This window comes from Nicotiana tabacum, chromosome 5 (assembly GCF_000715075.1).
Source record: "Nicotiana tabacum cultivar K326 chromosome 5, ASM71507v2, whole genome shotgun sequence".
Taxonomy (NCBI): Eukaryota; Viridiplantae; Streptophyta; class Magnoliopsida; order Solanales; family Solanaceae; genus Nicotiana; species Nicotiana tabacum.
The window spans coordinates 157,839,738-157,911,826 of record NC_134084.1 but is presented as its reverse complement, the minus strand read 5'-3'; the positions used below and the strand labels follow the sequence as shown (position 1 = coordinate 157,911,826).

At 36.9% G+C, this 72,089-nt stretch overlaps 2 protein-coding genes and 1 non-coding gene across 3 annotated transcripts; 2 read left to right on the top strand and 1 right to left on the bottom strand.

Moving 5' to 3' along the window:
• Positions 1–19,586: 19,586 nt before the first annotated feature.
• Positions 19,587–19,973, bottom strand: LOC142181048 (uncharacterized). The gene has a single exon (XM_075253166.1). It carries the CDS (start codon positions 19,971–19,973, stop codon positions 19,587–19,589), a length of 387 nt encoding a protein of 128 aa, XP_075109267.1.
• Positions 19,974–21,123: 1,150 nt separating this feature from the next.
• On the top strand, positions 21,124–21,230 carry LOC142181323 (small nucleolar RNA R71). The gene has a single exon (XR_012709990.1). It is a non-coding gene; the product is annotated as a small nucleolar RNA R71 (small nucleolar RNA).
• Positions 21,231–29,544: 8,314 nt separating this feature from the next.
• LOC107793951 (bZIP transcription factor 44-like) lies at positions 29,545–30,899 on the top strand. The gene has a single exon (XM_016616403.2). It carries the CDS (start codon positions 30,317–30,319, stop codon positions 30,779–30,781), a length of 465 nt encoding a protein of 154 aa, XP_016471889.1. The 5' UTR covers positions 29,545–30,316; the 3' UTR covers positions 30,782–30,899.
• Positions 30,900–72,089: the final 41,190 nt, after the last annotated feature.

The following is a 72,089-nucleotide window of genomic DNA, read 5'->3' as shown; positions in this document are numbered from 1 at the left end:
CAAAATTATCACCAAACACGCCTCAAGTTGGCATTCGCAAGCACCATCGTTAATCATCACCATCGGCAACTACCATATTTTAAAACACTATAATTTATTGATAGAATATTATATTAATTATTATTTCATTTGAATTTTATGTTTATTAAATTTTAAATAAAGATAAATTTTTATATATTCAAATGTTAAAAATCAAACAGTCTTAATTATTTAGTATTCAGATCTTCATACACATCTTAATATTCAGATGTGTATTTAGATTCAGGAATCTTCATACACATCTTAATATTCAGATGTGTATTCAGATTCAGACGTCTTAATCTTAAAAAAAACAAATGAGGCCCAATAGCCTTTTGGTCAAGCTTCTAAAATCAACTTATTTTGAGAAATATTTTTTTCAAAAGCGTATTTTTTTCAAAAGTACTTTTTGTGAGAAACCGTTTGTGTTTGGCTAATTAATTTAAAAAATATTTTTGAGCATTAATTAGTGTTTGGTCAAACTTTTAAAAAGTGCTTCAACGTGTATTTTTTTAAAAAGTGCTTTTCAAAAAAGTATTTTTAAAAAATTACTTTTTCTGCTTCTCCAAAACTACTTTTGCTTCTGGTTCTACTCAAAAGTATTTCTTTTCTTTTAAAAGCTTGGCCAAACACTTCATTTTCAAGGATTTTTTTTATTTTTTAAAAGTGCTTTTAAAAAAAATACTTTTGACTTTGGAGAAACTTGACCAAACCGGATATAAGCCATTAAAACTTGTGACACCGTCAAAAGAGAGTAGCAATGTTAGATCTCCGATTCCTGCAATATGCCTTAGAAATCAGAAGGAATCTAAGTGGTCTGCACATGGAATGACCCATTTACCAGCAACAGTCCGTACATAATCTGAGATTTTGCAGATGTTAAGCAAATAAGCAAGAAAAAAAGAGTACAATAACAATAAAGCAAATACCATAGGTAGTTTTGTGAGAAAAACCACTGTTTTGAAAGAAAACAAAATTATTGGTAAAGAAATTTGACAGAAGTAATGCTATTCACTCAACTGTGGCAGGTCCATACATTATGGGTTCCAAGAAATCCAGTAGCTTTTGTATAAGATCATATATTTCTATTAAAAAGTTTATTAACTATATATAACTGTGAGCCCAATTATTATTCTTGAAATCGATGTAGGAATCCATAAAATTAAAATATTAGAATCCACCTATGCAGTTGAGAAGTGAACGCGAAAAGGCTTGAGGCCATAGCTTCTAACTTCACGTTCCTAATTTTTTCAAATGGTTTCAAACTTGAAGCTATCTGTCACTATAATTTTTTCAATACTTGTTTTTTTTTATATATCCATCTTTGCCATCATATGTCTCCTGTTAGGCATATGAACAATAATCATGCACCTAAAGTCAGTATAAATGAAGGTTAATTATCGATAAAGCACTAAATACACTTATTAGGTAATTACAGCTGAATATTTAGACATACGGTAAAATATGATAACATGTTATTAGCATACGAATATCCAAGATTTCAAGAGCATGAGTGTTATGGAGCTACATCCATGACACAAATGAAGGTTCTAGAAGAAGAAGAAGCTCTGTTATTAGTTGACTGAGAAGAAGAAAAATGAATAGTTGTACAATATCACTAACTAATTACTGTATTTATACTACCACTAACTAACTAACTAATTACACTTAACTGAGCCTCACTATACTCAACATCCCATCAAGCTGAGGGATGAAATACATCTTTCATTCCCAGCTTGTCTAAATAGATATTCGTGTGTGGCGTGCATAGACTCTTAGTTAACATATCTGCTAGCTGCTCAATTGTTCTGACATGTTGAGTTTTAATCAGGCCTTGAACTAGTTTTTCTCTCACAAAATGACAATCAATGTTAATGTATTTGGTTCGTTCATGAAAGATAGGGTGAGCTGCAATTTGTATAGCAACCATACTATCACAATGCAACTGTATAGGCTGAACTAGTTCAGTTCCCAGCTCCTTAAAGAGTCCTGTTATCCACACCACTTCTGCTATAGTAGAGGCCATACTTCGGAATCAGCTTCAGCAGAGCTCATGGACATAGTTCCCTGTTTCTTTGATTTCCATGATATTAGTGATTCACCAAATTTTACTGCATAGCCTGTAACGATCCGACCGGTCATTTCGAGCTCTAGCTCATTGTTCGGCGGTTTGAGGCCATGAGTAGCTTCACTTCAGGTATTATGACTTGTACGCGTGGTCAGAATTGAATTTCGGGAAGATCAGAGTTGATATGGAAAGAAAATTCTCATTTCGGAAGCTTTAAGTTGGAAGAATGGACTAAAGTTGGATTTTTGAGTAAACGACCTCGGAATTGGGATTTGAGGGTTCCAACAGGTTCGTCTGATTATTTTGGACTTGCGCGTATGTCCGGATCGGCTTTTGGATGACAGGGGAGTGTTTCGGCGCCTATTGTGGAAGTTAGCATTTTTGAAAGAATTTCATAAATTTGGGTTGAAGTGTATTTCAATGCTATCGATGTCCGTTTGGGATTCTGAGTCTGGGAATTGCTCCGTATGGTGATTCTGGTATTGAAAGCGCGTCCGGAAGTGGATTCGGAGGTCCGTAGGTCATTTTGGGGTCATTTGACGAAAGTTAGAAATTCGAAGGTTTTTGAGGAGTCTGATCGGAAATGGACTTTGTGATATCGGGGTCAGAATCCGATTTCGGAAGTTGGAGTAGGTCCGTAATGCCACATATGACTGTTGTGCAAAATTAGAGGTCAATCGGACGTGATTTGGCAGGTTTTAGCATCGAATGTAAAAGTTTGAAGTTCTAAAGTTCATTAAGCTTGAATTGGGGTTCGATTTTTGATTTTGGTATTGTTTGATGTGATTTAAGTCCTCGAACAAGTCTGCGTGATATTTTGGAACTTGTTGGTATAATTGGATGGGGTTTCGGGGGGCCCTAGGTGGATTCTGGATGGTTAACAGATCGAATTTAGAATTTGAAGAAGAGTTGAGGCAGCTGATGTCTGGTGTACCCGCACCGCAAATGATATCAAGAAAGAGATATGATTTAAATGGTAAATTTATATTTGAACGCGTTGCATGTATGATTCGCGAGCGGGATAATAGATGCATCTATGGTTTGCGCCGTTCGATCCTTGACAGTGCACAATTTATATTTATGTTGGATTGAGTTGAACGCCCTCGGTAGGATTTACAGTTTATATTAATGTTGGATTGGGCCGAAAGTCCTCGGTGGAATTCTTGTGTGATAATAGATTTGGAAACCCTTTTTCCTTTTATAAATTGTATAAATTCGTTGTTTGAATGATCAAATGCTATAAAAGAAGGAAGTGTTTGGGGGGTTTTCAATATGATGAAGCAATTGTGCTTGTTCTAAGTTTTATTGTTATCTCTATAAATCGTGCTTAATTAGAATTTCATATTATCATATTGTTGGACCACTAGTAAATGTCGGAGTCGATCTCTCGTCACTACTTCTTCGAGGTTAAACTGGATACTTACTGGGTACGCGTTATTTTCGTACTCATACTACACTTGCTGTACATTTTGTTATACAGGCACATGTGTGTTCAGTGGCCTTGTAGGCGCAGTAGCATGGTCGATACGGGGATTTAGGTGAGTTGCATCTTATGAGACAATCTGTAGCCAGCAGAATCTCCCTCAGAGTACTTGTGTTTTCTTTTCTGTCAAATATTGCATTCCAGAGAGTTATTGTATTGTATTTTAATTCCTAGTAGACACTCATGCACTTGTGACACCGGGTTCTGGGACGATTTTGGGATATTCTGTATTGAAATTGAGAAATATTATTATTAATCTGAAAGGATCATCTTTTACTAGTTAAGTTGAAGCAAATTTATGATTCTAAAATATTAAAAAGAGAATTTAATTAACCATTTAGTGTTGGCTTGGCTGACAGTGGTGTCCGGCGCCATCACGATCTTTAATGGATTTTGGATCGTGACATAGCATGTCACTGATCTTCTTGATTCTACACAGTCCCCCAATCAGAATCACAGTATGCATACAAAGATTTGCTTGCTTTTGCAGATATAAACAATCCAAATCCAGGGGCAGTTTTTATGTACCTCACCACTCTTTGAGCAACTTCCATGTGAGAAACCTTAGGTGCATACATACACTAATTTAGCACTTGAACCACAAAGGCAATGCTAGGCCTTGTCATGGTTAAGTATAACAACCTTCCAACTAGTCTCTGATAGCCTCCCCTGTCTTCAAGTTCTCTATCCACTGTAGACCCAGCTTTTGGTATTTGCTTGTCAAACTCAATGAATGTGAGCTTATGATTGAACTCCAGAGGTGTTGCTGCTGGCTTTGCACATGCTAGCTCTAGTTTAGAGACTAGTTCTAGAGCATACTTCCTTTGGCACATAACAATTCCTTTCTGAGATCTAGAGAACTCAATCCCTAAAAGGTATTTCAGTTCACCAAGATCTTTCATCTTGAACCTCTCCTTCAAATCCTTCGTGACTTGTTGGATCAATCTTAGACTGCTCCGAGTCACTAGAAGATCATCTACATAGACAAGGATGACTACTAATTTTGAATTCATCTTCTGAGTAAATGACGAGGCCAATGTGTATAGGATTTTCCTACTCGTGCTTTGTCAAATTCTAGTATAGTTTATAATATCGTCCCACAGAGATTGAAAAATCTATTCTACAGACTTATAATATTTTAGCTACTATTTGAGAGAATCAGATTGATGAAAAGTTTGTGGAATTAAAACTTTTTAAATGCTTAACAAAATTAAACAAATTTCGAAAGATTTGTAATTTAAAAAAGAGTTGGGATTCGTTGAATTCACTTAATAATATATTATAATAAAATCTCACTTTCTACATATATTTCTCTAAAGGATAATTGTTTATTGCTAATACAATATTATCTTATCTCACCAAGAATTAATTAACTGATAACACTCCGTGAGGTTATGTAATTAATTGAGTTAAAATTGATGACGGTTAAACCGAAATATCTTCTGGTCTGAATTGTGCTAAAAGATAGTAAAAATTTCGTGAGAATATTTTTACTAAATCAATAATCCTGCGACTACAATACCTCTGTGAGAATTAAAATTGAGGCAAGCAAGATTATTGACTTTTAATAATAGCTTACTAATAATTACTCTCACTTCACTATTTTATTCAATAGTTACTATATATTAATTTTGCTCTGTGAGAATTACAAAATTAATATGAGAGTAACTTAAAGATAAAATATATAGAAGTGATAACAATGATTAGTTAAAAACTATTATTATAGCACAATATAAAATATAAATAGAAAGTTTCAAACCAAGAATGTATTAAAACTGAGATAGTATTATAATATATATATATATATATATATATATATATATATATATATATATATATATATATATATATATATATATATATATATATCAAGCTTCATCAACTATCCCAACAAAAAAGATTACTCCATTTTGAAGTAAGAAAAAGAATCTAGTTTAGAAATACAAAGGATTGGTACAAAGATATTATTTTTCACAAAAGGATAACTACTAGGACTTAGGAATATTAAAGACAAAATAAGAGACCAAGAATAGTTCTTCTCTCGTCAGATCCTCTTTTCACAATACATTATGAGTGTCTATTTATGGAAAATATGTAGCAAATGTGAGATGATGTTGCAACTTTAAGTCATGAAGTTGTGACTTCAAAAGTTGATGTTGTAACTTCAAGACTTCATGTTGTGACTTCAAAATTTGATTCACTCTTGTTTACCACGTGCATTGCTCTTTTTCCTCCTTGTTTTGCTTGTGGTACTCTTTCCTCAATTCAACTTTCCTCTGCAGAACTTGTTAGAAAATATAGGAGAATCGAATATATTTATTCATGGTTTATTTAAAAATCTTTATTTATACGTATGAAAATACATGAATAATTTATTTTCATCAAATTTCCCGATACTTGAACTATTACTCGTCCTCGAGGAAAAAAATATTTTTTAATTAATTAATTTATTTATTTATTCATTTTGAATAACTCTCTTCAAAAATTATTGTTTGCTTTGTGGAGAGAAAATTTATTCAAGATAAGAATTTCCTCATTTTCTAAAACTGATTAACCTTTTCAAGCTTAAAACGACCGGTCGGATCGTTACAGATTCCATCTTTGTTTGGCAAGAACTTACATTTCTTCTCCCTATGACTCTTAAGAATTGATAAATTTATGGCCACCATCAATAAGAATTGTACTTCTTTATCCATAGGCTTGCTCATTATGTAAATCGCCACTAATGTAGTTTAAACACTATTTTGCTGAAATCTTTTAGGGCTTTTTCGGTTTGTAATATTAGGCTTCAGGCTGGTAGGATAAAAGAAATATTTATAGTGACTTTTTTTATTTGTAGCTATTGAAGCTATATATATTCTGAAATTTGAAGCAATTTCTTTTTCTTCATATATTTTTTTTAAACAATACTTTCTGTACAATAGAGTTTTCTCTATATGAAGAATCTATATGTATGCTGCTTTTTTGCCTTTTCTACCGCCAATTTTTTATTTTTTTTATAAGCTCCATCTTTGAACTTTTAGCTGAAGAGAAACAATTAGGAAGAAGTAATTACATATACAAAGGTACCTATAATTTACTGGTTCAGATTGTGGTGTGACAAGAAAGAATGGTTTACAGGCTTCAAAGTTGGGTACTAGGGATATATTTTTTTGTTTTGGTTGCATTTTCAGGCCAAAAAGAAGAAATCAAAGAAAGCCTAATTTATTTTTCAGAAATTAGTGTCAACTATTATTTCGCCTTGACAAACATTCTGAGCAAGTTCTAATAAAGAATTACTGAATCTACCTATTGATGTTCATAACTCTTCTCAATTCCAACGATTTCTTGAGTTGAAGATGCAAATCCTCGCTTTCACAAAATTGGAATAATAAACTTGGAAGTGATGTGATACAAGAAGAAAAGAGTTACTATTTAAAAATGGAAAGATCTTATTTTATGAATTTAATACCCACAGTAAAACAATAATCCATGAAAGAGAATTATATATAAGTAGTACTTTATTTACGAAAACTAAAAACTTTTTTTTGTTTTTTTTTATAAATACATAAAGTACTAAAGAACTTTTTTTTTTTTGGTTAAAAAATAAAAATCTTTTTAGCTTTCAAGTTTACAGTCACATAAGAAAGCTTGAAAGAAACTGTAACGACACATGTTCTATGTGTAATAGACTGGACTAATTTAACACATTAACAGTCATGGGGTCCTGGTTTTGATATAAACCAAAAAATTTACCTGAGCCAATATAATTTATACAATAAGATGGTTAACCAACCAGTGACTTAGACATACCGACCACCATGAAATTACTCCTGTATAGATCGCTCTATTTTTGTAGAGGCTTTTATGGATGTCCCGGTTGTACAATAATCTGGATATTAACCAGATCAATTGGTTAAACATTTATTCGTATAAATTATATTGGACTTATGAGGTTCCATTGCTTCACCCTCAATGGCTACGGGTAAAGAAATTATAGTTCCAAGTTTAATATCGTCAGCGTGACTTATTAACAGCGGAATGTTTAGGCTATCAAGGTTACCGATGGTTGTTGCTCAAAATGTCCTCCAAAATTCAACTTTAATCTGTGACCATTTACCTTAAATTTATCTCCTCCATTGATTTGTTGAATTTCAATTGCCCCATATGGAGTAGCATTTGTAACATTATAAGGACCTGTCCACCTGGATTTTAATTTTCCTGGAAACAGCCTCAGCCTGCTGTTGTAAAGAAGTACTTGATCTCCAATTTTGAAACTTTTTTGTCGGATCAAATTGTCATGCCATATTTTTGTTTTTTCTTTGAATATTCTGGCATTTTCATATGCTTCCAACCTCAGTTCTTCTAATTCATTAACCTGAAAAAATCTCTTTTTACCAACAGAGGTTAATTAAAAGTTTAATGCTTTCAGTTCCCAAAACGCTTTGTGTTCTAATTCAACTGGAAAATGGCAAGCCTTTCCAAAGACTAATTTATATGGGGATGTTCCAATTGGCGTTTTGAACGTCGTTCGGTATGCCTATAATGCATCATCTAATTTTAAAGACCAGTCTTTTCTTGAAATTTCAACCATTTTTTCAAGAATTCTTTTTAACTCGCGGTTGGAAACCTCAACTTGCCCCTGTGTTTGAGCATGATATGGTGTTCCAGTTTTGTGAGTCACACCATATTTTGATAGCAAATCAGAAAATTGCTTATTCATGAAATGAGTTCCTTGATCACTAATGATGACTCGAGGTGTGCCAAATCTAGTAAAAATATTTTTCTAAGAAAATTACACACTGTATTAGCATTATTCTTCCTTGTGGGGATGACTTCAACCCATCTTGATACATAATCCACATCCACAAGGATATATTCAAATGAATGAGAAGAAGGAAAAGGACCCATGAAATCTATTTCCCAAACATCAAATATTTCACATACCTGTATTGATTGTAGTGGCATCTCATATCTCTTAGTGATATTACCTATTTTCTGACACCTGTCACATTGCGCAACATATGCTCGGGCATCTTTGAAGAGTGTTGGCCAGAAAAATCTGGCCTCCAATACTTTAAATGTCGTACGGTTTGCAGCATAATGACCTCCAATTGCTCCATTATGGCATTGATACAAAATTTTGGTCATCTCTTGTTCAGGTACACACCTCCTGATGATATTATCTGCACAAATTTTGAACAACTAAGGTTCATTCCACAAATAATACTTAGCATAAGAAATAAGCTTTTTTCTCTACTAGTAAGAGAGATCTTGGGGAGTACATCTTCCAACCAAGTAGTTAGCAATATTTGCGAACCAGGGTGATTGAGTTACAATAGGATTGACTGAGAAAATGTGTTCATCAGGAAATTCTTCTTTTATCTCGCTGAACTCAAGGGGAGGGACTTCTAGTCTAGACAAATGGTCAGCTACCTAATTCTCTGTTTCTTTTTTATCTTTTATCTCAATGGAAAATTCTTGCAGAAGTAAAATCCATCTTAACAATCTAAGTCAAGTATCTTTTTTTGCTAAGAGGTATTTTAAAGCTGCATGGTCAGTAAAAACAGTGACCTTTGTTCCTATCAAATAAGAACGAAATTTATCAAATGCAAATACTACTGCCAGTAATTCTTTTTCTGTTGTGACATAATTCAGTTGAGACTCATTCAGTATTCTACTGGCATAGTAAATGGGACGAAAAATCTTATCCTTTCTTTGGCCTAAAACAGCTCTAATTGTTGTATCACTAGCATCACACATAACCTCAAAAGGTTGACTCCAATTAGTGGACACAACTATAGGGGCAGTTGATAATTTCTCGTTAAGGGTGTCAAAAGCTATCAAACAATCACCTGAAAAATCAAACTTAACATCTTTCATCAAGAGGTTAGTCAGAGGTTTTGAAATCTTTGAAAAATCCTTTATGAACCGTCTGTAAAAACTTGCATGACCTAGAAAGCTTCTAATGCCTTTAACAGTTATGGAAGGGGGTAATCCTGCTATAAGATTAATTTTAGCCTTATCAACTTCTATCCCATTATCAGTGATTTTATGTCCTAAAACAATTTCCTCTGTAACCATAAAATGATATTTTCCCAATTCAGAATCAAGTTTGTCTCTTCATATCTCTTAAGAACTAAAGTCAAGTGGTACAGACAATCTTCAAATGTTTTGCCAAAGAGTGTAAAATCATCCATAAAAATTTCAAGAAATTTGTCAGTCATGTCAGAAAAAATTGCTGACATGCAACGCTGAAATGTATCAGAGGCATTGCACAGACCAAATGGCATTCTCCTGTATGCATATGTTCCATGAGGACATGTGAAAGTTGTCTTATCCTGATCTTTAGGTGCAATTGGTATTTGGTTATAACCTGAACAGCCATCAAGAAAACAGTAAAAACCATATCCTGCAATTCTTTCTAACATTTGATCAATAAATGGTAAATGAAAATGATCTTTTCTGGTAGCATCATTGAGACGTCTATAATCAATACAGACTCTCCATCCTATAACAGTCCTCGTAGGTATGAGTTCATTATTTTCATTTTTTATAACTGTCATACCTGCTTTCTTTGGTACTACCTGAGCTGCACTTACCCAAGGGCAATCTGAAATTGGGTAAATAATACCTGCCGCTAGAAGCTTGACAATCTCCCTTTTCACCACTTTCTACATTACAGGATTCAATCTCCTTTGGGGTTAGATTATTGGCTTGTAGTTATCTTGTATTCTATGCGTACAAATTGCTGGACTAATCCCTTTGATATCCTCTACAGTCCACCCTAAATCTCCTTTGTGTGCTTTTAAGACTTGAATAAGTCTTTTTTCTTGTTCTGCAGTCAAAGAAGATGAAATAATTACTGGAAATAATGCTTGCTCAAAATAAACATATTTTAAATGAGAGGGAAGAACTTTGAGTTCAATTTTTGGTTGAACTTCTTCTGATTGCATCTCCTTATCCTCAGAATCTTTTTCCAATATTTCAGCTTCTCTCTTAATTGTGGGATTATCATCTTGTGCGGTGTCTGATTTGGTCAAACATCTTTCCATTGAATTTGAAATTAATTGATCATCTTTGAATTCATCTACAAGATCACTAATCATGTCAATAGAAAAGCATGAAGATGATGCCTCATCTCCTGAAAATCTTAGTATCTTTTGCATATAAAAAATGACTCTTTCTTCATTAACTCTTAAGATTAGTTGTCCTTGATAAACATCTATGATTGCTCTTCCTGTAGCAAGAAATGGTCTACCCAAAATTGTCATGCCCCGAACCTGGGCCTGGACGTAACACGACACTCAGTGCCTGACTACATGTGACCGAGCGAACCAACTGGCTGGCTGAATCAACATGTGATATCATAACATACTAAATGCGGAAGATAAACTAACACATGCTGATATACTGAAAGTCTGGATGATATAAATCAAAGTGCAAAAATGCTAATACAATTCTGAAACATATTTGCAGCCAACATGGCTTAACATAAAAAGTCTGAGACTCTGTCTAACTGTTACTCTAGTCTATGAAGCCTCTCTTGAAGTACTGAAAACACTGACTATCTGTAAATATGAAATGCTGTAAAGTAATGATAATGCCCCGAAAGAACTGGGGATCACCAAATAGATGATACGAGAATCCTAGCACTCTGCGTTGTCGACCTGTAAATCATTACCTGCATTGTGAGATGCAGGCCCCGGGCAAAAGGACGTCAGTACATTTGAATTGTACTGGTATGTAAAGCAACTGAAAGAAGGAATTATAAATGCTGAAACTGAAATTAAGCTGATAACTGAGATTTGATAATTGATAACTGAAATGATAACTATTGAAACTGAAACTGAAATGATAAATAATAACTGAACTGATAACTGATAGCTGAACTGATAACTGATACTGAACTGATAACTGATACTGAACTGATAACTGGCAACTGAAATGGTAACTGATAATTGAACTGAACAAAGGAAGTAAGGATATGAATATTCCCTCTTCTGAATGATGAACAACTTGTTTATCTGAATAATAAACTGCGGCCTCAGGCCCAATATATATATATATATATATATATATATATATATATATATATATATATATATATATATATATATATATATATGTATATGTGTGCACAAGCTGCGGCCTCGGGCCCAAGTACACGTATACATAACTGCGACCTCAGGTCCAAAATGCATAAAGCATAAACTGCGGCCTCAGGCTCAAAGATGCATAAAGCATTAACTGCGGCCTCAAGCCCAAATACAAGTGTTCAACATCCAGGGATTTAAAATCAGGAATTGAGAATCATACTGCAATACATGATAGTGAAATACTGAATCACGCTGAATTACATGATACTGGAATACTAGACCATACTGAGTACATAAGACTGGAATACTAAATCATACTGAGCTACATAATACTGGAATACTGAATAGGACTAGAATGGGACATGTATTCTTGAACTGATTATGAACACTGAAACTTCAACTGTCTATGACATACTAAGTAAGCCATATTGAGACTTAGGGACATCAAACCCAAGTCTATATTGAATACGAACTGAGCTCACGACGTTCAGAATGAAAGTCATGAACGAGTTATGAAGCTAGAGAATAGAAGTTCTACAACTATTCAAAGAACTAGGCTTAACTATATTTCTGAGGCAATTTATACGTCGTAAAGAGAACGTAGTGTAGGGAGGATCATTAGCATTCCCAAACATAGAGAGTTAGCCTCACATACCTCAATGTCGCTCCTTAGTGATACTACAATGATCCACAACACTAAGAACCTTCAATCTACAATAGCAATATCCAATGGAACCAATATTAGTAACAAATTCCATAACTTAAGCCATTTAGGCATATTATCAAACACCTTGTAGGCATAAACCTCTACATCTCATCACCATATAATTAGTTCATCTAATTACCACCATTCATCAACAATTTATCCTACCATCATGATTAACCAATTTATAACTTTCAACATCACGTATATGACCATCCATTCACACCCAACCAACAAATCCTATCAAATAATCACCCTTAAATCCCTACCATGATCATGTATTTAAATTGGGAATTTATGGCTTCCAATCACCATACCATAAGTTGTAACACTTGATTTATACTCATGATTCCATAATAACACCATATATGTAAGTCTAAGGGTGTAGGATTACCTCTTGTAGACCAAATATTGAAAGACAACTTTTGGGGTGTTCTTGAAATTTTGAAGAAATCCTATGAAACCCAATCAAAATCATGTTGTAACTAGTGATTGAGAAGTGAAATCACCATGAAAACACACTTAAAAACTCACCTTAGGTGTGCAATTGGATGCCTTGGTCGAGTTGGGGTGTAGAGGAAGCCCTAAGCTTGAGAAATGACTCAATTCCTCTTATTTCCGGTCTTTAAGATATTTAAAACCTTCCAGGCGCGCGAGAGGCAGAATACTCAGCAAAAACGCGCGACTTCGCGCGCGTATTCGCGCTCATGTTCGCGCTAGTGACACCTGCCCAGTAAAATGGTCATAACTTTCTGTATACACCTCCAAATGACAAACGGTTTGTTGTATTGGAAACTAGATTCAAAGGAATTTAATTTGATAGGTTATGAATCACACAACTAGTTATATAACTGGAGATATGGTCGTTCAAAGTGAGGTCTTGTGCGCACTCATTTACAGATTTCGTCTAATATGAAACTTTTCCAACTTGGCTTAGACTTAGGCCTCTCCTTAGACCCCAATTCACCTCTAGTATAACTTATACACTTATTAACATAACCACTCAATTACCATCATGCTATTACTCGTTTAATGCATCCACAACCGATTCAAATTACGGGGTGTTACACTGAGAACTACTGTTATCATTCGTCCTCAAATGATTTTTTTCCTGGTTGTATCTTAGGATTACTCTGGACTTTAAATTGGTTTGGTGGGACCATAAACCTTCATTAACACTTCCATACTAAAGTGAATGAATACAGAGTTACTGAATTAATGAGATACTGAACTGGATAGGTATTAGAGTTAATGGCTACTAAACTGGCTAAACACTGAAAGACATGGAGATTGTATTATAAGGTCTGAATGAGAAGGTTAGATAACTTCGACATTTCTCCAAAATACCTACCAGCTAACCGAGCATAACACTAGCTCCATAGGGCATAATAATATGCATAACATGAAATATCTACATGAATACTGAACTGGCACGAATAATCGAGTGCTGAACTGACGTGAATATCTACTCACTGAACTCACATCAATACCTGAGTATTAAGCTGTCATGAATATCTGAGTACTGGACTGGCATAAGTATCTGAGTACTGAACTAACTTGAATGTTCTAACATGAGATCTGAATACTGAAAACATAAATGTCGTGACATGAGATTTGAATACTGGAAACTTGAATTTTATAACATGACACATGAAATAATGGTGTACAACTGCTAATTATGGTGGAAATTCTATCTCATAATCTACTTACCCGATCCTTCATAGGATCCTACATGGGTTGATGTATCTGGGATTGAGCTTTCCTTTCTTTCCAAATCTTATAACACCTTTCATATGTGAAACTTTTAGAAACACCCAATCATCAACTTGAGACTCTAGGTCTCTATGTTGCATATTCAAATAGGATTTTTGGCAACTCTGAACTGTCTACAAATGCTATTGAATCAACTTGACTTTCTCCATAGACAGATACACCAAATCTGGTCCCCGAAACTCTGCTTCGCCAACTTCGAACCAACTAATTGGCAATCTACACCTTCGCCCATAAAAACCATACTTTCAAAATGAGCGAGATAATCCTATTATAAGGTCCATATTTACCATCTCCACTCAAAAGTATATGTATCCTGGGATGAAAACACTAGACTTTCTACTGCTCGACTTTCACTTGCTAGCAATTCAGACAATTGGCCACAAAGTCTACGACGTTCTTTTTCATGTGGTTCAACCAATAAATCTCCTTGGTTATGATACATATTTGGGGAACCTGGATGGAAAGAATACCTGGGATTATGGGCTTCTAACATGATTTTCCCTCTTTAAGTCCATCTATGTCTGGAACACACAATCTGTCTTGGTACCTCAAAGTACCATCATCTCCCCCTTATTCAAAAGCCATCATTTTATACTTGTGAATCTACTCTTTCAACTGCAACACGTAGGGATCATCAAACCATTTCTTCTTCACTTCAGCTACTAAGGAAGAACAAATTTTGTTCTGGACAATAATTCCACCATCTTCAGAATCCGAAAGCCAAACTCTTTGCTTGGCTAAGCGGCGAACTTATTTCACCATAGTTCTCTTGTTTGTCTCAATCATGAGCTACACTTCCCATACTTGATTATCATTCTAAGCACTTCCTGAAAACACTTATAGCATTGTTGCGATCTAAGTCTTTGACTTGTACTCCACAATTAGAGTCTCATGCAATGGCACTACCCTCATAACACATAAATAGGCATGATTTTATAGCTTTTCTTTGATCACTTTATCATCAATAACTAAGCTCGGTGATCATTCTACTCACTTTGTGTTTCTTACACATGTTATACATAATCCATGTGGTAATTATACAATTTTCTCTCATTACTGAACTAATTTTCCTTTTCATATCCCATGCTGACTATTTGGGTTTCAAATCACTAATTGGACTTACAAAAAAAATTCACATCACCCCTTAGAACAAAGGTCTTATAGATCCTTCTTCTTTTCTTTCGGGATTCTAACAACTTTCTTTATCTTCTGCAACTCTTTGCACTTTACGTTAATGACGACTCATCTCCCAACTTACCTTTGCGAAATCTTTCTTACTAGGAAAAACTAAATTATTTACATAAACGGAAAGCTTATGTCTTCATAACTATCCTACATAATCGTAATGATTTAACTCTGCCCACACTGTCAATCCTGGAGAAATCACATTTCGATAATTCCTAAAGGCTATTCTTCTATAGTTTGCTCTCTCACTGCTAGCTGATTTTTTTTCCCACTGCCACTGTACTTCGGGTTTAACTTAAACTCTTTGGGCTCTGACACATGCGTTCGGTATTTTCAAACTGCCATCCACTCACTAGAGATAACCTGGCTAAGTGGATCAAATCTCACCTCTACTAGCTCAGTTGAAATTGCTAATTCATTGTATCTACTCAAAACTTACTTAATATCCTTTTATTAACCACCCACTAGCATCATATTTTCTTCTCCTGCTTTGAATAACTAAAATGAAGCATAAGGTTACTCCTAACTTCCCTCATCATCTGACCATATTCTTTTGCCACACCCTATCATTTTTTTTGAACTATGTACATGGATCACACTTAGGGAAATTCATCTGTCTTAAACAAAATTAGAATATCTAACCCCAAACTTTCTATATAATACAAAATCATATCATACTATAAACATCTGCGGTAATCACTTAGTCACATAACCTAAGGAGGAACTGCCATATCTTTTATCTTATGTCAGTAGCTGCTTCTTATAGTAGCTTACTAGCGTGGTACTTCTAGTTCTGATTTGAATAATTCTAAACAACTTAAAATCATTCCCTGAAATTCAATATTGGCTGCTCTTGGTTCTCATTTCATACATCATATCTTCTTGTCATTTGCATGAGTTGTACGAAATTACATCTTTGGTAATAACAAACGTTTCTGACTCATAGGTATTTTCCCCTTAGTCTCCCTTTTTTTCTTCCAAAACTATAATGACCAATTCTAGGCCATTTGTGGTCAAATTCTTAACCTGCTACACTATAGGGTCTGACATACAGATATACTACCACACACATCTGATAAATCACTTCATGCACCATCCGGTGAGTCTTGGGTCTTAATCCCTAAAACATGCGAAGATTTCGCTATAATCATTATTACTTACATTTTCTTTGAGAACCCATATGCATCACTGTATACTCACAAGTCACCAGAAATTTTGATACACTGAAAATGGATATTTGGTAACCATATAACTGAATACTGACGTACTGAATAACCATAAACTTGCTAACTGAAAAACTGTATAACTAGAAACTGAGGTAAACTGATAACCATAAGGCATGATAACTGCTTTTGTACTTTCTGATAAGGTTATGCTCTAATCTATACTACTATCCATTGCATCCCACTTTAACACCCTCTCAAGTCTCATATTTACCAACCTGTACTCCATAATTATACCCCAATGGGCAATTATCATCTTTAGGACCTTAGGTTTCTCCTTCACGTCGCTTGGGCATCCAATACGTTTGGAATTCGATAGGAAGAGAAGGTTAACTATTGCTCTAAGCTTCATGACACGATCTAGAGTAGAAAGAGATGAGACAATCCTGAATGTCTTGGTAGTTAACCATTTATATGAGTGGCCAGCATACACATATAAAGGAAACTCCACTGGACATGGCTTCAGAGACTCCCTAAGACTCTTGAACCTAGTGCTCTGATACCAAGCTTTGTCACGCCCCGAACCTGGGCCTGGACGTAACACGACACTCGGTGCCTGGCTACATGTGACCGAGCGAACCAACTGGCTGGCTGAATCAACATGTGATATCATAACATACTAAATGCGGAAGATAAACTAACACATGCTGATATACTGAAAGTCTGGATGATATAAATCAAAGTGCAAAAATGCTAATACAATTCTGAAACATATTTGCAGCCAACATGGCTTAACATGAAAAGTCTGAGACTCTGTCTAACTGTTACTCTAGTCTATGAAGCCTTTATTAAAGTACTGAAACACTGACTATCTGTAAGTATGAAAGGCTGTAAAGTAATGATAATGCCCCGAAAGAACTGGGGATCACCAAATAGCTGATACGAGAATCCTAGCACTCTGCGTTGTCGACCTGTAAATTATTACCTGCATTGTGAGATGCAGGCCCCGAGCAAAAATGACGTCAGTACATTTGAATTCTACTGGTATGTAAAGAAACTGAAAGAAAGAATTATAAATGCTGAAACTGAAATTAAGCTAATAACTGAGATTTGATAATTGATAACTGAAATGATAACTATTGAAACTGAAACTGAAATGATAAATGATAACTAAACTGATAACTGATAGCTGAACTGATGACTGATACTGAACTGATAACTGGAAACTGAAATGGTAACTGATAATTGAACTGAACAAAGGAAGTAAGGATATGAATACTCTCTCTTCTGAATGATGAACAACTTGTTTATCTGAATAATAAACTGCGGCCTCAGGCCCAATATATATATATATAATATATATATATATATATATATATATATATATATATATATATATATATCTGTGCACAAACTGCGGCTTCAGGCCCAAGTATACGTATACATAACTGCAACCTCAGGTCCAAAATGCATAAATCATAAACTGCGGCCTCAGGCCCAAAGATGCATAAAGCATCGGCCTCAGGCCCAAATACAAGTGTTCAACATCCAGGGATTTAAAATCAGGAATTGAGAATCATACTGCAATACATGATAGTGAAATACTGAATCACGCTGAATTACATGATACTATAATACTAGACCATACTGATACATAAGACTGTAATACTAAATCATAATGAGCTACATAATACTGGAATACTGAATAGGACTAGAATGTGACATGTATTCTTGAACTGATTTTGAACACTGAAACTTCAACTGTCTATGACATACTGAGTAAGCTATACTGAGACTTAGGGACATCAAACCCAAGTCTATATTGAATACGAACTGAGCTCACGACATTCAAAATGAAAGTCATGAACGAGTTATGAAGCTAGAGAATAGAAGTTCTACAACTATTCAAGGAACTAGGCTTAACTATATTTATGAGGCAATTGATACGTCGTAAAAGAAACGTAGTGTAGGGAGGATCATTAACATTCCCAAACATAGAGAGTTAGCCTCACATACCTCAATGTCGCCCCTTAGTGATACTACAATGATCCACAACACTAAGAACCTTCAATCTACAATAGCAATATCCAATGGAACCAATATTAGTAACAAATTCCATAACTTAAGCCATTTAGGCATATTATCAAACACCTTGTAGGCATAAACCTCTACATCTCATCACCATATAATTAGTTCATCTAATTACCACCATTCATCAACAATTTATCCTACCATCATGATTAACCAATTTATAACTTTCAACATCACGTATATGACCATCCACACACCCAACCAACAAATCCTATCAAATAATCACCTTTAAATCCCTACCATGATCATGTATTTAAATTGGAAATTTATGGCTTCCAATCACCATACCATAAGTTGTAATACTTGATTTATACTCATGATTCCATAATAACACCATATATGTAAGTCTAAGGGCGTAGGATTACCTCTTGTAGACCAAATCTTGAAAGACAACTTTTGGGGTGTTCTTGAGATTTTGAAGAAATCCTATGAAACCTAATCAAAATCATGTTGTAACTAGTGATTGAGAAGTGAAATCACCATGAAAACACACTTAAAAACTCACCTTAGGTGTGCAATTGGATGCCTTGGTCGAGTTGGGGTGTAGAGGAAGCCCTAAGCTTGAGAAATGACTCAATTCCTCTTATTTCCGGTCTTTAAGATATTTAAAACCTTCCAGGCGCGCGAGCTCGCACGCCTGTTCTCGCGCGGGAGGCAGAATACTCAGCAAAAACGCACGACTTTTCGCGCGTCTTCGCGCTCATGTTCGCGCTAGTGACACCTGCCCAGTAAAATGGTCATAACTTTCTGTATACACCTCCAAATGATGAACGGTTTATTGCGTTGGAAACTAGATTCAAAGGAATTTAATTTGATAGGTTATGCATCACACAACTCATTATATAACTGGAGATATGATCGTTCAAAGTGAGGTCTTGTGCGCACTCATTTACAGATTTCGTCTAATATGAAACTTTTCCAACTTGGCTTAGACTTAGGCCTCTCCTTAGACCCCAATTCACCTCTAGTATAACTTATACACTTATTAACATAATCACTCAATTACCATCATGCTATTACTCGTTTAATGCATCCACAACCGATTCAAATTACGGGGTGTTACAAAAATTATCGGTTCATCAGGATATTCTTTCATTTCAAGTACTATAAAATCTACAGGGAAAACAAACTTATCTACTCTTACAAGCACATTTTCAATTATTCCCTTAGGTTTCTTAGTACTTTGATCTGGAAACTGAAGAGAAACACTTATGTCCTTCATTTTACCAAAATCTAATTTTCTAAAGATAGAAAATGGCATCAAATTTATTGAAGCTCCAGTATCGTAAAGTGCCTTTTCAAAATATACACCTCCCAAAGGGCATGGAATTGTAAAACTACCAGGATCACCAAGTTTTTGTGGTAGCTTATTTTGAAGTATAGCACTACATTTTTTAGTAAGCATTACCATAGAGACTTCTTCCAATTTCCATTTACTTGACAAAATTTCTTATAAAAATTTAGCATATGAAGGCATTTGCAACAAAGCATTAATGAAAGGAATATTAATATGAATTTGTTTCAAGATTTCCAAAAACATTGCAAATTGACCATCAAGCTTTTCTCGTTTCATTTTTTGTGGAAAAGGAATTGTCACAGGTGGGGCAACCATTTTTTCAGAAATTTTTTCTTCCTTATTCTTTATTTCTCTCTCTTTTGATGGTTCAGATGATTTGTTAATATTCTTATTCTTGTCTACCTGTTGTTCTGCCTTGTTCTTTTCTTGTCTATCTGCATAAGGTTCATCAAGTTCCTTACCTGACCATAAAGTGATGGCCTTAAGGTGCTCCTTTGGATTTTTCTCTGTATTGCTTGGTAAATGACCCTGAATCTTTTCTGACACAAGAGCTGCCAATTGGCTTAACTGAATTTCTAGATTTTTGAGAGATGAATTTTGGGTTTCCATCTTTTCATCAGTGACCTTAATATACTTGTACAAAAGGTCATCAAGACTTGGATGAGATTGTTGGGGCCTCTGCTGGTATGACCTCGTTTGTTGATATGGTCCTGCTTGCTGATATGGTCTGTAACTCGGCTGCCCACGATTTTGACTTTGGTATCCCGGCGAACCCTGTACCTGTTGTTTCTGGAAGCTTTGAGAGTTTTCTGCATCATTTGGGTTACTCCACTGAAATCCTGGATGCTTCTGTGCCATTGGACTCCTAAAAAGATGTGACTTGTAACCGATGACATTAACCTGTTCATCCGTTTGATTGGTTGCTTGACATTCATGGTTCTAATGGTTTCCTCTGCACATGTCACAAGCCTCAGAGTGGTTTGATTGTTGTATATTCACCAGAAAAGATTCAAACTTTTGTGCCAAAGAAATAATCTGTTGTGTTAGTGTATTTAAAGCATCAACTTGATTTACCGTAGCAGCCTTTTTAATGATTACACGCTCAGATGGCCATTGGATAGTGTTCTCAGAAATTTCATTCAACAGTTGCAATGCTTCCTCTGTGGTTTTTCCCATTACAGAACCTCCTGCAGCTGCATCTATCACATTTCTAGCAGAGCGTTTTAACCCGTGATAGAAAATGTACAATTGCATATGTTCAGGAATATCATGGTGTGGGCATTTTCTTAACATTGCTTTTAATCTTTCCCAAGCTTGATAAACTGACTCAGTATCAGTCTGCAAGAAATTAGATATGTCTTGTCTTAACTTTGTTGTTTTAGCAGGGGAAAAATATTTGTTTAAAAACTTCTAAGTCATCTGGTCCAATGTGGTAATGGACCCTTGAGGCAAACTTCGCAACCAAGTCTTGGCATCTCCTTTTAAAGAAAAAAGAAATAGCCTTAACTTGATAGCTTCAGGAGGTACTCCATTGTACTTAGCAGTTTCTACAAGTTCTAGAAAATTAATTAAATGACTATGTGGGTTTTCACTTGTATCACCAGTGAAGATATAAGATTGTTGAATTATCTGAATCAAGTCGGTTCTGATTTCAAAGTTGTTGGCTGCCACTGGGGGCTTTCTAACACTAGATGCACAGTTGAAATGATCAGGTCTAGCATAGTCCCTAAGGATTCTGTTTGCTGGCCTTGACGCCACTTCATCAAATTGCTCCTCTACATGGACTGGTGGTGGGATCCCAAGTTGGTTAATGTCCTCTGCTTCCTGGTTTTTCATTTCTTTACAAGCTGCTCCTTGAGACGACGATGTTTGTTCTTTCCTGCGCAATCGAAGAGATCTTTCAATTTCAGGATCGTAATTAGCTAACTCTTTTATAGAAGAGCAGTTCATAAACTACTTAAACTTCTTAAGTATAGAAATTACAAGAGAAAAAAATAAGTATATAAAAGAAAAATACAAAGATGATAAAAACAATACGTGCTAAACAAACATTATTGTACTATAATTTTATTATCTATAGAGAACAATAATATTATACTCAAACCTATAACAAAATCGTAATAAATAAAATAATGCAACAATAAACTATGATAAGAAATAATAATATAATATTACTATATATGGACAAAAGTAATTAATGATAGCATATATAGTTGGAATAGTCATAAGAATATTTTTCAGTAGTATAATACATCGTGAAAGAACTTCAACGTGAAAGAACTAACAATATTGGAATATTTATAGATGTACACGTTACAAAAGCAATAAGTAGTAGTTATAACACAGAGAAAGAAACAAAATAGAATAAAATAGTATAACACTATTATTGTAATAGAGGAGAAACTACTGATAGTAGTACGTAAAATTTGCTAAAGAACAATGATGGAATTTGGTAGGGAGAAGTACTAACAATCAGAAGAAATTATAATATTATTGTAAAAAACGTTACATTAGTATATTAAATAAACAGTAGTAGTTATAGCACTTAATTAGTGAAAATACTAACTGAAAAAGAATTTAAAAGTAATAAGTTCTCAAATTAATAACAAAGTATTTAATCTGAAGTAGATGTATGTCAATCTCCGGTAACAACGCCAAAAATTTGACGAGGCCAATGTGTATAGGATTTTCCTGCTCGTGCTTTGTCAAATTCTAGTATAGTTTATGATATCGTCCCACAGAGATTGGAAAATCTATTCTACAGACTTATAATATTTTAGCTACTATTTGAAAGAATTAGATTGATGAAAAGTTTGTGGAATTAAAACTTGTTAAATACTTAACAAAATTAAACAACTTTCAAAAGATTTGTAATTTAAAAAAGAGTTGGGATTCGTTGAATTCACTTAATAATATATTATAATAAAATCTCACTTTCTACATGTATTTCTCTAAAGGATAATTGCTTATTTCTAATACAATTATATCTTATCTCACCAAGAATTAATCAACTAATAACACTCCGTGAGGTTATGTAATTAATTGAGTTAAAATTGATGACGGTTAAACCGAAATATCTTCTGGTCTGAATTGTGCTAAAAGATAGTAAAAATTTCGTGAGAATATTTTTACTAAATCAATAATCCTGCGACTACAATTCCTCTGTGAGAATTAAAATTGAGGCAAGCAAGATTATTGACTTTTAATAATAGCTTACTAATAATTACTCTCACTTCACTATTTTATTCAATAGTTACTATATATTAATTTTGCTCCGTGAGAATTACAAAATTAATATGAGAGTAACTTAAAGATAACAATGATTAGTTAAAAATAACTATTATTATAGCACAATATAAAATATAAATAGAAAGTTTCAAACCAAGAATGTATTAAAACTGCGATAGTATTATAATATATATATATATATATATATATATATATATATATCAAGCTTCATCAACTATCCCAACAAAAAAAAGATTACTCCATTATGAAGTAAGAAAAAGAACCTAGTTTAGAAATACGAAGAATTGGTACAAAGATATTATTTTTCACAAAAGGATAACTACTAGGACTTAGGAATATTAAAGACAAAATAAAGACCAACAATAGTTCTTCTCTCATCAGATCCTCTTTTCACAATATATTATGAGTGTCTATTTATGGAAAATGTGTAGCAAATGTGAGATGATGTTGCAACTTTAAGTCATGAAGTTGTGACTTCAAAAGTTGATGTTGTAACTTCAAGACTTTATGTTGTGACTTCAAAATTTGATTCACTCTTGTTTACCACGTGCATTGCTCTTTTTCCTCCCTGTTTTGCTTGTAGTACTCTTTCCTCAATTCAACTTTCCTCTGCAGAACTTGTTAGAAAATATAGGAGAATCGAATATATTTATTCATGGTTTATTTAAAAATCCTTATTTATACGTATGAAAATACATGAATAATTTATATTCATCAATAGGAGATTACTCAAATAACTTTGAGCAAATCCCATATCTATAAGAGCTTCAGTTAGTTTCAGATTCCATTGTTTAGGTGCCTGTTTTAATCTATAGAGTGACTTATGCAATCTGCACACATGCTGACACTCCACTTGGCTTGAAAAGCCACCAGGAACATGCATATATACCACTTTAAGAAGATCTCTTTGAAGGAAAACATTGTGATCATCCATTTGGAACACATACCCTCCTAAAGCAGCAATCAATGCAACCACAACTCTCACAGTAACCATTTTAGCTACAGGAGAGAAATTTTTTGTGTAGTCTATTCCTTCTTGATGTGTGATTTTGAAGGCTAAGTACTTGCACCAGATGACTTGTATTTGACTTTAAACACCCACTTACAAATTATAGGAACCTTGCCAGGAAGGAGATGAATAATAGACCAAGTGTTGTTTTCTTTAAGAGCTATGGTTTCAGCTTTCATAGCCTCAACCCACTAGGGATCCCTACAGGCTTCTAAGAAGGATTTGGGTTCCACAATAGCCGAGAATCCAACAAGAGAAGCTCTATAGGCAGAGGACAACTTATCATAGGCCACATAGTTTGATATAGGATATGTAGACTTAGTTGGTGGAACCACATAATCAGCTAGCCACACAGGTGGTTTGGTAGTCCTTGATGATTTTCTGAGTGCTATGGAAGGAACATATGGTTCACCAACTGAGATATGAGAAGAGCTTGGTAAGGATAAAATAGGCTGGACAAGATCTAGAGGATCTGAGATGGAAGAAGAAAAAGATTCAACTTTATCAGTAGAGTGCTGGATAGGTGAAGGTGCAGGATACTCAGCATCAACAGAGGAGGAGGCATCAAGGTCAAAAACTGGTTGTGTAGGTTGTTCTACAAACTCTAAGATAGAAAATAAGGGAGAGGCACCAGAAGTCATATGCTTAAAAGGGAATACTTCTTCTTTGAACACAGTGTCCCTGCTAACAAAGAACCCTTTTGAACACAAATCATAGAGAATATATCCCTTCTGAGATGAGGAATACCCCATGTGAACAGTTGGGATTGCTTTGGGACAGAATTTATCCCTTTTTTTTTTTATGGTAATGGCATAACAAAGGTTGTAAAACACTTTCTGATACTGTAATGAAAGACTCTTTTGAAATAACTTCTCAAAAGAAGATTTGCCTTGGAACAGTGCAGTAGGCGAATAATTGAGAAGATAGACTGCTGTAGAGATACATTCTCCCCAAACCTTGAGTGGTAGAAAGGCTTGGAACCTGAGTGTTCTAGCCATGTCTAGGATAGACCTGTGCTTTCTCTCAATGACCCCATTCTGTTGAGGGATATTTGTAAGAACTTTGATGTTCTATACCTTGAGTCTTCAACAAGATCTGCATTTGGTCAGTAAAGAACTCTGTGCCATTGTCTGTTCTTAGAAATTTGAGTTTGTGATCAAACTGTATTGAAACCATTGCTATAAAGCTTTTGATTACCCCAATTGTATCTGACTTAAAATGTAGTTAAAATACTCAGGTATATCTGGAGTGATCATCTACTAAGGTCAGAAAATATCTCTTGCCATCATGTGTAGGCACCCTATATGGCTCCCAGACATTACCATGCACAATATCAAAGATATACTTAGAGAAAGAAGAACTAGTAGGGAAATATAGTCTTGATTGTTTAACTATAGGACACACAATACAATGATGTTCCTTCAGCTGCATATTATGCAAATCATCTACATATCTCAAAACCTTTAAAGAAGCATGTCCTAATCTTCGATGCCACAAAGAAGATACAACACAAGTCTTATTATTTGCTAGATTACTACATTTATTGGTGTCGCCTGGAATGGTATATACAATTGAATTGGAATGAGTGCCTTGGTGATAGAGTATTGCTCTGTATTCTTCCTTGAGAATGTACAGACCCAACTCTTCCTTACCAATCTCCAACACCTTCTCACGTGAGAGTTCCTGAAAGATACAGAAATTAGGGTAAATGCTGCTAGACACTGCAACGCCTTTATGAGTTTGGACACTGAGAGGAGGTTATATTTAACCTCTAGAATGCGAAGAATGTTCTGAACCCTTTTATTTTTGAAGAAAGAACAAATACTAGTATGAGTAATAGACACCCGTTCTCCTGTTGGTAAATGAACTTTACTCCTAGCATTTTCTGGTATTTCATCATACTTCTCTAGTAAGTGCAAACTATGAACCATATGATTTGTTGCTTTTGTGTCTATAATCCAGTTACTATGTATCAGAATTGTCATACATGCATGTATACTACCTGTTGTTCCTGCAGTGACATCATTGTCAGCAGGTTCAACTTCCTTATCCTTGGTCAGCAAATGCAGAATCTGCCGGTACTGTTCCTGAGTAAAGAAGTGAGTTGGAGAGGTTGTTGGTGTCTGATATCCTTGACCCTTATCTCTGAGGTTGGAACACCAGAACTGGTCACACTGTTAGCCTGTCCATTTGATGCCCCTCATTTTCTCTTGTTTTTGAAGTCAGAAGGATAGCCATGAAGCTTAAAACAGTTCTCTCTAGTATGACCCTTATATTTACAGTAGTCACACCAAACAACACCTTTACCAAATGAGTTTCTAGGTCTATAGCCTCCACTGAAATTAGTGTTCGTTTGTCCTCCACAATTATATCCACCTGTATAACCTCCATTAGGATTGTTGTTAGTATGTCCTCCACTATTATAGCCTCCAGTATACCCCTTATTACTCATCATAGCAGCTTCATTACACTTAGCAAATACACATTTTCCATTAACTCTCTGACTCTCCACATTAACTATCATAGCATAAGCTTGGTTTAGATTAGGCAAGGGTCGAGTCATGAGGACCTGATTTTTTGCATTCTCATAGGACTCATTTAACCCTGTGAGGAACTGATACAACTTCTGTATTTAATCGTGCTCTACATTTTTCCAAGATTCAGCACAACCACAAATATGTGGAGGAGTCAAAGTTTCACACTCATCCCACAATTCTCTCAGTTTAGTGTAATACACAGACACAGAGGATATGCCTTGAGTTAATGTGGCAATTTTCTTATGCAAATAGCAAGCCCTGGATGCATTATCCTTATCAAATACTTCCTTAAGATCCTCCCACATTGTATAGGCATCGGAAGCATAGATCACTAAACTAATTAAATTTGGTGAAACTGTATTCATTATCCAAGCAAGTACAATAGCATTGCATCTATCCCACAGTTCATGTAAACTAGTATCATATCTGTTTTTTCTACAAGTACCTAGAACAAACCCTAACTTGTTTTTACCATGCAATACAATTTTAATAGATCTACCCCAAATAGAATAGTTTTCTGAATCTTGAAGCTAAATAGAAATTAGAGCAGAACCTTGAGTATCAAATGGATGATGTAGAGATGATGGTTGTGATCGACGAGTTCTGTAGACAGTGACGCAGCAACAGGTGAGCCAACTATATCTTCATTGATCGACATTGTCACATCAGCAAACACTTCACCAGAAATTCTTACAATTTTATCATAATCACCCAGAATTAGATATAATTTGACCGCGATTCAACCAGAAAATCAAAAAAATTCCAACCCTAGGTCGAGCAAAGAGATTTCTGTGTTGAAAAATGGCTCGATCAAATTGATGAGCGGATGCTTCGATACAGCTGAATGATTCAAATTTTATCACGGCTGAGCTTAATGAAATCGAGCACCAAGCTCTGATACCATGTTAAAGAGCTACAATCATGGCACAAAAGAAAGTTCTAGAAGAAGAAGAGATGAAGAAAAAGCTTTGTTATTAGTCAACTGAGAAGAAGAAAAATGAATAGTTGTACATCATCACTAACTAACTACTGTATTTATACTACTACAAACTAACTAACTAACTAATTACACTTAATTAATAAATAGTTGAGCCCCACTATACTCAACAATGAGTGCACCATAGTGCTGGAGACCCGAGTTTTGGAGAGGTTGTCTGAGAGATGTGTTTTTTATTTAGAAATTTTAAAAGTCAAAACAAGGACTAAAAAAGAGAAGGAAAAAACATAAAAAGAAAACATGTAACTAATAAGGGGGGAGGATGTGAGAGAGAGAAACAAAAAGTGTATTTAATTAGAAAACATGGCAAATCACGGGGATTTAACCCTATTTATTAATTAAATATGATTTAAAAGAAGAAAGAATATGGGGATCAAACCACCGATTAGAAGTAGAATGTGCACCTCCTTACTAATTATGTACTAAAGTGTTCACTTGACCTTGGGTTCACTCATATTAATTTAAGTATTTGAGCTGAAATTTACTAGTGCTATATATGATTTAGGGGGAGGAGGATCGGTTTACGTGAACCCGCCTCCTCTCATGTGCATCTGCCCCTGATTATTAAATATTAAAATTCATTAATTGTACAAATAATCGTTTACACTATTAAGGGTCATTTGGTGTGCGGGATGAGATGGGATAAAGTGTGAGAATAAATTTATATCGTGTTTGATTGGCGATATAAATTTATTTGAATAAATTTATACCATTAATCAAACATAGTATAAGTTTAGTACGAGACTTAATTTTAGATATCTCACCTTATCCCATCAAATTTAAAATTATTCTATCACACCTCCCAGGTGAAAATTTAGTTCAGAAATTATAATCACATGACTATAAACTCGGAATAATTTAATCTGCGTACCACCAAACAACCATTAGTGTAAGAAAGAAATGATGAACATGTAAAAGAGGACAAGTCTCAGTTAGTTTGGTTTAGTGGGATTGTGACTAAGGTTGGGGAAACCTTTCACCAAGAGGTGTGCATACGACTAGGATACTCCTTTTACCTGGAATGATCAGAGATTCTTTACTTCTTTTTCTTTAGCTTTTCATTTTAACCGTAAGAAAATAATTGTAAGATTCCTAGTACGATCTGATCTGGAGCGGAGGTAGAATGTAGAAAGCGAGTTCAATTGAATTCAGTAGCTTTAGTTTAAATTCTATATTTATTTTTTAAAAATACTAAATTAATATATATAAATTATCAATTTAAAACCCAGTAACTCAAAGGGACCAGAACCCCAAATGCCAAATGGTCGACTCCATAAGCACTAAATCTTGGCTTTGCCTCTAAATCTGATGGCTAAAATATTTTAAAGCATGAGGACTTGACAGGAACAGAAAAGAGTGAGTACTATGTTTTGTGCATTAACCGTCAAGAAAATATATACACAATCAGATTAGTTAAAATGCAAAATAATTATGTATTCACATTTGATATATATACAATAACAACAAACCCAACTTAATCTCATACGTAGGAACTGAGGAGGGTAGTATATACACAGTTTTACCCCTGTTCTATAAAAGGCGGAGAGACTGTTTTCAAGATATTATATATATACATATATATATATATATCACATGTATATATAAGGAAAATTTAGGAATAATACTTTTTGAGACCTTTAACTCACTCTAGCAATGTTGCACCCCAGCTAGATCTAGACGGTTGTGGAGTATTCTGCTCCAACCCCACATGTCCCATCATATTTTTCCCCACACCCCACCCTTTTTCTCCAAAGATTCCAAACTTCTTTCTATTTTATTTCCACTTGATTTTCCCTTCTTAATTAATCTTTTTAAAAAAAAAAAAACATTTCCCTGAAAAAATTTCAGATGCTGTCCCACTTTTTCAGCTATAAAATCCCAGCCAAAATACCTCTACAACCCTCTCTCTCTTTTTCCTTCTTTTTCTCTTCATAGTTTCAACCTATAAATCTGCTTCTTTTCTGTTTCAAAGCCCCTTTACTAGTTTCTTGTTCTTGTTTTAATCTCCTTAAAAAAAAATTTATTTTCAAGATTTTCTTGGAACATAAATAGAAGTTTGAAATTTGTGCCTCAGAATTATCTGGGGCTTTTTAGCAAATCTTGATGCTAAAGTTACTATTTCTAATCTTTGAAATTCATGTCTACAATTCTCACTGAACTCTTCCTTTCTGGTTTTATGATAAATTCCACATATAGGCGCAGGACTCATTTAGTGCAATCTTTCTCAGTTGTTTTCCTCTATTGGTTTTACTGCATTTCATAGTTAATTTCCCATAAATAAGTATTCCCTATTACACCCAACTCAACAAATAAAGTAGTATATATTCATTCTAGTACTCTTTGTTTGCACCAAAATCACTATTCTAGGTCCTGCTAATTTTCAATTATTTTTACTACACTATTGTTCCCCGTCAATTTCTTTGAGTTTCATTCTTGCGAACGTACACCCCAGACGGAATATTTAATGTGTTAGATGCAGTACTGCACAGGTCTATATGCACAACGCCTAGTATCCACCATTTACGGCTAGAACTACTGGGTATCTGATACCATTTGCTCCCCTAGCTTCCTGCTAATTTTCAATTATTATTATTATTATTATTATTATTATTACTACTACTACTACTCTATTGTTCCTAAGTTTTGGTCATAAAAAAATTTGGTCATGGCTTCATCAAGTGGGACATCATCAGGTTCAGGGTCATATACACTTCAGAACTCAGGCTCAGAAGAAGATCTTCAACAATTAATGGATCAGAGGAAGAGGAAGAGAATGATATCGAACCGCGAATCGGCTCGAAGATCAAGAATGAGGAAACAAAAGCATTTGGATGATCTTATGTCCCAATTAGCTCATCAAAGGAAAGAAAATAACCAAATTTTAACCACTATGAATGTCACAACCCAATATTATCTCAATGTTGAAGCTGAGAACTTAATCTTGAGAGCTCAAGTGGCTGAACTTAGCAACAGATTTGAGTCCTTAACACAAATCATCAGTTTCTTGAATGCCAACAACAGTGGCAATAGTCAAATTGAGTATATGGCTGATGGTTATATTATGAATGATTCTTGGAATTATGTGTATTCCAATCAGCCAATTATGAATGCAGACATCTTGCAATATTAATTTACATGTGGTGGAAATGGACTGTAACCTCTGGTTTAAAATCTTGGATTATTTGTGATTTTGAATATTTGTATTAAACAAGGGATTTAAGGGTTAATATTGTAACTGATTTTGTAAATCATTTGAAGGCAAGAGGTGGTGATCTACAAGGACTCTGAAAAAGAAAGGATCCTTTATCAGCAGCAGGATCAAAGATTAAAAGATTTAGTATCAGTAATATTAAATAGTATTAGTTTTAAAGCATTGTGTTCAAGTAGTTGTAAGACTAATAATCCATATGATAGTAGTCATCAGTTATTTTTAACTCTATGTTGAGCAGACTCTCTAAAATGATATCGGAAGAAATTAAAAAATAGCCAGATTCATAAATAGCCACAATTTCAAAAGTAATTGAAATTTAGCTACTTTTCATGTAAAGATAAATCTGAATGAAATAATATTCAAAATCCGGAAAACACTCCAGCATAATATACATATTATAATGGAGTTCCAGCATAAGTATACTAGTTCCAGCATAATATACTGGAGTTCCAATATAATATATCGGTTCAGTATAACATGCTGGAAGTTCATTCACAAGTGCTCCCATTTCCAGTATATTATGCTAGAACTTTTCGCGTGTTGGAGATCCAGCATAATATGCTGGAAGTTCATACATAGATGCATCGATCTCCATTATATTATGCTGGACTGGTTCCTGTTGCAGCAAAATAGTGGTTATTTTTCAATAACTTTGCAAACGCTGACTATTTTTGAATGACCAGTCTAAAAATTGGGTAGCCCGTGCTATTTTAATAATGTTGTCGCATCCATGTCAAATTTTCAAAAATATACTACTTTTGAAGAATTCGACATGCCCAGCTATTTTGGGGAAGTCAGAGTAACATAAGAAAAAATACATAAGTTGTATCTTGAACTTGTCCAGAAAACTTAACTACACAACTTAATTTTCCGGATATCCTATCACCCCCTTATTCTAGTTTGAAGTCCTATCACCACCATGAGTTTAGGGTGCAACTTATGAGGATAAAACTCAACTGCAAATCATGACATAATTTAATCAATGACAGTAAATTCAGTTGAAAACAATAACATATAATAGTAACACCAAAATATTGGCATTACATAAACAAATTTAGCTATTTAAAATGTAGATTTTTTTTTCATATTCGTTCTTTATTCTTCTGTTATCCAATTTTCTTGATTTCGTTCTTCTTCTTCAAAATCCAATAGCTCAATTTGCTGATAAACCAAGTAATAAGTTCATAACCCTAAATAAAAGAAACACTAAAAGGAAGTTAATAAAAAGTAATACTAAACACAATTGCAATCAAAAGTTCAAAACAGAACTTAGTCATTGTTTGGCTCAAAAGATATCGAAATCTTTTGGAACAAATCAATCAAATTTGAAGGGGTAAATCTTAGCTAAGTATAATAATCTCTAGATTGGAAGATAGGTAAGGAGAAGATGGGTAATAAGATTTCTTTATCGATCTGAATCAGTAAAATCCTTTTAAGAACACTTCTTATTCGTAAGCAGAATTATATCCAATATTGTCCCTCCCTCCTACAAGGTTATTGTCCTCTATATATACAAGGAGCGAAACCCTTCTAAGTTGTAAAAGACAAGTTACAAGGAATATTTCTAATGTTCCCTAATGGACCTGTACTATTACAAGGGTCGTACAGTCTCTTGTTTGCCTTAAGGTCGTCTCCCACAGGACATCGAGTCAAGGAGACCCCGTCATTTGTCGTACTCGTCGTTGGTCGTGACTGGTCAAATTTGGACTCATACAGTTAGTCCCTCCGCTTGTCGGGGTTGCAACTGGGTGCGTCCTCGATGAGCGGATATCATGCGTTCCTATGGAGAAATTTGATCCTTCGAGGTGTTACGACATGGCCAATGGGGAACGGTCAGCGTGCTTAGCAAGACATCGGGTAATACATTTTACCGGGAAATGATATCATCTTCACGTGCGTCATCATTACGCATGTTTTCCGGGCAGGAGTTGATGGCTTGATGCTTCGATTCTAGCGCTACTCTGTGACCTTCCGCTTCGATTCTAGCGCCGCCCAACCCTATAAATAGGTGGAGGGTTTGTTTTTTTGAAAGTTCTTGGCCATTTCACTCCTGATAACCTGCCCTTATTTCTCCGAGCTTGCCCTTATACCCTTTTGCTTCTTCTTCTCATATTCTTCATTCACAGCTTTTTCCTCCTTCTTTTTTTTATTAATACCTCTTTGGACGAAAGCATGCCGAGGTCACATCGTTCTCGTGAAGGGGATCCTGAGGCCACCCCATTGTCCACGGCGCCCCCTTCAGGCGGTGAAGATACGATGGTAGAAGAGGGTGACAGTCTCCCTATAGTGGAGAAGTTATTGCCGAGACACCCCATGTCTCAAAGTGACTTCCTCAAAGATCCTCCTCCTACTCCTGCCCCTGTACTTTCTGAGACGGAGCAGGTTCACATTGACACTCTTTGTATAAAGTATAGCATTCCCGCTCACGTTGACATGATTCTGGCGGTGGGAGATTTTGTAGAGGTCCACAGACCTGGATACTGCGCTTTCTATAAGTACCCTTTCATGATTGGCTACACTTTTCCTCTCTTCCCCTTAGCAGAAAAGTTCTGTAGGTTCTACCAAGTTTGCTCGGCATAACTTTCGACGTATACTCTTAAGGTGCTTCTGCTGTTGACCAAGTATGCGGAGTTGGTGGAATGTAATGTTTCTATACACCACCTTTTGCACCTGTTCCCGCCTAGCTTCCACAGAGGTACCATGGTGCATTTGAGGCACCGTGGCATGAAAGGGCTGGTGGTCGGGATAGACGACCGAGCAAGACGCATATTTTGGCACAAGTACTTTTTTGTCAAAATTGAACATATCATTTCTGGCTCCGCCAGGTTCCCGAAGCGATGGAACGAGACTCGTAAGTATCGTCACTCATTTTATTCTTCCTTCGTTAGTATTCGTTATAAAGTTTGTTTGCTTCTAGTTTGTAGCTATGGGACGTTTGGCCCGACCTATTGTGGGCATAAGGGATTGGGTAGCCTGTCTGTTACCCAATGTAGCGGAAATCCGAGATTGGCCCTCCTTCATAAAGCGTTACGACCTTAAAGTTCCAACTGGCGAGTGTTTTCCCCTTACCACTTCGTTGGTCATATATCGTCGTCCATTAATTTGACTTCTTCGTGATGGCAGGTCGATGAGCTTCCAAGCAGAGGGCGCCAGTCCATGCAATTCGACAGGCCGTTGCTGCCGCGGATATGCAATTTGTTTTGAGTGAATCTATTTGAGAGGGTCGTCCTCAACCTGTTCAATTAGAAGGTCCCTCTCGGGTCGTGGTCGTGAGGTAGGAGGCTTCTTCAATGACGGCCCCACACCTCTTAGACGAATCCTCCAATGGGGACGAGTCGTTATCAAGAAAAAGGAGGAGAATGGAGCTTGAGAAGGGCGTGGCCATGGACGCTGATAGAAGCAAGGCATCACAGGTAGCACCCATACCCACATTTATGGCTGGCGCCATTTTATTGGAGGGATCTCCCCAAGTGGAAGGAGTTTAACCAGGAGCCGGCTTCGTGTGCTCTGCTGAGGGCGGCGCATCGTCCAACGTTGGAGGTCGTCGTATCGAGGGTGACGACTTAGATTCAGATGTCGACCCGGAGGATGTCAACGAGTTCGTAGGTCGCTGTACTCGCGTGGAGGTCAGAGCGGAAGGGACTGATCGTCACATAGTAGTCCCGGGGGACTACAACTTGCTGTTAAACTGTGAGAAAATGGTTTCTGTTTTAGATCCTCTATGTGTTGCCCCTGAAAATGAGGTGGTTAGGGCGATGAGCGATATGGAGTTGTCTCAAAACGTCACTGGTATGGCTTTGCGGGTAGGTGCCTTTCCTTCCCTTTTTGTCATTGGGTTTGTGTGGCGATCGTCAGATTGTACTTTGTTTCTAACTTCTTTTCCTTTGTGCCAGACCCTCATCATGGAGACCGAGCGAGAACGTCGAGAGAGGAAAAGGACGACCATCTATGAGAAGATGTCGTCCAAGTACCAGCGGTATCACGCTAAGCACCGTGTGATGACTGATATTTACAATCAGGATCCTGAGTTTCAGTTGTTTCACGAAGGGCTCAAACAAAGGGAGGACCTATTGGAGCGCAAGATCGAAGAGCTGAGGGAGCGGGATGAGGAGCTTGTGAAGGCTGTCGCCCGTAACAGTGAACTTGAGGCCTCCCTGAAGGAGGTTGAGCTCGAGTTGAGTAGGGGGTGATGACCGAGAATGCTGATTTGCAAACGAAGGTAGCCAGTTTGACCGCTGAACTAAGTGCGAAGGTGGTGGAGATTGAGGGACTTAAGGGCGAGCTGAACGTCGGTGCTGATAAGTTGGCGACAACTATTTCTGGAACAACGTATTTGGAGAATGCCCTCCGTGTTTGTAAGTCAGAGCTGACTGAGGAGAAGGAGGCCTCTACTCTTAAGGTCATGGGGCTTGAAGGGCGTGTTAGAGAGTTGGAGGCAGAGCTATCCACGTTGAATGGGCAAGTGACCTCGCTGAGAGCGGAGGATGCAAATCGACACTCTCAATCTTCAACGTCCCGTGCCTCGGCCGACCCGATCGTTCCTCGTCGTTTATATAAGTTGTGGGTCCTGGTTGAGGCCTGGCTTGACGTGTACAAGGATTTCCACGCTGAAGGGAGGGCAACTGAAGTGAAACTTCAAAACATGCATACTGAAGCTCGTGCAACGCGTAAGGCATATGGGTACGACCCTCTTACACCTGACGGAGATGACATCAATTCTGATGATGCGAACCATCTTGCTTCGGACTCTTGGTATGAGGATGCTTACCCCCTAGGGTAATGTGTAATCTTTTGTTCGTACTTACTTTTGTTTTGGGGCTTCCATAGGGGCATGTTTGAGCACGTTTGTAAGGACAAATGTAAATAATATTTTGATGCAATGTAGATTTTTATTTTGTCGATTTGTGGGTGTCTTTGCAATGTTTATGGTGTCCGGGATACCTATTGATCTTGTTGAGTTGATTAAGCTTTAGGGTGAGGATGATTCCCCCCTTTTTTGGCGATGGCCTTGGCCATTAGGATGCTGCTTCGAGCTATCGTCGAAGTACGATCCCATAGTAGTTCGAAAGAGGTTGAACTCATATTTTTGCCGTTGGTCTTGACCATTGGGATGTTTCTTCGAACTGTCATCGAAGTAGGATCCCGTCTTGATTTGAACGAGGTCGAACTCGTATTTTCATCGATGGCCTTGGCCATTGGGATATTGCTTCGAACTGTCATCGAAGTAGGATCCCGTCGTAGTTTGAACGAGGTCGAACTTATATTTTCATCGATGGCTTTGGCCATCGGGATGTGGCTTCGAACTGTCGTCGAAGTAGGATCTCGTCGTAGCTCGAACGAGGTCGAATTCATATTTTCATCGATGGCCTTGGCCATTCGGATGTTGCTTCGAACTGTCATCGAAGTAGGATCCCGTTGTAGTTCGAATGAGGTCGAACTCATATTTTCGTCGATAGCCTTGGCCATTGGGATGTTGCTTCGAACTGTCGTCGAAGTAGGATCCCATCGTAGTTCGAACGAGGTCGCTCATATTTTCGTCGATGGCTTTATCCATTGGGATGTTGCTTAGAACTATCGTTGAAGTAGGATCGCCTCGTAGTTCGAATGAGGTCGAACTCATATTTTCGTCGATGGCTTTGGCCATTATGATGTTACTTCGAACTGTCGTCAAAGTAGGATCCTGTCGTAGTTCGAACAAGGTCGAACTCATATTTTCATCGATGGATTTGGCCACTGGGATGTTGCTTCAAACTGTCATCGAAGTAGGATCCCGTCGTAGCTCGAACGAGGTCGAACTCATATTTTTGTCGAAGGCCTTAGCCATTGGGATGTTGCTTCGAACTGTCATCGAGTTAGGATCTCATCGTAGTTCGAACGAGGCCGAACTCATATTTTCGTCAATGGCTTTGGCCATTGGGATGTTGCTTCGAACTGTCGTCAAAGTAGGATCCCGTCGTAGCTCGAACAAGGTCGAATTCATATTTTCGTCGATGGCCTTGTTCATTGGGATGTTGCTTCGAACTGTCGTCGAAGTAGGATCCCGTCATAGTTCGAACGAGGTCGAACTCATATTTTCGTCGATGGCCTTGGCCATTTCTTGTTGGAGGTTTGATCGTATTCCCGTAGGAAGACACATGTCGACTTTATTCATGCAATAGAGGTTTGATTATATACTTGTAAGAATCACATGTCGACTCTGTACATACAATAGAGATTTGATTATATTCTTATAAGAATCACATGTCGATTCTGTACATACAATGGAGATTTGATTATCTATATCCAGTCCCTTCATTATTTTGCTCCGGAGATCATGTCGACGAGCGGGGTAATGAACAATACTTTGAACCTCAAGACGTCTCCTTTGTCGCCTCGTTAAAAACCTCACCGGGAAAACCCGATTGGGACGAAACTCAGATGAGGGAAAAAGAGTATGACTTAGGTTGTGCCTTCTTTCAGAAGTGGAAGTATTTAAGATGGCCGACATTCCAGTTGTTTTGGAGTAGTTTTCCCTCGATTGTCTCTAACTGGAATGCTTCTTTGTTTGCTGCGACTGTGATTTTGTATGGTCCGTCCTAATTTGTTCCCAGTTTTCCCTCATTATGGTCTTTCACTGCTTATGTTTTAGCCTTGAGGACATAATCTCTAACTTTGAGTGGTTGCAGTTTGGCCTTCTTGTTGTAGTACCTTTCCACTTGTTGCTTCTGGGCTACCATTATTATGTGGGCCATGTCTCTCCGTTCTTTGACTTCATCCAGATCTTGTAGCCTACTTTCGTCGTTGCTTGGTCCGCTCTCGCTGGAGTATCTCAAACTAAGCTCTCCGACCTTGACGGCTATAACTGCGTCAGTCCCGTAGACTAGTGAATATAGCGTCAGTCCCGTAGACTAGTGAATCGGCCCATATCGCATTTTGGTAACAACTTCAGAGCGCCTGGTATTTTATCAACCCTTTCCTGATGTTCCTTCATCTAGTCGCGGAATGTTTTGTTCTCATTTTTCATCTCTTCCATTTTTTTTAAGATAACCGTAAGTGCATCGTTGCCTGTATCAGCAACAGTACAGGTGTTACATATTCGTGTAGTGTCTGGCTCATCGGTAACATCTGCAGTTTCTACGGGTAATATGCCTTCGATATCTCTCTGAACGGGTTTCTCGAGCATGTTGCTCGAGGTATTTGTCAACCATTCTTCTAGTAGCCTTTTCACGACCGGTGGTGCTTCTCCTGTTGTGGATTTTGAGGTTTCCCTCTCACGCAAGACCGTTAAACCCTAGTGCGGGGAGAGGGGAGGGATAGGATCTCTCCCTCAGGTGTAGCACTTGGTATCGTGTTTTTGTTGTCTTCTCCACTGGCTTCGTTGAGAGAATTCAGGAGGTTGTTCATGACACCTACTATTGCCTTTAGCCTTGCTTATCCCTTTCCTACCATTGATGGCCTTTGCGAAGCTAAAGAGAGGCGATTATTCCTTTCAAGAACCTAGATGAAAACTACGATTTCAGCTATAGAAATCCTCACAGACAGCGCCAAATTGTTTGACTCAAAAGATATCGAAACCTTTTGGAATAAATCAATCAAATTTGAAGGGGTAAATCTCAGCTAAGTATAATAATCTCTAGATTAGAATATAGGTAAGGAGAAGATGGGTAATAAAATTTCTTTATCGATCTGAATCAGTAAAATCCTTTTAAGAACACTTCTCATTCGTAAGTAGAATTATATCCAATATTCTTCCCCCCCCCCCACAAGGTTATTGTCCTTTATATATACAAGGAGCGAAACCCTTCTAAGCTGTAAAAGACAAGTTACAAGGAATATTCGAAGGAATATTCCTAATGTTCCCTAATGGGCCTGTACTATTACAAGGGTCGTACAGTCTCTTGTTTGCCTTAAGGTCGTATCCCACAGAACATCGAGTCAAGAAGACCTCGTCATTCGTCGTACTCGTTGTTGGTCATGATTGGTCAAATTTGTACCCATACACTCATTAACAATACAATCAATAACGCAAATCACGATAAAATTTAATCAATAACAGTAACTCCAAAAGAAAATTCATATAATCTATCTCAACTTATATATCACATTAATTTATAGTGTATCTCCCTTCTCGCCTCAATAACAATAACAATAATTATCACGCCTCAATACCAAACAATATGAATCATTATTGATCACGTCTCTTCATTTAAGTTCAACTAATGTCATTATTATATTAATTAATTATATATATATATATATATATATATATATAATATAACACAAATACAGAATACAAAATTTAAATTCCTTAAGCTTGTTAGTAATCTGTATTTGTAAACTAATTCTGGAAAAAATAGAATAACATATAAACAGAAAATGTAAAGAAACAAGGGTTAATCCGAGCCCACTGAATTCACAGTGTTTTCTTAAGGAATTTAATTCCTCCTAGTACTCAAGGTTATGAATTATTTCCTCCTATGATAGAACGAATTATACACTGGTGTAGTGGTACTTCAAACCCCAGTGTTTCAATGAAGACAAAGTTCGATAGCAAATCACACTTACTGTTTTTTTTTATGTTAAAAGTATGCAGAAGAAGGAGGAGAAACTCAGAAAATCGTATAGAAATTTTGAGAGAATAGACTTGTATTTATAGCTAAAGTTGGGCTGAAATCTGAAGAGGTACAACTCTTCAGAATGGTTGTTTATACAAAACGGCTATAGCATAAATACCATAACATAAATGGCTATTTACTCAACAATAAAGAGGGAAAATAAAGAGGATAAATTGAAGAGGGTAGTTTAATTTTCAGTTAACTGAAAAACGGATGGAATTTAATATTAATATTTATTTTAATATTAATATTCTGTTATTAAAACAAATATTTAATAACATTTCTGTTAATATTTTACTATTAACAAATAAATTTGGTCCAAAAAATTAATCAATAATCGAAGCCGAAGCCGAGCCGAGCAACGATGGCGCGAGGCTTGCCTTCTTCTCAACTCTTTAAGAGCTAGAAGGAGAGCAATTGCTTATATACCCATAAAAAACCTCTTCCTCTTCCAATATAGGACAATATCTCTTTGCAGGGGGAGGGAAACTTAAAATTTCACTTAAAAATTTCATTTCCCTCCATTTCTCATTCACCCTATTTTAAGCCTCATTATTCTTAAAATCCCCAACAAAGTTCTCTATATTTTTACTAGCATATAAATTTATGATAAGGTCAAAATACTCCTAGAAAAGCAATAGGTTCAAATCCTAACTCTAACTAGTTGATATCACATACACATATTTCATTTAATTTTGTTTTTTCATGTTTTTTTTTTATTTCATTGTGTCCTATCTTTAACTAAGTATGCATTACTTAAAAAAAAAGTTTTTTCGAAACAATTTTCTGTATGTAACTTTAGGTTTATATCTTCCCCTTTTAACATCTTAACTCATCGTAGTTTCTCCCGTCTCGTTTTATAGAGGAAAATTCACCGTTGAATCCAATGTAGGCTAGTGCTCTTTCTTTCCCTCGAAACAAGAGTTCCATGTCAAACATAAAGATTGCATCACTAGAATCGTAATAAGTTCATGTAACATCACTTATCTTTCTAAACTGTTTGATAAATATTAAATTCTTTGGTTTCACTATATATCAATAATCAGATGACTTTGTGTTTGAGCTGAATTTCAAATTATTAGGTACAAGAAATCTTTGTGGGCGGTGACAATGTCACCTTTTGCGGTGGTTGTCGAAGACATGTTGGTTAGAAATTTTTTTGTATTCAAATTAGGCTCGATTAAATTCGAATTTGCACGGAAAATTTTATATTGAGGGTAAAAATATTTATTAATAAAGGCGACTCCTTACACATATCGAGATATTTGGTAAAAAACGAGGAGTCATTACCACTTCACCACAATATTTGTGATGACATATTGGTTAGAATATTGATTACCTGCTTCAAGATTTTGGCTTGCTTTAAATGAGATAAAAAATCACAATCTTACATATATATTTTTTTCCTTTTGTTTTTACTCATGATAGAGAGACTGATAATCTCCAGGCACTGACCAAACCATTTGGCAGTAAGTATCCAAGTTGTATTATTAAATCAAGCAGTAAATTCATGTGTTTTGAATTCCTTTATCATTATCAATCCATTCAAATGTGAAATGTGCAGAATTTAGACTATTATTATTTTCCAACTTATTGTTTGTCTGAAAATTATTGTTTTGGTAGAAAATGAATGGGATGTAATAGTTGCTATTTTTGTTAATTATTTGTTGATTTCTGATGTTTATTATAGTATACAACCTCCCTCCTATTTCATATTATAGTGTTTCAATGAAGATTGAGTTTAAAAAACAAAAGATAAAGTGACATACATAACAGTCAAATGAGATAGTAAAAGTTTCGCATATGTCATTTATTCTTCGTCTCTCCAAATAATAAATAAATTTTTTTTTGGGTTGAAATTTAGTCCTAGAGTCTTGTTATCGAGGGATAAAATAGAAATGTAAAAATATAATAGCTTCTATATAAATTGGGCAGAATTACAAGAATAAATGTTACTATATAAAATGGGACGAAGAGATTATTATTATTATTATTATTATTATTATTTTGTCAAACTTCCTTACATTTAGCTAAATAGTGCAATTATCATAGTCCAATAATTTGCTTGGATGTTTTTGAGATATACTGTATATAAGCACTGACGACACATTAAAAGAAACCTAAGAGACAACCCTATACATAAAGGAGGAGAACTCGAACTCGAACTATTGATAATCATTTATTTTTCAATTACGAAGTTAACAATTTTTTTAATATACTGACGATGTATATAATTTAAACTTATACTATAAAGGTGATTCAAATTGTTATTTGCAAGCTTACCCTTGAGCTCATGTTTACTTACGAGTAGGGATGTACATAGGTCGGGTTAGTTCGGATTTTATAATTACCAAATCAAACCAATTATGTTGGATTATTAAATTTAAAAACCAAACCAAACCAATAAAACTCGGTTTTTCGCTCTCGGCTTTTCTCGGGTTTTTGGGTTATTCGGGTTTTTCGGGTTTTTTCTGGTAAAATCTTCGTAGAACAAAACATATAAATTGTGCTCAAAATATTTCTTTAATCCTAGTAAGATACAACTATATAAAATATTTTACAAGAAAATAATACAAAATATGAGATGTGTCATGGCTAGGTGTGTTCATAAAAATCCGAAAACCCGAACCAAACCGAAAACCAAACCAAATCGACCAAAAAAACGATACTTTTTGGTTTGGTTTGGTTTTGGTTTTGAAATTTAAAAACCGATCAAATTTGGTTTGGTTTTGGTTTTAATTAAAAAAAAAACCGAACCAAACCGAATATAGGAGTAGTTATTTTAAATTTATTATTACATCTATATATATATATACACACACACACTTTTATACAAAATTTAAAATTTTTATAGTAAATATTAATCGTTTGCACTTTTAGTACAGTTCTTTACTTTTACATTCTAGTTTAATTGGTAGTTTTTTTTGTTAAGTGTAAAAATCTATTTTATGTTAAAAATAATATATTTTTAATCGAGTCCTTAAATTATTCATCACTATTTGATTCAATTATCATCAATATATTTAGGTAAATAATAGATTTCTCAAAGGTCAATTGATGCCACGACCCGTATTTTCCACCCTCGGGAGTCATGATGTTGCCTACTAATGTGAGCTAGGCAAGCCAATCCTTAACTGCTTATTTCATTAATGTATTGGGAAAAAACTGAATTTACATTGAAAGTGACGTGGCATGACACGTGGACTGGTCAAATGGTCAAAACATGATGATCAGTTAAGAGGCACGAGTGACAACAGATACGGGGAAAGGAAAGTTAAATAGGCACGAGAGGCAATTTGAATAATACACGCTTCGTACCTATTTAGGTCATTTAAAACCAAGAGATCAGAAGGCATTGAAGACATGGATATGATGACGAAAAGGAGTTCACATTCAATATTAATACCCAATACGTTAGAGAATTGGTATTAAATAGGAATGATTGTGTAACGTCTTATTTAATATCATTTATTGCTCATAATTGCATCATTAAGACAAAAGGCATAACACTTTCTCCTAGAATCAACTATAAAAGGAGAAGGACTCAACATCTGTAAGGACACGAAATACGATTGAGATCTTACTGAAATACAAAACTATTTATTGCTTTATCATCATTCTCAAAAATATTTTATTTTCGTCTCCTGATTATCAGTAACCCGAATTTCTTTCTAGCTTTGACCAAAAACTCAGATTTTTGGTTAAACAAATTGGTTCCGTTACCGGGAATCTGATAATCTTTTCTTCTAAGCTACATCTTGTCCATTATTGTCACCATGTCAAACAACAACACCAACAATAATAATGAAAACACTTTGGGAAACCCTGAAAATCAATCATCAAAATCAAGGATATTTACATAACATTGAAGTGGTTCCCTCCCCTCAAAATTCATCACGTCAATCTCGTGAAGGCACTCGTGAATCTCGTGCTGATCAACAAGAACAATCTGAACACTTTGAAGGTGGTACAAATGAAGCTTTACAAAAGCTAATTGATGCACAGATCGGCAAAGCTCTACAGGATCTAGTTAGTCGATTGCCTACTGCACCACCCACACCAACTCCTAATAATAATACATTGGAGAATCGCCGTTCTGGTCTTGTTAACTCTGGAAATGGAGGAACCACCAATGAGCCACAGGAAGGGGAACCAGGTAATTCAAATAATTCCTATTTGCAAAATATAGTACTAACCTTGCAGAAACAGATTAAGGAACAAAATGAACGTATTGAGCAAATCCCTGGAGTTCCGCCTGTAATAAAAGGAGTTGACATGGACAAATACTCACAACAACCTTAGAAGCCAAGTGCTGCTCCCCTTCCAATTCCGAAAAACTTCAAAATGCCTGACATCCCGAAATATGATGGTACTACAGACCCACGGGACCACGTGACTGCATTTACAACAGGCGTAAAAGGCAACGACTTGACCAAACAAGAAATTGAATCAGTACTGGTCAAGAAATTTGGAGAAACACTCACCAAGGGTGCATTAACCTGGTATTCTCTTTTATCTGAAAATTCTATAAATTCTTTTGCTGAGCTTGCAGATTCTTTTATTAAAGCACATTCGAGAGCACAAAAGATTGAGAAAAGAATGGAAGATATTTTCAAAATCAAACAAGGAGATTCAGAGTTGCTCAGAGACTTTGTTGATAGATTCCAGCGTGAAAGAATGACTCTACCCCGTGTGCCTGACAACTGGGCTGCAATAGCTTTTTCAAGTAATTTAAATGACAAAAGTTCTGAAGCCACGAGAAGACTCAAAGAAAGCCTTCGATAATTCCCTGCAACCACGTGGAATGATGTTTACAACAGGTATAGTACGAAGCTGCAAATTGAAGAAGATACCGTACCTAAGTTTCATCATGAAGAAAGGGGTGGTTCCAGAAGATCAGAAACCGAAAAAGATCAGGTAAAAACAGGTACGATCCATATATGGAACCCGTAGGAAAAAACCCATGGTCAAAACAAGATAGCCAGCAATATGATCAAAAATCGAGGAATAGGGACTCTGGTTCTTCATCGAAATTCAAAAATGATCGGAACAGACAAGAGTCACGAGATGATGACAGAAGTTTATAGGCACGGTTCGGCGAATATAACTTTAATGTCACTACCTCCGAGCTCGTGGCTATTTTGAGAAGTATGTGAGATAAGGTGTGGTGGCCAAAAGAGATGCGGTCAAATCCAAATAGACGCAATCCAGATCATTGGTGCGAATTCCACAATGATCACGGGCACAAAACTTCAGAATGTAGATTCTTGTAGAGTGAAGTGGACCATCTATTGAAGCAAGGGTACCTCACTGAGTTATTTAGTGAAAAAGGTAAACATGCCTATATGAAAAATAGGCAGGAGCCACCAAAGCCTCCTTCACCCAAGAGAACAGTGAATGTGATAAGTGGGGGAGAAGATATTCACGGCATAACCTACACAGCCTCCAACAAGGTTTCTAAAGTAACAATTACACACGGGAAACGTGTACGACAAGTTTTAGAAAATGAAAGTATTTCATTCGATGATGCAGATACCGAAGGAGTGATAACCCCACATAATGACGCACTGGTAATATTTTTACTTGTACATGATACTAATGTAAAAAACGAGTTTTGATTGATCCAGGGAGTTCCGTAAATATTATACTACTAAGGGTATTACGTGAAATGCAAGCTGAAGACAAAATGATACCCAAGGCGCATACCTTGTCAGGCTTCAACAATTCAAGTGTGTTAACAAAATGAGAGGTAATTCTAACAATATTTGCTGCAGGTGTTGTTAAAGAAACTAAATTTCAGGTAGTTGATATGGAAATGGCCTACAATATGATCATGGGGAGGCCTTGGATCCATGATATGGATGTTGTTCCGTCAACTCTACATCAAGTTATCAAATTTCCATCACCGTGGGGGATTTGTCAAATTCTAGGGGATCAACAAACAACCAGGAGTATCAACGCTGTAACAGATACAAGCATCGTAAACAAAGAAAAATAGCAATTACAGGAAACAGTTGAAGGCGTCAGCAATCAAACCTCAACTGAGCAAGAGAAAACAGATTTATACTCGAGACCTGATACAATTCAAGAACCTGAGGAGAATGAAAATATCATTTGAGCGGTGATATTATTTGAGCGGTGGCCTGAACGGAAAGTCTATGTTGGAGCTAATTTAAACTCAAACAGGCGAGGTATGTTAATTGAATTTCTAAAATCTAACATAGACTGTTTTGCTCGGTCCCATGCTGACATGACAGAGATACCACCGGATGTGATGACTCACAAATTAAACAAGATCCATCTTTTACACCAATAAAGCAAAAGAAAAGAAAGCAAGGAGCTTTCAAAAACCAGGTGATTCAAGATGAGGTCCAAAAGCTATTAAAAATTGGGTCAATACGCGAGGTAAAGTATCCTAATTGGTTAGCAAACACAGTTGTTGTACCTAAAAAAATGGTAAGTGGCGGGTTTGCGTGGATTATACAGATCTTAACAAAGCCTGCCCAAAAGATTCTTTCCCTTTACCACATATAGATCAATTAATTGATGCAACTGCAGGGCATGAACTTTTAAGTTTTTAGATGCATATTCAGGGTAAAACCAAATTAAAATGGACCCTAGTGATGAAGAAAAAACTTCTTTCATCACGGACAGGGGGACTTACTGTTATAAAGTAATGCCCCTTGGTCTCAAAAATGCTGGGGCAACCTATCAAAGGTTGGTCACAAAAATGTTCCAAGAGCATTTAGGAAAGTCAATGGAGGTATATATAGACGATATGCTCGTCAAAACTCAGCAGTCTCATGATCATATTTCTCATCTATCTGTTACATTTGAAAGTTTGCGAAAATTTAATATGAAACTCAACCCAGAAAAATGTGTATTTGGAGTTGCATCAGGTAAATTTTTGGGTTTTCTTGTCTCTAATCGTGGTATTGAGGTAAATCCTTCTCAGATCAATACTAATAAAAAGGAAGTTCAACGATTAACGGGAAGAATTGCAGCTTTGGGGAGATTTATTTCTAAATCTTCAGAAAAGTGTTTTAAGTTTTTCTCTGCGCTCAGAAAGCAAGATCATTTTGAATGGAATGAAGATTGTCAACAAGCCCTTAGAAATTTGAAAGCTTATTGTCACACCTCCTTTTTCCGCACCCGAGGGGGCGCAGGGGGAGTTTTTTCCAATTAAAGGACAATCGAAACGGGATTGGTTTATTTATTTCAGAGTCGCCACTTGGGAGATTTAGGGTGTCCCAAGTCACCAATTTTAATCCCGAATCGAGGAAAAGAATGACTCTATATTACAGTCTGCGTACCAGAAATCCAGATAAGGAATTCTGTTAACCCGGGAGAAGGTGTTAGGCATTCCCGAGTTCCGTGGTTCTAGCACGGTCGCTCAACTGTTATATTTGGCTTGATTATCTGATTTATACATGTTAAACCTATGTGCAAGTTTTAAACTCTTGACCGCTATTATTATTATTTTTTACGAAAATTGCAACGTCGTGAAAATATACCTCGAACCACGTTACATCAATGCACCCGTGGTTATTGACATATCTCGACTCGGTTGAGATTTGGATTTGGGTCACATAAATGTGCACCCGAATTAAGAAAAATAAATTATTAAGACGCGCCTAAAGCAACTAACGTATTGTTATTTTGGGGGAGGCCGTAAAATTTGCTAAACGGCATGTCCCGAATTCTGAGTATTTTTAATATATATACATTTAGAGGTCCCCGCAGCTTCTACATTTTTTGTTTGTCGAGGCTCGTCTCACTTATTATTAAAAGGAATTTACAACGTCATGGAAATGCATCTCGGGCCACGCCATAATCAATATACCCGTGATTAGAGACACATTTCGATTCCGTTGAGATTTTTAGATTTGGGTCACATAAATGTGCACCCGAGTTTAGGAAAATTAAATTATTAAAGGCGCGCCTGAAGCAACTAGCGCATTATTATTTTGGGTAGGGTCGTGAATTTTGCTAAACGGCCCGTTCCGGAATCTAAGTGTTTAATACATAATTTTGTGAGGGCTCCGCAATCTGTACATTTTTATTTTTGGCGAAGCTAGTCTCGTTTTTTTTTGTTTATTTATTTATTTGTTTCTATTTACTTTTTTTTATTTTTTTTAAAAGGATGCCATTTTTACGCCTTTAACAATACTAAACTTTATAGCCTATTTACAACTGAAATCTCATAACTCGTTACAAATTTAATAAAAGGAATCTAGCAAAATGAGTGTTTTGGAAGTAATAACAACAAGTACTGATAATAAATTTTTTTTTCGAATGAACTAAGCGAAGGAAAGTACGAACAAATTAACGTCAAACTTGTGTCGTAAAACAACTAGTCCAACTTAATTGAATGACATCGAATAAACAAGAGTCACATAACGCAAAATGAGCAAAAATGCGTACGATGAAAACATAAGCAGAAAATTATCATATCAATTCATATATTGCATCTTCGAACATTTAACGTAACATTTCCTTATCTAATACGTGAGGTTTACTAACCTTTGAACCCCGGCAAACTCAGGACGACAAACACGACCCCGACGGAACTCAAGCCGGACCTCACTGGACGAGGAACAACGACGAAACCTCGGACAAACACCTCGACGTACCGGACCTCGACGAACAGAAAGCTCGGACCCACAACTGTCAACGACCGGGGATTGTTTGGTTGCTGCTGTATTTTTCCGGCGCGACACCTGTGTACGTGAAGCCGCAGCTGGAGGGGTCGTTTGGGCAGTTGACGAAGGGGGTGGTTGGACGACGCAGCAGCGATGGCTGCTGCTTGACGGGTGGTCGATGGGTGTTGCTGGGTTTTTGGTTGAGGTCGACGGGACTGGGGCTGCGACGGGGGTGGGAGCTGACTTGTTTTGGGTTATGGTTGCTAGGGTTTTTCCTAGGTTTTCTTCAGTAGGAGGAGGAAGACGATGAGCAGCGGATGTCGGGTTCAATGGAGTATCGCCGGACTGGTTTGACGGAGCTCGGAGGAGGAGGAATGGTCGTGTTTTCCGGCGTTCGTTTGGACAGTGGTCGACGGAGGTGGAAGCAGGTGGTTAAGGTTGTTCGTTTGGTGGTTTACTGGAGGTTTGGGTGGTGTAGATGGAGGCGGGCTGGTTGGAGGTTGACGACGGGCCTTTTTGGTGGTCTAGCGTCGGGCAGGTGACGGGATGGAGGTGGTGCTCGGACGTGTCGATGGAGGTAGTTGTTTGGAGGTGGTCCTTGGGTGGTTTTGCTGGTTTTGGTCAGTAGGGTTTTTCGGTGGTTTTTTGGTTTGTAGGGTTTGCTGAAGAAGAAGAAAGGTGAACAGTAGTCCCTCCAAAAAATTCAAAAAAAGTCCTCCCATCCTTTGGCCTTTGTCCGTGTTTTGTAATGTTTTGCCAAGAAAAATGAGCCCCACGCGTGGTGGGGTTCAAGGTTTATGTCCCCCACGCGTGGTGGGGTTCCCCATGTGTCCTGGACACGGTTTATTATGGGTTAGGTCCGAAATTAGGCCTAAAACCGGGTAGTTTGAACCCGAATATTATTCTTTTGCCCGGACCCGAGAAATAGAAAACGTTGCTTAACTAGTCCTACGTAAACAAAATAACTACCAAAAATAAGACTAGTACTTAAACAAAACTATATCTTTTTTTAAAATATTTTTCAAGATTTAAAATAGCTACAAAATATTAATAAAACTATTTTTGTAATTTTCGTAAATATTAAGATAAAATATGAAGTAATATTTTTGTATTTTTTCAAAGTTAAAATGACTATAAAATATTAATAAAACTATTTTTTTGTAATTTTCGTTTTTTAATAAAGACAAAATATAAAATAATATTTTTTGTATTAAAACGACTACAAAATATTAATAGAATTATATATATTTTTTGTAATTTTCGAATTTATATAAAGTACCAAAATAAAGTGCAATTTTTGATTTTTTCAAGTTTATGAGAGTACAAAAGTAAAGTGCAATTTTTTTTTGATTTTTTCAAGTTTATGAGGGATACATAAACTAAAATTTATATATATATTTTTTGTAATTTTTTCTTTTGCGAGAAAAATAAAGTAAAAATAGTCAAAATAGCTATATTAGTCCTAAATTAAATATTTAAGCTAAGAATGTAAAAATTCCCGGGGAGGGTCAAAAATCACGTGCTTACACCACCGGAAGATGGCAAGCTTTCCCAAACACCAACCGGTACGGGGACATGCCAATCGGAGTCTTGTAACTTGTCAGAAGTTGCGGTAAGCGCTGTTTTAGTCCGTGAGGACCAAGGTAAATAATCTCCTATCTATTATGTAAGTAAGTCCTTATTAGATGCTGAGACACGATACCCGCAGTTAGAAAAGTTTGCATTAGCTTTGATCATGGCATCTAGAAAATTAAGACCTTATTTTCAATGTCATCCCATTATTGTAGTTACTGCTTTTCCGTTTCGAAATATTTTGCATAAACATGAACTGTCAGGAAGATTAGCAAAATGGGCTATAGAACTAAGTGAATACGAAATCATTTATCAACCCAGGACCGCTACAAAATCTCAAGTACTAGCTGATTTCGTGGCTGATTTTAGTAAGGGGATGCATTTAGAAGCAGAAAAAGAATTACAAGTTTTTAATGGTGCAAACCCGGGGACTTGGGTTTTATTCACTGATGGATCATCTAATATAAAAGGAGCAGGTTTGGGTATAGTTCTCATACCACCTACGGGTGAAATTATTAGGCAAGCTATAAAATGTCATTCTATAACTAACAATGAAGCAGAATACGAAGCTGTAATTGCAGGTTTGGAATTGGCAAGAGAACTCGGCATAACACAAATTATAATCAAGAGTGATTCTCAACTCGTGGTCAATCAAATGCTGGGGACTTATACAGCCAGGGAAACTCGAATGCAAGAATATCTCAAAAAGGTACGGGAACTAATTAAGCAATTCCAAACTTGGAAGGTAATGCAGATCCCAAGAGATGAGAATGTGGAGGCAGATGCTTTAGCTAATCTTGCATCTACAGCTGACGTAGCAAACGATGCAAATGCTTCAGTCATACATTTATTTCATTCCGTTATCGAACCTGATAAGAATGGGGTAAATTTTAATCATCTAACATGGGATTGGAGAAACGAAATTATTGCTTTTTTACAGCATGGAACCGTGCCTATTGACAAAGGGAAGGCTCACGCGCTTCGCAAAAAAGCCGCTCGATATTGTTTGTATCAAGGAAATCTTTATCGAAAGATGTTCGGTGGACCACTAGCATGGTGTCTCGGACCCTCTCAAACAGAATATGTGATGAGGGAAGTGCACGAAGGACATTATGGAAATCACGCAGGGGGAAGGTCGCTGGTAAGAATGTTGATTCGAGCAGGATATTATTGGCCTAAGATGGAAGACGAGGGAAACAGTTTCGTGTCTAAATGTGATAAATGTCAAAGATACGGCAATAATATGCACAAACCAGCTGAGTTACTACACCCTGTTATAGCCCCATGGCCCTTTATAAAATGGGGAATGAATATCGTAGGTCCACTTCCACAAGCAAAAGGTCAGGTAAAGTTTCTACTTGTACTCACAGATTATTTCACTAAATGGGTAGAAGCAGGAGCATTTAAATAGGTACGATAAAAGGAAGTTAAAGACTTCATATGGCGAAATATAATATGCCGTTTTGGAGCACCAAAGGAGATCGTGTGTGACAATGGACCGCAATTCATAATAGCTCAAGTCACATAATTTCTTCAAAGTTGGCAGATTAAAAGGATAACGTCTACGCCATGCCATCCAATGGGTAATGGACAAGCGGAATCCACTAACAAAGTCATTATCAACAACTTGAAGAAGAGGTTACAGGATTCAAAAGGTAATTGGCCTGAGGTATTACCTGGAGTATTATGGACTTATCGTACAACGACAAAAACAAGCACTGGAGAAACACCATTTTCAATGGTTTATGGTGTGGAAGCCTTAATTCCAGTTGAAATAGGTGAACCAAGCACACGGTATGATCGGGCAACGGAGGAATCTAATGATGAAGAGATGCGGGTCAACCTTGATTTGCTTGAAGGAAAAAGAGAAGCTGCATTGATAAGAATGGCAGCACAAAATCAAGTAATTGAACGATATTACAATAGGAAAGCACGCCTCAGATTTTTCAAAATTGGGGACTTCGTGCTTAAAAAGGTGTTCCAATCTGCAAAGGCTGCTAATTCAAAAAAGCTAAGTCCAACGTGGGAAGGACCATACAAAGTTCGTGACATTGCAGGAAAAGGAGCATACGAGTTGGCGACAATGGACAGAAAAGTTTTACCCTCACATTGGAATGTCGTCCATTTAAAGAGATATTACTTCTGAGAAAGTACCCACGGTCAGGTATCGCCATGTTAAAATTTTTCTTTTGAATTATTAATGTTTTACTAACGATTTTAGATGCTAGGCAAAAACCCTAACTCGTGCCAAATGATGAGTCACAACCTGCAAGGCAAAATGGAGTATTCTAAAATTCCCAGCCCAGGGTTACAATTAATCTGATGGAAATACACACGGGTTAGGTAGTCTTCATCTATAATCGCACCTCCGAGTCCCGTATATTTTTCTGTTTCAGGAAAAAGGCCAAATTGAAAGAAATAAACAAGTGCTCGAGGCTTCATACTTCACCACTCAAACACTTGGGGGACTACATATTATACACAGATATGTGTAGAAAAACAGATACGAATATCGAACAAAAGTCGGCCACAAAGAGACAAGTGTTGAGAAAAAGTTACGAAGTCTTCAGCATTCATGAGATCAACAGAGTCATCTCTCAAACTCATAAATGAAGTCATCTCTCAAACCCTTCCTAATATATAAAGATAGGGTCATGACTATGTACTAAAACAGGTTATGAAGAAAACCTTATTTATTTTATGTTATGTACAAATCTGTCACAAGAAAAACAGTTACGAGAAAGTTGTAGATGTATTTTAATACATGTAATAGTCAAAAACTTGTTAAAGTTCATGAATAAAAACTTGCCAAAGTTGTTTCATACAAAACATGTGTATTCCTATTTCTTTCATCATATTATAACACTATTATAAAGTTAAGACGTCTTCTTCATTAAGTGTCGATAAAATAAAAGGCCCCTCTTTTATAAACCTCATGTTAATAATCCATGAGAAGAATCATAAAGCATTTTCAAAGGATAAAAATGCTAAGCTATTCTATAAGTCCTAGATAAGTAGGCAAGAATAGAATATACAGAAGTACCGATAAAACTTCTTAATATAAAAGACTAAGTCAGCAAAGTATTTGTTTTTTACAAATGCCCCATTATGATAACTGGGGACTTCATCAAAAGATCCCTTAAAGTTGCCAAGGGATAACACCACCAATAAATAAAAAAAAAGTAAAGTTTTAAATTCATTCAACTAGTCACTGAAGGGGTTGGAACATCAGAAGTTGCAATCTCATTTTCAGGGGCAGTCACAGGCACGGTAACAACTTCTGAGGAAGCAGTAATAGGAGCGATTTCAATTGGGCCTGGAATGTTAAAATCACCGAGGGAAGCAAGAGTCACGGGAGCTTCAGCTTCCATGGACTGTGTCATAGAAGTTTCACCCTCGGGAGCCGGAATTGCAACTCCAATTGCCGCAGTAGCCACTTCTTCATTTAAAAGCTCTTCTGCCCCAGGAGTTCCAAGTGCAGGAGAAGGAGTATCAACTGGTTGTTGGCTTTTTTCAATAGTGTCTAAAACTTTGGCTAATTCAGATTGCAAATCAAAGTTTTCTTGAGTAGCTTCCATCAAAGCATCACAGCGAGATTTTAGAAAAGCCCAACTTACTTCCTCAACTTGACGACGGGCCTTTTTGGTGGTCTAGCGTCGGGCAGGTGACGGGATGGAGGTGGTGCTCGGACGTGTCGATGGAGGTAGTTGTTTGGAGGTGGTCCTTGGGTGGTTTTGCTGGTTTTGGTCAGTAGGGTTTTTCGGTGGTTTTTTGGTTTGTAGGGTTTGCTGAAGAAGAAGAAAGGTGAACAGTAGTCCCTCCAAAAAATTCAAAAAAAGTCCTCCCATCCTTTGGCCTTTGTCCGTGTTTTGTAATGTTTTGCCAAGAAAAATGAGCCCCACACGTGGTGGGGTTCAAGGTTTATGTCCCCCACGCGTGGTGGGGTTCCCCATGTGTCCTGGACACGGTTTATTATGGGTTAGGTCCGAAATTAGGCCTAAAACCGGGTAGTTTGAACCCGAATATTATTCTTTTGCCCGGACCCGAGAAATAGAAAACGTTGCTTAACTAGTCCTACGTAAACAAAATAACTACCAAAAATAAGACTAGTACTTAAACAAAACTATATCTTTTTTTAAAATATTTTTCAAGATTTAAAATAGCTACAAAATATTAATAAAACTATTTTTGTAATTTTCGTAAATATTAAGATAAAATATGAAGTAATATTTTTGTATTTTTTCAAAGTTAAAATGACTATAAAATATTAATAAAACTATTTTTTTGTAATTTTCGTTTTTTAATAAAGACAAAATATAAAATAATATTTTTTGTATTAAAACGACTACAAAATATTAATAGAATTATATATATTTTTTTGTAATTTTCGAATTTATATAAAGTACCAAAATAAAGTGCAATTTTTGATTTTTTCAAGTTTATGAGGGATACATAAACTAAAATTTATATATATATTTTTTGTAATTTTTTCTTTTGCGAGAAAAATAAAGTAAAAATAGTCAAAATAGCTATATTAGTCCTAAATTAAATATTTAAGCTAAGAATGTAAAAATTCCCGGGGAGGGTCAAAAATCACGTGCTTACAGCTGCCCCTCTTTGACTGGAAACACGAAGAGTTTTCCGACAAAGAACGACTAGACGTGTTTTTGACCCGACCATTACTTGGACGGACTACACTTAAGGAAAGGGAGGGAATGTGACCGAGCCCTGGTATCTGAGCTGCCTACATATCCTTGGTTATACAGGAATCAGGCCACGTGTAGTTCGGGAATGAGAGAGATGGTAGAGTGTACCGAGGTGGAGAGCCGATCGAGGTGCCGTTCCGTTGAGGTTCCGGTCCGTGGTCCTGTCATTACAACAAAAATGAAAACTGAAAAGGACTAACTAAGCCTATCAGCTACTAGTTACAAGGATTCCTATCTCTAAGTCTTCTGAAACTTGATCTTGAGTCTTGAATGGTGCTTCATACAGACTTTGGATTTGAACCTTGATACTTGCTAGTTGTAGGTGCTAGTTCCTGAGCAGATCACATCTGTTCTCCACTTCCGTATTTTGGGTTCTTTTTTTTTTCTTTTTTTTTCTTCTTGTTTTTTTTTGTTTTTGTGACCAGCCTCTGTTGATCATCCCAGACTATTGATTCGCGTTCTTGAGGCGAGCTTCTAACTTGGATTGAATGTTTTGGATTGAATGCTGGGGATTTCTTTTGTAATCCTTCTGCTTTTCAGTGGGTCACTGCTTGATCTTTGACAGGCGGACTCCTGACTTCTTCGATCTTTGACATACCACAAACTCCGTTCTACAGGCGGGTCCCTGACAATCAAAACAAACAAAACAAACAAAATTTCCTAACCCAGTTTGTACTGGGAAGATTTGTGAATTGTTAGCAAAATTGTAACTCACTTACACTACTGATGCAATGATGAGAGTAAACTAAAGACTAGGCTAGGATGTGCATCTCCTATGATAAAACCAAAACTCTTGCTAGCAAATGTGTCTGCTAAAATAAAAACCTCAATGACTCAAACTAGAAAGTGCGTCTTCTTTGGTTGAATCGGAATGAGCTAAACTAGGAAGTGCGTCTCCTAAGGGTGAAAACTTCAGTGACTAGAGCTAGGAAGTGCGTCTCCTATGAATAAAATCTCGATTTAGGAAGTGCGTCTCCTAAAAAACTTGAAAGACCTTGATTAGGAAGTGCGTCTCCTACGGGTAAACTTCAAAAAACTGGACTAGGAATTGTGTCTCCTACGGTCGAACTTAAAATGGATCAAACTAGGAAGTGCATCTCCTAAGGGTGAAAACTCAATTCCGGAATTGCGTCTCCTGAAATAAAGTATAACCTGAAAAAGCCAAACTAGGAAGTGCGTTTCCTAAAGCAAAAGTATAATATGAGCGAGCCAGACTAGGAAGTGTGTCTCCTAATAATGAAAACTTAATTCAGGAAGTGCGTTTCCTGTGCATGGAATTAAAGTTAGGAAGTGTGTCTCCTAGGGGTAAAATAGTCTTAGGAAGTGCGTCTCCTATGGGCAAAATCTTAATTTAGGAAGTGCGTCTCCTATGGGGTAAAAGTAGACTTAGGAAGTGTGTCTCCTGTGGGGTAAAACTAATCTTTAAGGAAGTGCGTCTCCTATTGGGTACAATAAACTTAGGAAGTGCGTCTCCTATTGGTAGAACTGAACTTAGGAAATGCGTCTCCTATGGTAAAACTGAACTTTAGGAAGTGCGTCTCCTATTGGTAGAACTGAACTCAGGAAGTGCGTCTCCTATTTGTAAAACTGAACTTAGGAAGTGCGTCTCCTATGGTAAAACTGAACTTAGGAAGTGCGTCTCCTATCGGTAGAACTGAACTTAGGAAGTGCGTCTCCTACTGGTAAAACTTGCTTAGGAAGTGCGTCTCCTATTGGTGAAACTTCTTAGGAAGTGCGTCTCCTATTGGGTGAAACTTCTTAGGAAGTGCGTCTCCTATTGGGTAAAACTGAACTTAGGAAGTGCGTCTCCTATGGTAAAACTGAACTTAGGAAGTGCGTCTCCTATGGTAAAACTGAACTTAGGAAGTGCGTCTCCTATGGGTAAAACTTAAACAAACTTAGGAGGAAATGCATCTCCTATGGGTGAAACTAAAACAAACTTAGGAGGAAATGCATCTCCTATGGGTAAAGACGTGGAATGTATGCCTCTGTTATCTGGGCGGGCTCCCAATTTCAATACTTGAAACGTAAAGACTGAATGTATTCCTCTGTTATTATGGGCGGGCTCCCAATTTCAACACTTAAAAGTAAAAAGACTAAATATATGCCTCTGTTATTATGGGCAGGCTCCCAACTTCAACACTTAAAAGTAAAGACTGAATGTATTCCTCTGTTATTATGGGCGGGCTCCCAACTTCAAAACTTGAAATAAAAAGACTGAATGTATGCCTCTGTTATCTGGGCGGGCTCCCAACTTCAACACTTAAGAGTAAAGACTGAATGTATTCCTCTGTTATTATGGGCGGGCTCCCAATTTCAACACTTAAAAGTAAAAAGACTAAATGTATGCCTCTGTTATTATGGGCGGGCTCCCAACTTCAAAACTTGAAATAAAAAGACTGAAACCAACATATCCTATTTGAGGGCGGATGAACCCAACATATCCTATTTGAGGGCGGATGAACCCAACAGATCCTATTTGAGGGCGGATGAACCCAACAGATCCTATTTGAGGGCGGATGAACCCGACATATCCTATTTGAGGGCGGATGAACCCGACATATCCTATTTGAGGGCGGATGAACCCGACATATCCTATTTGAGGGCGGATGAACCCGACATATCCTATTTGAGGGCGGATGAACCCGACATATCCTATTTGAGGGCGGATGAACCCGACATATCCTATTTGAGGGCGGATGAACCCAACATATCCTATTTGAGGGCGGATGAACCCAACATATCCTATTTGAGGGCGGATGAACCCGACATATCCTATTTGAGGGCGGATGAACCCGACATATCCTATTTGAGGGCGGATGAACCCGACATATCCTATTTGAGGGCGGATGAACCCAACATATCCTATTTGAGGGCGGATGAACCCGACATATCCTATTTGAGGGCGGATGAACCCGACATATCCTATTTGAGGGCGGATGAACCCGACATATCCTATTTGAGGGCGGATGAACCCGACATATCCTATTTGAGGGCGGATGAACCCAACAGATCCTATTTGAGGGCGGATGAACCCGACATATCCTATTTGAGGGCGGATGAACCCGACAGATCCTATTTGAGGGCGGATGAACCCAACAGATCCTATTTGAGGGCGGATGAACCCGACATATCCTATTTGAGGGCGGATGAACCCGACAGATCCTATTTGAGGGCGGATGAACCCAACAGATCCTATTTGAGGGCGGATGAACCCAACATATCCTATTTGAGGGCGGATGAACCCAACATATCCTATTTGAGGGCGGATGAACCCAACATATCCTATTTGAGGGCGGATGAACCCAACATATCCTATTTGAGGGCGGATGAACCCGACATATCCTATTTGAGGGCGGATGAACCCGACATATCCTTAAGACTTGAAAATGTCTTATCTGGAAAACTTGGTGGGGATTATTTACTTACCTGTTGGGGGGTAAAATGTTATCAGCTGGGGGTACCCGACTTCCAGAAAATTTTCTAAATGGAAGGAAAATTTTCTGCCCCAGTTTGATAATATCCCTTGTGGCATGCGTTTCTGCATCAATGCCATTTCCTTTACCTGCTTCAAATAAAACAAAATTTGTTAGTTTAAAACATGGTGGTTGGTTGTGATACTCCTACTGGGAGGGCTTTCCCTTTCTCCTTCCTTGCTCTGCGCTCCACAACTTGTTGGGGATGATATTATTTGCTGGGGATAATCCTCCCCTGCTGGGGATATCCCTCTTCTTTTGTGACATAGCTCGGAAACTGGTATTTTCCCGACCTTTTAGTCTAGCATGAATTTCCCAAATATGCTCACTGCTCTCCTTGCTTTGTTCACGGGCATTGTCTTTGAGGTTTATAACCTTGGTTTTGGCAAGGATATCCCTCTTGACGCTCGTCAATCCTTTTTTCAATTCCCTTTTGCTGGGGATATCTTTATTGACACTGGCCTCGCGCTTGTTCCTCGCTGACTATACCCTTTGGATATACTAGTCAGATCTCATCTTGGAAAGCTGATGGCATATTTTGAAATCATTTCATACTTGTTCTGACCGGACAGACTCTATTGGGGAAAATTTTTTATGAAAGGAGAAAGATAAAAGATACAAAACAAAAGACAAAGGAAACGATGACTCTTTTACAAAAGAAACTATAAATAAAAACCTATCAAACGCAGATACCGACTTTAATGGCCATGACATGCGTATGTGGCCTATCCTCTACCGTCAATCGTCTTTTAAGATCTTCAATTGGCGATTCCCCATTGGATTCTTAATCTTATTCGACTTGTAGTGCCCGAAGGGTTTTCACTATCAAGTCTCTCTCATTTTTTGTTCTTCTCTCAGCTTTCATCGCCTTATGGTGCCTGTGAAGGTTTTCACCGATAAGACTCTCTCATTTGTATCACTTTCCAGCTGGGGATTTGGAGTGCCGCCGGTATGACTCTTTCTGCTGGAGATTAGAGTCCTTTCTGCTGTGGAACAGAATGTTATGTTTGCTGGTAAGACTCTTCCTTTGTCTGACTTGGCATCTTTTGAAGACTGATCGAAGGTCTTTCTTTGGACCGTAATGTGGGTCTTGGATAGGCTAGAAAGAAAGGGTATAAAAGGCTCAAAGAATACATTAATTTTGGGTTATTAATTACAACCTTCGGAATTAGATTTATTTACATCAAACGCAACATCTGCCCTAGTTCCTTGCTTGGGGATATCTTAATTGATTTTTTTTCATTTTTTCAAAACTATGACCGAGCCGTGAAGCGCCTACGTATCCTCTTTGAGGAATCAGGTCAAACGTAGTTCCCAATTCCTCTTTTTCATTCTGATTTTCTTTTGTTTTTGTTTTTCTTTTTCTCTTTTTTTTTTCTTTTCGTTTTGTTGTTTTTTTTTTGTTTACCTGTCATGTTTGCGTTTTCTAGTCGTTTCTAATGATTCCGAGAGAGGGGTACGAAAGAAAAAACAATAAGGCTCAAAAGGGGTTAACGAAGGATAAAGTGTTTAGGTAGCAGAACAAAATGCCTTCGTCATTCCAGTCTTCAAACATGCCAAGTGCAAACAACACAATTTAAACAATAGATTTATAGTCTCTTCCGATGGTGCTGGACTTGACAATTATATTCAACATTTTTTTGTTCATTTGTCACTTCTAAAGCACCGTTGGGCGACACTCTCATTCTCATTATTATGAACGACCCTCATGCCAATTTAGGCGAATCTTTCTTTAACGGTTTTCTTTGTGTTTAACTTGCCCTAGCTCCACATGACTCGGGCTCCAAATAATCTCAAACCGTTCTTATTTCCTTTAAATGCTTTGATCACCTTCCCAGGGTTTTATGATTAACTTTTAAGACTAGGCCCAAACTGGGTGCGCATGTCATGTCCCTAGAATCGGCATTGAACAAAAATGATAAAATGACTAAACCAAAAGATGACTGGGAATAATCAAAGACCGGATTTTGCATTAGACTACCGGCGAAATGGTTTGAATAAATAAACAAACAAAACAACCAGAATAAAATCCTAACACAAACTGGACAAAATTTAAACAAACTGCTATGACAAAATGGAAAGATAAGAAGGTTTGACACAGGACAAAATCCAAATTACAACCTTAATAATCCGGACAACAGAAATGACAACAAAATAAGCCACCACAAGCTTCTCTCTTGCTAACCAAGGAACGGAGCGTCCTCCCACTTTATCAAACTTGGCATCTTAGCCACTGAGCTTTGCATTAGTATTGTCAAGACCATTGCCAGCTTCAATATCATCAATCTCCGTCAACAAGTTTCCAACAGGATTCGAATGCTTCTGTCATCAGGCCTGATCCCCGCAGAGTGTGCATCATGAGGTGCAAGTAAAGGATTCTGGGTGTCATTGTCCGGCTTACCACAAACCAACCACCTTAACTTTGTGATTCAAAACGAAACAGGTTAAAATGGACTCAGTCCGTCCCCATTATTAACAACATTTTTTTTCTTTTTTCTTTTTCGATGTTTTTCTTTTTTTTTCGCTTTTTCTTTTTCATTTTTTTTTCATTCTTTTTTCATTTCTTTTTTCATTTCTTTTTTCATTTTTTTTTCATTTCTTTTTTTCATTTCTTTTTTTTTTTGTGTGGTCGAATCTTATGGAGATTGCCTACGTATCATGACCCCGCATGAATCAGACCTTGCGTAGTTCGGACTAATAAAAGATAAACAATAATGAACATTTTTTTTTCCAATTTTCATATTGAAACAAACTGGGTTTCAAGGATTTAAAGATGAGCCGCACACTTGAAAATCAAACAACCCGCATGTTCTAATCAAAAGATTGGTAGACTCAAAAACAAAATTCCAGCTCCCTTTCTCTGTTCGACAAATGCAACCAAATGGTTATTTTTTGCAAATGTGGCTCCTTCCAAATTTCACCTGAATTTTGAGGCCGGGGAGGATTATTTCGACACTTTACAAACTTGTCCATTCTTTTACGAAAATAACCTTTCGACAACTGAAAGATACTCTAAGGCTATTTCGACAAGAACGGTTTAAGATGCGGCCGAAGCTGGCTCGGCTTATTATGACAAAAGACGGTATTCACATGACCGCTGACTCTTTGATTTTTCTTTTCAAATTACAATAAAAGACTTGGCGTTGTAAACACGGCCCTTCATCGCCTCGGGGACGAAGATTTATAAGGCTGTGTGGGTCAACTAGACCAAAAATCTTAAACATGACCCGAAGGTGGATATTTATGCAAAGTCAGCCTTCCGGCGTCCCTTTCGGGAACATTCGGCTATTTATGGCAAAACAACATCACCTGACTTATTTACGACTCTTTTTATCATTTTTTCAAATTAGAAAACTCAATATTGCAAGCACGGCCTTTCAACGTCTCGGGGACGAAGATTTTTAAGGCTGTGTGAGTCGATTGGACTAAATCTTAAAAAAAATGACCCAAAGGTGGCTGTTTATGCAAAGTCAGCCTTCCGACGTCCCTTTCGGGAACGTTCGGCTATGTCTTGATAAAACAACGTCACCCGACTTCTTTATGACAAAAACTAAAATTTGACATGTATAATTTTTTTTATTATTATTATTTGTTTTTGGCTTTTTTAGCAAAAGGTGGGGTTGGACCCGATGAGGGTTGCCTACGTATCTCACATCCGGTGAGAATCAAACCCGCGTAGTTCGGGCAAATAAACTATTTTTGAGAAGACCCTTTTCCATCTCTATATTTTTTTTATTCTTATTCTTTTTTTCACAACAATCAAATAGACTATTATTTTTCATTCGTAACAAACAAACAAAAAAACGTGAAACATTCCTTCTTTTTTTGAGAAGGTGGGGTTGGACCCGATGAGGGTTGCCTACGTATCTCACATCCGGTGAGAATCAAACCCGCGTAGTTCGGGCAAATAAACTATTTTTGAGAAGACCCTTTTCCATCTCTATATTTTTTTTATTCTTATTCTTTTTTTCACAACAATCAAATAGACTATTATTTTTCATTCGTAACAAACAAACAAAAAAACGTGAAACATTCCTTCTTCTTTTTAGCAAAAGGTGGGGTTGGACCCGATGAGGGTTGCCTACGTATCTCACATCCGGTGAGAATCAAACCCGCGTAGTTCGGGCAAATAAGAATAAGTAGGCAAATAATAATAAGAAGATGAACTAACTTTTTTTTTTTTTTTTTAGAATTTTCATTTAAAAGAACTACTTTAAAAGAAGCAAGGAAATATTATTTTTTGATTGATTTTCTTTTTAAAAGAAAGACTAATATTTTTTGAATTTTCGTTTTTTTTTATTCTAAAGAAAAGAAGAAAATATTTTTCGGAATTTTACCTTTAATATAAGAAATGCTTCTAAAATGTTTTTTTTTGAATTTTGAATTTTCTTTTCAATTTTTGAAAGAAGAATCAAAATATTTTCGGATTTGTTTTTTTTTATATTATATATTTTTTTTCTATTTTATTTTTTAAAGAAACAACTAGAAAGACTTTCTAAAGAAGTCAATAATGGAAAATATTTTTGGATTATTTGTTTTGAAAATTGGGATTCTAAAAACTCTTGGTAAGACAAATGTTCTTGCAACAGATAAAGATATATATATACATATAAAGAAAAACTTTTTGGATTTTTTATATATATATATATTTGCAACAAATAATAAAACTACTTTCAACGCCCAACTCTTTTTATTTTATTATTTTTATTTTTATTTTGACATTTTCATAAATAGATAAATAAATAAAAACCCATTTTAAAACAAAACCTTTTTTTTATTTTCATTTTTACGGCTAAACAGACTATTTTCTTTTCTATATATTTTTTTAAAAAAACAAGACAGAACAATGATGATTTTTTCTCTATTTTTCCTTTGCTTTTAATATAACAAACTAATAAGACATTCATTTTCATTTTCTCAAAATTTGGGAGAGTTTCGATACTACTCGGACATTGATTTTTCTCTGAAAATAAGTAGTTATATCTCTACACTGTCATTTTTTCCTCCTCTTTTTCACGATTTTTTTAATCTGTGGAAAATAATGAAAACATACAAAATCTTTTGAATTTTCATGCTTTGTTTTATTTGTAATTTTATTTTTTATATTTATTATTTCTTTCAAAAATGTGGCATGAGAGACATAACGATTTTCAAGACTTCTTGGATTCCGCAAATGCTCCCCATGCGCTTTTCCCAACATATGAAGCGTGGGGGACATATGGGAATTCCAAGACTTCTTGGATTCCACAAATGTTCCCCATGTGCCTAATTAACATAATAACATGCTTATCAAAAATAGTGCAACTTTCTTATTTAACGTGATCAGCATGATAAGGAGTGTCATTTGTCCGCAAATATCATTGGTCCGCCAAATGACCCATTCACCCTCGAATAAATACAACATGTAGCACATAGGATGCCAAAGATGGTCTATTATTTTCAGGTTGCTTGTCCTAGACGGACCCAACCCCTGTGTTGAGTCCCCTAAGCCAAATGCACATGATGCAAATAAACGTTCCTACTAGGGATCCGGCATGAAGCTGAGTTATTCTAAGTTTATAACCTGGGTCGGTGTTCTAGACAGTGTACCCGAGCGGACAACTCGAGTCGAGGAGGGGGCAACTTACCGGGAACCAAAAGGCCGTCCGGCTTCGTAACTTATCCGTCCTCTTTCTTATTTCGGGTATTGACACTAACAGAATAGGGAGCCTCGACCAGCGAGCTTCTCCCCGGAGGTAAGAAGAAAAGGGTTTCGGCACAGTTTATATACAGTTCAAATAATATCAAAGCGGTAAAAGCAGCATTTAGCACAATAGGCTCAAACATGTAAAAATCAGATAAAACCAAATATAACAATTTATCTAAGCTCGAATTTCTAACCCTGAACCGGTGGTTCTGGTTTATCACTCCCCAGCGGAGTCGCCAGAGCTGTCACACCTCCTTTTTCCGCACCCGAGGGGGCGCAGGGGGAGTTTTTTCCAATTAAAGGACAATCGAAACGGGATTGGTTTATTTATTTCAGAGTCGCCACTTGGGAGATTTAGGGTGTCCCAAGTCACCAATTTTAATCCCGAATCGAGGAAAAGAATGACTCTATATTACAGTCTGCGTACCAGAAATCCGGATAAGGAATTCTGTTAACCCGGGAGAAGGTGTTAGGCATTCCCGAGTTCCGTGGTTCTAGCACGGTCGCTCAACTGTTATATTTGGCTTGATTATCTGATTTTATACATGTTAAACCTATGTGCAAGTTTTAAACTCTTGACCGCTATTATTATTATTTTTTACGAAAATTGCAACATCGTGAAAATATACCTCGAACCACGTTACATCAATGCACCCGTGGTTATTGACATATCTCGACTCGGTTGAGATTTGGATTTGGGTCACATAAATGTGCACCCGAATTAAGAAAAATAAATTATTAAGACGCGCCTAAAGCAACTAACGTATTGTTATTTTGGGGGAGGCCGTAAAATTTGCTAAACGGCATGTCCCGAATTTTGAGTATTTTTAATATATATACATTTAGAGGGCCCCGCAGCTTCTACATTTTTTGTTTGTCGAGACTCGTCTCACTTATTATTAAAAGGAATTTACAACGTCATGGAAATGCATCTCGGGCCACGCCATAATCAATATACCCGTGATTAGAGACACATTTCGATTCCGTTGAGATTTTTAGATTTGGGTCACATAAATGTGCACCCGAGTTTAGGAAAATTAAATTATTAAAGGCGCGCCTGAAGCAACTAGCGCATTATTATTTTGGGTAGGGCCGTGAATTTTGCTAAACGGCCCGTCCCGGAATCTAAGTGTTTAATACATAATTTTGTGAGGGCTCCGCAATCTGTACATTTTTTTTTGGCGACGCTAGTCTCGTTTTTTTTTGTTTATTTATTTATTTGTTTTTATTTACTTTTTTTTTATTTTTTTTAAAAGGTTGTCATTTCTACGCCTTTAACAATACTAAACTTTATAGCCTATTTACAACTGAAATCTCATAACTCGTTACAAATTTAATAAAAGGAATCTAGCAAAATGAGTGTTTTGGAAGTAATAACAACAAGTACTGATAATAAATTTTTTTTTTCGAATGAACTAAGCGAAGGAAAGTACGAACAAATTAACGTCAAACTTGTGTCGTAAAACAACTAGTCCAACTTAATTGAATGACATCGAATAAACAAGAGTCACATAACGCAAAATGAGCAAAAATGCGTATGATGAAAACATAAGCAGAAAATTATCATATCAATTCATATATTGCATCTTCGAACATTTAACGTAACATTTCCTTATCTAATACGTGAGGTTTACTAACCTTTGAACCCCGGAAAACTCAGGACGACAAACACGACCCCGACAGAACTCAAGCCGGACCTCACTGGACGAGGAACAACGACGAAACCTCGGACAAACACCTCGACGTACCGGACCTCGACGAACAGAAAGCTCGGACCCACAACTGTCAACGACCGTGGATTGTTTGGTTGCTGCTGTATTTTTCCGGCGCGACACCTGTGTACGTGAAGCCGCAGCTGTAGGGGTCGTTTGGGCAGTTGACGAAGGGGGTGGTTGGACGACGCAGCAGCGATGGCTGCTGCTTGACGGGTGGTCGATGGGTGTTGCTGGGTTTTTAGTTGAGGTCGACGGGACTGGGGCTGCGACGGGGGGTGGGACTGACTTGTTTTGGGTTATGGTTGCTAGGGTTTTTCCTAGGTTTTCTTCAGTAGGAAGAGGAAGAAGATGAGCAGCGGATGTCGGGTTCAATGGAGGATCGCCGGACTGGTTTGACGGAGCTCGGAGGAGGAGGAATGGTCGTATTTTCCGGCGTTCTTTTGGACAGTGGTCGACGGAGGTGGAAGCAGGTGGTTAAGGTTGTTCGTTTGGTGGTTTACTGGAGGTTTGGGTGGTGTAGATGGAGGCGGGCTGGTTGGAGGTTGACGACGGGCCTTTTTGGTGGTCTAGCGTCGGGCAGGTGACGGGATGGAGGTGGTGCTCGGACGTGTCGATGGAGGTAGTTGTTTGGAGGTGGTCCTTGGGTGGTTTTGCTGGTTTTGGTCAGTAGGGTTTTTCGGTGGTTTTTTGGTTTGTAGGGTTTGCTGAAGAAGAAGAAAGGTGAACAGTGGTCCCTCCAAAAAATTCAAAAAAAGTCCTTCCATCCTTTGGCCTTTGTCCGTGTTTTGTAATGTTTTGCCAAGAAAAATGAGCCCCACGCGTGGTGGGGTTCAAGGTTTATGTCCCCCACGCGTGGTGGGGTTCCCCATGTGTCCTGGACACGGTTTATTATGGGTTAGGTCCGAAATTAGGCCTAAAACCGGGTAGTTTGAACCCGAATATTATTCTTTTGCCCGGACCCGAGAAATAGAAAACGTTGCTTAACTAGTCCTACGTAAACAAAATAACTACAAAAAATAAGACTAGTACTTAAACAAAACTATATCTTTTTTTAAAATATTTTTCAAGATTTAAAATAGCTACAAAATATTAATAAAACTATTTTTGTAATTTTCGTAAATATTAAGATAAAATATGAAGTAATATTTTTGTATTTTTTCAAAGTTAAAATGACTATAAAATATTAATAAAACTATTTTTTTGTAATTTTCGTTTTTTAATAAAGACAAAATATAAAATAATATTTTTTGTATTAAAACGACTACAAAATATTAATAGAATTATATATATTTTTTGTAATTTTCGAATTTATATAAAGTACCAAAATAAAATGCAATTTTTGATTTTTTTTCAAGTTTATGAGGGATACATAAACTAAAATTTATATATATATTTTTGTAATTTTTTCTTTTGCGAGAAAAATAAAGTAAAAATAGTCAAAATAGCTATATTAGTCCTAAATTAAATATTTAAGCTAAGAATGTAAAAATTCCCGGGGAGGGTCAAAAATCACGTGCTTACACTTATTTGTCAAAACCACCGTTATTGGCAAAACCAAAGGAGGGAGAAACGCTTCTCATCTATCTGGCTGTGTCAGAAGTTGCGGTAAGCGCTGTTTTAGTCCGTGAGGACCAAGGTAAATAATCTCCTATCTATTATGTAAGTAAGTCCTTATTAGATGCTGAGACACGATACCCGCAGTTAGAAAAGTTTGCATTAGCTTTGATCATGACATCTAGAAAATTAAGACCTTATTTTCAATGTCATCCCATTATCGTAGTTACTGCTTTTCCGTTTCGAAATATTTTGCATAAACATGAACTGTCAGGAAGATTAGCAAAATGGGCTATAGAACTAAGTGAATACGAAATCATTTATCAACCCAGGACCGCTACAAAATCTCAAGTACTAGCTGATTTCGTGGCTGATTTTAGTAAGGGGATGCATTTAGAAGCAGAAAAAGAATTACAAGTTTTTAATGGTGCAAACCCGGGGACTTGGGTTTTATTCACTGATGGATCATCTAATATAAAAGGAGCAGGTTTGGGTATAGTTCTCATACCACCTACGGGTGAAATTATTAGGCAAGCTATAAAATGTCATTCTATAACTAACAATGAAGCAGGAGTACGAAGCTGTAATTGCAGGTTTGGAATTGGCAAGAGAACTCGGCATAACACAAATTATAATCAAGAGTGATTCTCAACTCGTGGTCAATCAAATGCTGGGGACTTATACAGCCAGGGAAACTCGAATGCAAGAATATCTCAAAAAGGTACGGGAACTAATTAAGCAATTCCAAACTTGGAAGGTAATGCAGATCCCAAGAGATGAGAATGCGGAGGCAGATGCTTTAGCTAATCTCGCATCTACAGCTGACGTAGCAAACGATGCAAATGCTTCAGTCATACATTTATTTCATTCCGTTCTCGAACCTGATAAGAATGGGGTAAATTTTAATCATCTAACATGGGGTTGGAGAAACGAAATTATTGCTTTTTTACAGCATGGAACCGTGCCTATTGACAAAGGGAAGGCTCACGCGCTTCGCAAAAAAGCTGCTCGATATTGTTTGTATCAAGGAAATCTTTATCGAAAGATGTTCGGTGGACCACTAGCATGGTGTCTCGGACCCTCTCAAACAGAATATGTGATGAGGGAAGTGCACGAAGGACATTATGGAAATCACGCAGGGGGAAGGTCGCTGGTAAGAATGTTGATTCGAGCAGGATATTATTGGCCTAAGATGGAAGACGAGGGAAACAGTTTCGTGTCTAAATGTGATAAATGTCAAAGATACGGCAATAATATGCACAAACCAGCTGAGTTACTACACCCTGTTATAGCCCCATGGCCCTTTATAAAATGGGGAATGAATATCGTAGGTCCACTTCCACAAGCAAAAGGTCAGGTAAAGTTTCTACTTGTACTCACAGATTATTTCACTAAATGGGTAGAAGCAGGAGCATTTAAATAGGTACGATAAAAGGAAGTTAAAGACTTCATATGGCGAAATATAATATGCCGTTTTGGAGCACCAAAGGAGATCGTGTGTGACAATGGACCGCAATTCATAATAGCTCAAGTCACATAATTTCTTCAAAGTTGGCAGATTAAAAGGATAACGTCTACGCCATGCCATCCAATGGGTAATGGACAAGCGGAATCCACTAACAAAGTCATTATCAACAACTTGAAGAAGAGGTTACAGGATTCAAAAGGTAATTGGCCTGAGGTATTACCTGGAGTATTATGGACTTATCGTACAACGACAAAAACAAGCACTGGAGAAACACCATTTTCAATGGTTTATGGTGTGGAAGCCTTAATTCCAGTTGAAATAGGTGAACCAAGCACACGGTATGATCAGGCAACGGAGGAATCTAATGATGAAGAGATGCGGGTCAACCTTGATTTGCTTGAAGGAAGAAGAGAAGCTGCATTGATAAGAATGGCAGCACAAAATCAAGTAATTGAACGATATTACAATAGGAAAGCACGCTTCAGATTTTTCAAAATTGGGGACTTCGTGCTTAAAAAGGTGTTCCAATCTGCAAAGGCTGCTAATTCAAAAAAGCTAAGTCCAACGTGGGAAGGACCATACAAAGTTCGTGACATTGCAGGAAAAGGAGCATACGAGTTGGCGACAATGGACAGAAAAGTTTTACCCTCACATTGGAATGTCGTCCATTTAAAGAGATATTACTTCTGAGAAAGTACCCACGGTCAGGTATCGCCATGTTAAAATTTTTCTTTTGAATTATTAATGTTTTACTAACGATTTTAGATGCTAGGCAAAAACCCTAACTCGTGCCAAATGATGAGTCACAACCTGCAAGGCAAAATGGAGTATTCTAAAATTCCCAGCCCAGGGTTACAATTAATCTGATGGAAATACACACGAGTTAGGTAGTCTTCATCTATAATCGCACCTCCGAGTCCCGTATATTTTTCTGTTTCAGGAAAAAGGCCAAATTGAAAGAAATAAACAAGTGCTCGAGGCTTCATACTTCACCACTCAAACACTTGGGGGACTACATATTATACACAGATATGTGTAGAAAAACAGATACGAATATCGAACAAAAGTCGGCCACAAAGAGACAAGTGTTGAGAAAAAGTTACGAAGTCTTCAGCATTCATGAGATCAACAGAGTCATCTCTCAAACTCATAAATGAAGTCATCTCTCAAACCCTTCCTAATATATAAAGATAGGGTCATGACTATGTACTAAAACAGGTTATGAAGAAAACCTTATTTATTTTATGTTATGTACAAATCTGTCACAAGAAAAACAGTTACGAGAAAGTTGTAGATGTATTTTAATACATGTAATAGTCAAAAACTTGTTAAAGTTCATGAATAAAAACTTGCCAAAGTTGTTTCATACAAAACATGTGTATTCCTATTTCTTTCATCATATTATAACACTATTATAAAGTTAAGACGTCTTCTTCATTAGGTGTCGATAAAATAAAAGGGCCCTCTTTTATAAACCTCATGTTAATAATCCATGAGAAGAATCATAAAGCATTTTCAAAGGATAAAAATGCTAAGCTATTCTATAAGTCCTAGATAAGTAGGCAAGAATAGAATATACAGAAGTACCGATAAAACTTCTTAATATAAAAGACTAAGTCAGCAAAATATTTGTTTTTTACAAATGCCCCATTATGATAACTGGGGACTTCATCAAAAGATCCCTTAAAGTTGCCAAGGGATAACACCACCAATAAATAAAAAAAAAGTAAAGTTTTAAATTCATTCAACTAGTCACTGAAGGGGTTGGAACATCAGAAGTTGCAATCTCATTTTCAGGGGCAGTCACAGGCACGGTAACAACTTCTGAGGAAGCAGTAATAGGAGCGATTTCAATTGGGCCTGGAATGTTAAAATCACCGAGGGAAGCAAGAGTCACGGGAGCTTCAGCTTCCATGGACTGTGTCATAGAAGTTTCACCCTCGGGAGCCGGAATTGCAACTCCAATTGCCGCAGTAGCCACTTCTTCATTTAAAAGCTCTTCTGCCCCAAGAGTTCCAAGTGCAGGAGAAGGAGTATCAACTGGTTGTTGGCTTTTTTCAATAGTGTCTAAAACTTTGGCTAATTCAGATTGCAAATCAAAGTTTTCTTGAGTAGCTTCCATCAAAGCATCACAGCGAGATTTTAGAAAAGCCCAACTTACCTCTATGTTGAAGTTCTCCTCAAGAAGTCCATACTCCTTTTCCCACATAGCAAGATCGTTCTTCAATATCTGGTGTTCAGTTAAGTGGGAGTCAAAGGAAGCTTTAAAGGAGGCATGAGAACTCTTCAAAGCACATATCTCGTCAGAGGAGATCCTTAAGTCAGCCTGAGCTTGAGTCAAGCTTTGCACTAATTCCCCCGCATATTCTTCTTTCTTCTTCACAAGTGCTTTAAGCTCTCTGATTTCTTCATTGGCCTTTGATAATTGTTTTGAAAATGAGCACTCCAAAAGCTCCTTATCTTTTTCAAATTGGCTTGAAGAAGCCTTGGCAATTGCTAGCTCAGAAGTCAAACCACGCTTTTGCTGCTCTAGGTGATTTCTACTTTCTTGCAATTCCTCTATGGTCCCCTGAGCATTCTCAAACTGCTCCTTCCAGTTTGTTGCCTCAAGCTGGGTTTCATTGGCTATTCTTCTAGCCTCAGAGATAGCCTTCGCAGACCCTCGATCCTTCTTCTCTAGAGTGGAGATTCTTCCCATTAACTCAGTACCAATAAGATTAGCCTACAAGGGAAAGGCATCAAATGTGAGAATATAGAGAGATAAAAAAAAATTGTAAGTTAAAAAGAGAAGTACATTCAAGGTAGAATGAACTATGTCATTCATCAGAGTCAAGCAACTGTGGCTCTCCATCTTCTTCTTCTCAATATCTCCGATTAGAGGCTTGAGCCAAACATCAGCTACACTAGTCTTTCTCAAAAAGCTATGATTGGCAGGAACTTCAAGGGTAACACTTCTCATAGCCATACCTCTGCTGCTAGAACCCGCCTCTGTATGCTGAACAGAGGGAAGGGGAACAATGGAAGGAGGAGTAGTAGAAGAGGTAAAAACAATGGGAGCTGTGGGAATCAAAGCAGGGACAGTAGGAGCAGATATTGGAACCAAAACAGGTAAGGAAACAGGAGTCGATAAAATAGGCAAAGAAATACTCGTGGTTGTCAAAGGAATAGAAGAAATGGGAATAGAAGAAAGAGGAGTTTCATCAAGAACTGGTCCAAACTCTCCACTCTCAAAACCACTAACAAAGAGACGTCGAATTGATTCATTAGAGCCTCTTGGGGTGGTATCCTCATCAGAAAGGATTTGAACAGGCTCGGAGATAGAGGCTCGAGCAGGAGGATCTTCAACTTCATCTCCATCAATGACGCGTGTCCTGGCTCTTGGCCTAGCTGTCAAAGAGGTATTCTCTTCTTCTTCATTCTCAGAACTTTCTTCTACAACTTTTCTCTTTGACAGCGTGGCTCGAGTCTTTTCCAAATCAAGAGAAGCGGTTGAAGACGCTCGAATGGCAACGGCTACCTCAGCTGTCATACCCCTGATACCAAATCCTGATAAAAAGAGGGATAAAGAATTAAGATAAGAAAGAATTCAATATACGGCAAAGCATAAGGAAATACATACCATGGGTCTTCACTTTCCAGCCATTCAAAAGAGAAATTGATTTCCAAGTTCTCGCCTCCATAGGCGCAATCTTCAAAATTGAATCTACCCAATCACGAAAGTTAGGAACGTGTTCCACATCTCCCATGATTGCTACAAAAAGCCAAAAAGAGACTAGATTAGAAGAGAAATCAAAATTCTTAAAAATAGGTATGG

Coding starts and splice junctions, on each gene's coding strand:
- LOC142181048 (XM_075253166.1), bottom strand. CDS start 19,973: ATGGTAATGCTTACTAAAAAATGTAGTGCTATACTTCAAAATAAGCTA.
- LOC107793951 (XM_016616403.2), top strand. CDS start 30,317: ATGGCTTCATCAAGTGGGACATCATCAGGTTCAGGGTCATATACACTT.